General features: G+C 41.6%; 2 protein-coding genes across 2 annotated transcripts; both read right to left on the bottom strand.

Annotated features, from left to right (window-relative positions):
* Nucleotides 1-4,460: 4,460 nt before the first annotated feature.
* Nucleotides 4,461-10,672, bottom strand: cyp7a1 (cytochrome P450, family 7, subfamily A, polypeptide 1). Its single transcript, XM_083992101.1, has 8 exons — nt 10,345-10,672; nt 9,016-9,256; nt 8,717-8,926; nt 8,366-8,560; nt 8,013-8,212; nt 6,959-7,089; nt 6,589-6,767; nt 4,461-6,467 (listed from the first exon to the last, which is right to left on the bottom strand). Exons 1-8 carry the CDS (start codon nt 10,425-10,427, stop codon nt 6,165-6,167), a joined length of 1,542 nt encoding a protein of 513 aa, XP_083848227.1. The 5' UTR covers nt 10,428-10,672; the 3' UTR covers nt 4,461-6,164.
* Nucleotides 10,673-26,327: 15,655 nt separating this feature from the next.
* LOC311000500 (cadherin-12-like) lies at nt 26,328-63,958 on the bottom strand. The gene is made up of 13 exons (XM_083991230.1): nt 63,819-63,958; nt 56,968-57,551; nt 43,940-44,064; nt 42,729-42,898; nt 41,834-41,953; nt 41,198-41,365; nt 40,879-41,072; nt 38,075-38,328; nt 37,600-37,736; nt 35,724-35,845; nt 35,496-35,610; nt 30,946-31,197; nt 26,328-27,062 (listed from the first exon to the last, which is right to left on the bottom strand). Exons 2-13 carry the CDS (start codon nt 57,268-57,270, stop codon nt 26,449-26,451), a joined length of 2,574 nt encoding a protein of 857 aa, XP_083847356.1. The 5' UTR covers nt 57,271-57,551; nt 63,819-63,958; the 3' UTR covers nt 26,328-26,448.
* Between the last annotated feature and the right edge of the window lie 8,131 nt (nt 63,959-72,089).

Below are 72,089 nucleotides of genomic sequence, written 5' to 3'. Positions count from 1 at the left end.
CAAGAATATTTGTCTTTTTTCTTGTCAAAATGTCTCATTTCTAGTCAAAACTAATCTCTTTCCACTTAAAATAAGACTCATCACCTAAAACTTAACTTGTTTTTAGATCATTTTCACTTGTTTCAAACAAACAACATAACAAAACTTGCTGCACTATCAGTTCTGATTTTTCTGCTTATTTCAAGTGAAAATATGCTTTAAAGAAGTAAACAAGCTACTTTTTATGTGATTTGTTTTGACTAGAAATGACATTTTGACTAGAAATAAGACAAATATTCTTGGTAAGATATTTGAGTTTTTGCAAAAACTGATGACAGGTTGGATTGGTCTACTCTGTACACACAAGTGCTGTGTAAAGACACAAAGCAGGCTCTTCTTTTTGAGAACCCTCGGGTCCTTTGACATCTGTAATGTAATGCTGTGCATGTTCTGTCAGTCCATCATTGCAGGTGTTACATTCTTTGCCATTGTCTGCTGGGGTAACAGCATCAGGGTCAGGGACAGGAACAGACTTTTACAGTCTGGAACAGACTAAACAAGCGTCGTCATAATATTATGTTGCAATAGACTACTATTAAATTAGGCAATGCCAAGTTGAATTCAAGCATGTTACACCTGCGTTGAACATTTATGCTTTAGGTTATCTCATGTATACTCTTCTATAATCATGTAACTATTTTATAATCATGTAAAAAGCTATATTATTCCTCTTGATCATGTTAACTTATTTACATTGTATATGCATTTCTAAAATCTTGTTTATATATTCAGGATAAATTATTTTATGTAATTTTTTGTATAAACACTGTATTGTTGGAATAACTGTTTGATTTAATGTGGACCCCAGGAAGAATAGTCTGCATCATAATGTAGACTAATGGGGATCCAAAGAATACAATAAACAATAAACAAGCTCATCAAGAAATGTAGCTGTGTGGTGGGAGGGGGGGTGGAGCTGGTGGAGGATGGGGTGTAAGCTGAAGGCCATCCTGGGTGACCCCCAACACCCTCTACATAAGACTCACAGGTCAGAGGAGCAGCCATCAAGATGCACAATGCCATTTGTTAGGCTATACACTTTTACTTCGTATTTATATCATTTTAGGTTATTTATTATTCTGTGTATTTGTGTTATCTTTTCTGTCATGTGCTCTTGTAAGCTGCTGGACGACTTGAATTTCCCTCAAGGGGGATGAATAAAGATTTATTCTATTCTATACTGTGCATGTGCAGTGTGAGTGTCATCACTCTAGCATGTTTCTGATCGGAGAAATAAGACTTGTTGCAACCGTCCCATTGCAGCTGTCCCCATTCTCCCCTATTGTTCAGAGTTGTAAAATCCAGGAAGTTAAGCGCCCTCCTATTGGCCTTGAGTTCCTGTGATTTGTGGGGAGAGCTGTGTCAAAAGTAACATTTTTCAAATAGACGTCATTTAAAAAGATAGTATCACAGAGAGAAACATTTTTTTGTTTGTAATCACTATATCACATGTGTTCTCTGTCAATACAATGTGTTATTTTGTAAAAATGTGAAATGACGTTGGTGTAATTTGACTTTGAAGAGAAGCTGCACTTTGTTACTTTCATCCCATAGACCCTTCTCATCTACCTTGTTTGTTAACAGTTTCAGCGTGTTCTTCCGCCTTCTTCAGAACTGTCACCGTAATGTCAGCTGATAAGGCACGTCACCGCCTGACATCACGGTGACAGTTCTGAAGAAGGGGGAAGAACACGCTGAAACTGTTAACAAACAAGGTATTTTTTTTAATCATGGTTTGAAAAACCAAAGGGGAGTTCTAGTTTTGTTTAGAGAACATCTAGATTTTTCTGTGCATAAAATAGAACGTGATATGTGATGGTCGAATAATTATTTTAGATGTTGAACTTGAAAATATACGCTTTTGTTTGGTTAATATTTATGCTCCAAATAATAATGATCCTATTTTTTTTGAGAATTTATATTCGATGATTCAGCATTGTGATATTCCTGTAATTCAGACAGGAGATCACAATACTGTTCTTCAACCATCCAAGGATAGAACTGGTGGAAAAGACGATCATCAAGGTCAAAAGCGATACGCTCTTACGTCCATGATGTCCGCAATGGACTTAGTTGATATTTGGAGAATAAAGAATCCGGATCTAATTAGATACACCTGGCGAAGAAATGCATTGGCAAGTAGAATAGATTTCTTTCTTATTTCTTTCGCCTTAATGGTAAAAGTTAGTCAAGTAATGATTGACGAAAGATTTCGGTCTGATCATTACCTTATTATATTAAAACTAGATTTTACAGACACCATGAGGGGAAGGGGGTATTGGAAGATGAATCAATCATTACTAGAAGATGAGACGTTTATTTGTAAATCCAAGCAATTTATTTTGGATTTTTTTTCCTTCAACGCTGGTTCTGCAAATCCACATATTGTATAGAGCAACGTGATCTGTGTTTTGTTCTGATAGGAGCTACCGTTTTGTCACAGTAAGCCTAAATGTGAGACCGGTGCAGAGGCAGAAAATGGCTCTTTTTCTCCACGTTTCTGTCTGTCTCAGCCTGCGGGGGCCCCTATCGCCGTGGTAACCTCTGTGATCCTCAGGCCAGAGCTCGTTAACTTCATAAACAATCCACCTGGCGCTCGTTTAAATGTTTATAAACACAGACACAGCTAAACCAGACTGACACAGGATGCAGCTCATAGTCACACACACACACACACACACACACACACACACACACACACACACACACACACACACACACACACACACACACACACACACACACACACACACACACACACACACACACACACGCACACACACACACACACACACAGTTAACCTAATGTGATTACAGCTCCTCCATATCAGTGCTTATAGAAAGATGATCATGTGTCTGATCAGCTCTGTCTTGACCTTAAGATCGTTGGTTTGATTCCCATGTTGACAGAGATGGCAAAACCAGCAGTAGCCCTGTGGGCCTTTCAAAATTTCCCCAGAGGAAATGTTCTAGTTTTTTCTTATTGTTTGTTTGGTTTTGGTTGATTGAACAATTCTGTTAACTCAATATGCCAATCGGGAGGAGGGTGGGGGGAAGGGGGTTAATGGGGTGAAAACGAAGACAACAAAGGCAGTAAGGCGGCTGTCTGCAAAAAGAACAATAAATAATTGATCATAAAAAAAAAAAGAAAATGAAAAAGGATTTCTGTTCATCCATTTTAATTTCAAGACCAACACTCCTGTAGGTGCACAGACATGTGCAAGTGGATCTGCTACTTCAGCAACCTAGACCCTGGATGGGAAAATGACAACCAAATTGTTCTGAAACTAGCCAAAACACTTGCATAACACTACACGTGATGGAGCACTGAGACAGGTGTACAAATGTATTGATTTATTATCTGTTTGTTCAGCATCTACATGATAAATTGTATTCAAACACATACTCTTGGGATGAACTTTGTTGAGAAAAAAAACCTTCAGACTGTGAGGAAATAAAATATACCACCTCTGCATCATTACAGCAATTCTCTAACCACAAGTTCATTAGAATCATTCAGGGTATGTCTAAAAATGTTTTTCATGTAAAATAGGTCATTTTAATTGTTGAAATGACCTGTTTTACATGAAAAACATTTTTGGAGGTGATTATGTCTCCGGCTTAACCTTGCATTTTGAGGTCTTTGCCAAGCTATTTAATCATGTGTGCAATTGCCATATAATTAACAGTATTAATAAGGCATTAGTTAATTACAATCAATGAATTACTCCCTTATAAATGTTGGAGTGCAGTTTGAAAAGAGAAAATTCCTGTTGTGCAGCACTTAAAAAAGTCCTTCACCTGCAAAAAAGTTCAGCCAACTTTATGTCATAAGCATTGTTTGATTCTTTCATTTTTTGATGCACCTGAACTACAAACTGCTATTGTTATGTAGCAGGTCTTGCGATCACGACACTGAGAGGGTAGAGGTCGTTATAAAGGTCAGTATTGGCCAACAATCTGACAAGTATTCATTGACACCAGTGTCTGAAACTTAGAAAGCCAGAGGGAGCAAAATCCAAGGTTGATCTGTATCTCCTATTGCAGGGTGGAGGTGAAGGCAGAAAATGATACTGATAACTGAATTGCTATATCTTCATTGAAGAAAAAATTGGTCATACTCAATATGCCAATCGGGAGTAGGGTGGGGGGAAGGGGGTTAATGGGGTGAAAACGAAGACATCAAAGGCAGTAATTCATTATGCTACCCCACCGATTGTTTTTCTTTTCATGTCTTGTCAGTTTCATTTTAATTTCAAAATTTGCTTCCATACATCTTAAGACCAACACTCCTGTAGGTGCACAGACATGTGCAAGTGGATCTGCTATTTCAGCAACCTGGACCCTGGATGGGAAAATGACAAATTGTTCTGAAACTAGCCAAAACACTTGCATAACACTACACGTGATGGAGCACTGAGACAGGTGTACAAATGTATTGATTTATTATCTGTTTGTTCAGCATCTACATGATACACACACATACTCTTGGGATGAACTTTGTTGAGAAAAAAAACTTCAGACAGTGAGGAAATAAAATAAACCACCTCTGCATCATTACAGCAATTCTCTAACCACAAGTTCATTAGAATCATTCAGGGTATGTCTACATGGACATAACAAAGGCATAATGTTTTTCATGTAAAATAGGTCATTTTAATTGTTGAAATGACCTGTTTTACATGAAAAACATTTTTTGAGGTGATTATGTCTCCGGCTTAACCTTGCATTTTGAGGTCTGTGCCAAGCTATTTAGTGCAATTGCCATATAATTAACAGTATTAATAAGGCATTAGTTAATTACAATCAATGAATTACTCCCTTATAAATGTTGGAGTGCAGTTTGAAGAGAGAATTCCTGTTGCGCAGCACTTAAAAAAAACCTTCACCTGCAAAAAAGTTCAGCCAACTTTATGTCATAAATATCAGCCTGAGTTACAAATGAGCACCTGAACTACAAACTGATATTGTTAAGTACAGTAGCAGGTCTTGCGATCACGACACTGAGAGGGTAGAGGTCGTTATAAAGGTCAGTATTGGCCAACAATCTGACAAGTATTCATTGACACCAGTGTCTGAAACTTAGAAAGCCAGAGGGAGCAAAGTCCAAGGTTGATCTGTATCTCCTATTGCAGGGTGGAGGTGAAGGCAGAAAATGATACTGATAACTGAATTGCACTGCATTGATTCATTGAAGAAATAAATGGTCATGCTTGCCTCAGCAATTGCACTTCGTAAATTAAATGTCCTGACGTCAAAGTACCAAATAAATGAGAAAAAGATCTCTGGCCAACAAATTGAATCAAAGGCAACTAGACTTGTATTTGACTAGGAAGACATTTCGCCTCTTGCTTCATCAGTTCACAACACATCAGCCTGACTAGTCTGACCGTCGATCGTCAGACTAGTGAGGTTGCCTTCGACTCAGTTTGTTGCCCAGAGATAACAATGACCTGGATGAATGAGAATATCCATAGACAAATGAGAACAGAACACATGATCCATGTGATTTTCATGCCATGTGATAAACACACAGAAAATGAGCACATTTCAACACAGCACAACACAGTCTTTAATAGTCAATGCTAACATTTAACATACATTAAAATTGTAGTATTTACAAAAGAGTGCAAATGTAAACTTACATTATAGTTCTCAAGGGAGCATACCGGGGTCTTTGCATAGCCGATTTAGTGCAAGCCACTTATCTCATCATTCATTACTAATGACTTAGAGTCTAGACCATTTCATTTTTAGTCTGACCAATCTCTCAGGCTTTCGCCTGGTGCTATTAATTTCCTTTTTGGTATAAAAATCATCTTTCAAATGCTTGAAACATCGATTACAGGTTGTAATCCAGGCCGCAGCTACCACCTTGAAGTATAAAAACACATTCATGGTATACATTTACATGACTCTAGGTCTGTCTTTCCACAGGAACTGAAGATGCTACCTCACATATTTCAACAGACACAGTGTTTAGCACTTCAGCACAAAATTAAAGCAACAAAAATGTATAATTCAGTCTATTTACACATGCAGCAACGCATCTTCATTTACATGTTAAATATATATATATACTATGTGCAATATACATAAGTCAGTCCATCTTACAAAGACAGAGACTAGTAGTCTGATTTCAGCTTGTACCTGAAGTCCACATCATAGGTAGGTTGGAGGATTCCAAGTCCAGCACGCGACTGGTCAAGAGGTGGGACTTTGATTGCAGGGTCCAGTAGTTCCATATCAAAGTAGGCCAGAACCAGACAGAGGAACTGCTTGATCTCATACACAGCGAAAAATCTGCCAGGACATTTGGTGACCCCAGAGCCAAAGGGCATGTAGAAATAACGTAGCCGTTGCCCACTGCGGTAAAAGGCAGTTTTCTCCTGACCCGTTTCATCCAAGAAACGGTCAAACTTGTACTCCTGCAGGACAAAGAGAAGACACAGAAAAAAGAAGGTGAGTTTTAAGAAGAGCGTCATAAACTTGCAGAGCTCCTAAAGATAGTTTATCATCTATTCAGTAGGCATTAAAAAGGAGTCTTACACAGGGATCCTCATAGATTTCTGGATCATAGTGCAGCATGGGCGGATAGAGTGCAATGACATCATCTTTCCTAATGTGGTAAGCTTCTTGATTGTCAAGGTGAAGCAGGTAGTCTTCCTTGGCAACACGCACATTCATTGAAGCACTGGAAAGACGCATGGCTTCTTTTATGATGCTGTCTATAAACAGAAAAACACAAATGAAATTAATTTCTCTATTTAAAAGGAACATATATGTTTATCCCCTGCTTAATCTCAGATTGGACAAAAACTCACAGAACACAGTGGTTGAATTCAGTCTCAGCAGGCCAAAATTTGAATGCAAGTGCGGTTGTTGTTAAAAAAATTCTATTTTAGTGCGGAAATCTTACCCAAAACAGGCATGTTGTCCAGCTGGTCCCTGGTAAGTTTCAGTGTGGGGTCGCTGAGGTCAACTGTCTGACCGGAACTTTTAAAAACTTTCTGCACTTCCTCACGAGCTGCTTTCATTGCATCAGGACTCCTGAGTACAGAAACCAGAACCCGTAAGTCACTATTAGGTATTAACAATTTTTCACAAATAATGAATTACTTTTCATGTCAACCTATGCAGTAACAGATATTGTCATTTCATTGCTGTCACACCATGGATGCTATCACATCTGTGCAAAGAACTTCTTATGTTTTAGTCCAGTATAGCTTCATTGAGACTTTGAGACATTGAGAGTGTAGATTAAAGAGCAAAACAATAGTGAACAATATGTGACAGTTCTACTACAAAATTTGTAAAAAGGCTTGAATCCTTTATAAAGCCACTATACATCAGATACAATGGCAATTGTTTCCCTTTTTGATGCATGTGATATGGCTTCCATTTCACAGGAAAAGAAAATACTCAGAGCTTCAGAACTGTTTTTTTTTATTTTTTATATGGGTGCCACAAATGGCAACATTCAACTATTATTTTGAGTCTTTGTTGTCTTCAGCATTTGGCTGTATTTGTCCAATAAAATGTATTTTCCTTAGCTCTTGGTTCAAGTGTCAGTGAGGACTATAACTTAAGTGCCATTAACTGCAGCATTGACTAATTCAGTACAGCAGCAGCTCCTAATAAGTTTACATGTCAATGCCCAAACTATATCTTCTGTTTGATACCTGGTGTGTTATGCATGACCAATAGATCCAAAAACACAGTGTCGTTAAACTGGTTTACTGAGACCAATCAGTTAGATATAAGATATACATGTCTATAGCATATAGACATGTTTAGGGGGGATTTTTTATTTGACTAATTTAAAGACAGTAATAAGCCAAAGAATTGTATTTGTAATCTTGGTCTAAGATGTGGAAATTCCAGTCTACACTGAAATCCGCCATTGTGGCTGTTTTTTTGTTGCATTCAAAGACAGAACCAAAGGTACTGAATAAGAGAGCCTATCAACATACCTTATCATATAAAATAAACTCCAGAAGGTAGCAGGCAGGGTGTTTGCTTGTGAAGCCCAAAGCAGGGCTACGTGAGTTCTTGCCTTGCTCACGTCATTGAAGGTAGATAAAGAATCATTCAGGATCATCCTCATAGAGATCAGATCAGACACATTCTTCCTCTTGGACAAGTTTTCAGCATGCATGGTCTTTGCTAGGTTCTAGGGAATAAATACAGAAATAAGTTATACAAGTTTTCCTTTGAGCAAAAAAAGGTAAGGAAGACTACCAGCATGTATTGTGACAGTTTATGTTTTTTGTTAGTTTATGTTGTGTAATTTCTCCCTTAATAGTAGTAGGAAAAGTCCACTAACCTCTCTGGCACTGTATGCACTCTTGAAGACATGTATGGGCAGACCAGCCACTAATGCAGGGAAGATTTTGTCAAACTCTTTGAAGTTCTCCAAAGCGTTGAGGACCAAAGCTTTCTGGGCTGCCTGCCGAGCCTGACACTTATCTTCACCAAACTCCTTTCCAAAAAGTGTCAGGTAGCCAGATTCAAACATGACCTGAATAACAGTAGGACAAATTAAGAGTTAAGATTTAGTTACAGTTGTCATACAAAATGTAAAAGTTATTTTGTCCAGACTGTCCACTATTAGGGCCTATCATCCAGTGTTTTTAATCAATCTTGTATATTGTCTGCCTTAAGTCCAGTTACTAACCTTGTAGCAGAAAGCAAAGATGCCATCCACTTCCCAGTGGTCTTGGCTGGGGCTGAGTGTGTCTGACCTCAGCATGACATCCTGCAGGTGCACCATCATGGTCTCTATCAGGGAGGGTAGAGCCTCACCCTGCAGAGTCTTCAGAAAGGTTTGGTGGAGATTCTCTGTGGTGTGGCCATGGCGAGGATCGAAGCTGTCATGGCCAAATGCCTGGTGAAGACAGGAGGAACCATGTTAGGACTATGTAATAAGAGTAATATCGCAACAGAACACAACATGATAAAATCCCCTAAATCTACCTTGACAGATGTAGCAAAATGGAACTTCCTCCAATCCAGATGCCTTCCTTGTCTGATGACTGAATGGTAGGAGAAGGGGTCACACAGGAAGTGAATGTACTGGCCAGCGATTTTGCAGGTGAAAATATCGCCGTACTTCTTCTGGCGGCTGCGGAGGAACTGAAGAGGGTTTGCCCCAAATTGCAGAGCACAGCCCAGGTAAGGGATGAAGCCATTTTCAACTGCAGGCTCTCCAGGTTGCCTGTGGGCACGGAGAAGAAAACAAACTGTCACCGATGGAAAGTCAAAGTGTCTGCTATCATTTCTGTCTGAATAGAGAAGATTATAAGGATTGTAATAAGGATACGTGGTAAGTACAGGGATTATTATTAAATTCCTTTCTCAGTAAGTACTTTGCTCTTTTGTCTGCCGATGAACAAACCATTATATAAACATAATGCACAAAATTTTTTTTTGCTGCCAAAGCAGAGAGGACAGAAAAAAAAATCACATCCCATGAGATCAGAAAACAATTACTGTCACAGTGTCTTCTCATGCTATTCAAAGCTGCAGTGATCAAGTGAGAAAGCACTGGCAGTTCCTGGAATCAATAATCTCTGTTCAATAAGAATGTTTTTTCAGGTTCCTCTGGCCAAACATTTCAAATTTGTTCTAAGTCTGGTGATCAAAATCTGTAGAATGTTCTATGCATTTTGTATTATACATAAATAAAGACATTATTCAGCTTCTTTGGATGCATGCCATGTTTTTATCAAAACTCTACTTTTGACTCTTGAAGGCATAATTCCAAAACAGGTTCCACTGCCAGATGTATGCTTTTTCCTACTGCCGAAGGCTGATGATACCTTTAATCATTAAACTCATTCAGACCAGTTTTACTGAAATTGAACCGCTCACTCCCGCCAACCACAATATTTCCAAAACATTAAAAAGTAGTTTCCAAGTCCACTAAAATAATAACTGTACTGAAAAGATTTATTGAAAAAAATAGTCTGACAACATAATATTATTAGAGAGGGAAATACCAAAGCAGCTACATCTTCACTCTGAACACACATGACCAATGACTGCACAACATAGTCTTTGTAAAGAACAGCTAAGCATTGTTGCATTGGTGACTATGTTTGTGAATCAGCAGCATGCCAAACACACTCCATCATCTCTACAAAAGCCTTTGTGTATAGTTAGCACTCACAACATGGCTGTTCACAATAAAATGATTGCATAAGTGATCACATGAATCATACACATCATTGTTGTGCACGTTTACTCAGATAACAAAACGTGTGGAAGGTTCAGCAGAACACAGCAACTTCAACAGTCTCTCACCTGTGTCGTATCCCAACAGCGAGCCACAGAAGGCAGCAGAATCCAACCACTACGGCCCAGATCAGAGCAATGCTTATTATCATGTTGATGACGATGATCCAATAGCCTCAGTAAGAACTGCTATTGTTCATAAAGATTACACTCACAAGTGCAATGAACTAAATGTTGGTTGCTCGATTGAAGTCAACGGTCTTAGCGAGGGCAATGCGTATTAAAGTTCCTGGAGTTTTCCAGTCCAGAGACAATGAATGCAAAGTGACAGGTCCTGTCACAGCAGGTTCGGTAAGAAACCTGTGTATATGTGTCACTGAGCAGTGTTGGTTCAACCCACTGTGATGACATGCAGCATGTGGGAGGTTTTTATACCTGCTTTGTGCTCAGGGATGGGCCTGAGGACATCATTTTTTTCATTGTGTTGTGCAACAGAATGACCATTAGTACCCTCCCTGCAATGAGATACTTAGATATGACCCAGCGCATTCTTCTGAGCAAAGGAAATGACTCTTTTCTGAAATTGGAAACAGATCAGATGATTTTTTTTTTTAAGAATTCTGATTTGTTTCCAATTTCAGAAAAGAGTAATTTGCTTTGCTCAAAAGAACGCGCAGGGTCATATCTAAGAAGCTAAAAGAAAACTCCTGTGTAACAGATAGCTTATCTTAAATTCCAGATTTCACATTAAGATAACATAAAATCTAAATCTTTCAGCCTTTTATCTCTGGAACCTGACCGTGTGTACATGAGTGAGCGTATGTGTGTGTGTGTGTGTGTGATTGAAATGGCCTTGACTGGAGTCCATGGACAGTTCCACCTGAAGGGCACCCAAGTTAGTAAACAGACTCAAGGTCTTTGTGGAGCGTGTACTGTCTGAGTTTGCATGTCAGGAATGATCATCACTGTTGTGCGGTATATGGCAGGTATGACCTGTTGAGGCTTGCCATTGTGCAGGTTGTGATAAAATCTAGTTCATCAAGAAAGACAACACTAAAGATGACATGAAAGTTGTGTAGTTAGACTTATTGGATAGACAATGAATCATTTATCCACCCAAAAAGAGCAACACCTCTCTTAACACAAGACTTTGGGATATAAAATACACTGTATGATCACAGTGATGACATCGTTTGCAGAAGTCTAATCTGGTCGAGTTGTTTTTAAAAACGCCCAGAAAAAGCTCTCACGTGACATATCATTCAATTCCACATGCAAATTTGTTCCTGGTAAGAAGCCAGAGAGAGACTTGTCACGGAGTGATCGCTGTATGACAGCCAAAAAGCGGTGATGTACATGCTACTCAAAAGGAGTCGTGCATCATAGTGACTGCCAGACTATGTGCTCAGGCGGTCTGCAGGCACCATGTGGCTCTGAGCAGCTCCTTCAGCAGTAGACCCCACTCCTACACCCACGGCGTCAACATCCTCCAGTCTTTAACAGCAGCCTATCATAATACAGCTCTGTCACTGTCACTTTTAAATGATTATACAACAGCACAATATATTATTCTAACCAGGTGCAGTATTCTATTTCTATTTCCATTTCTATTTTGTACAAGTACAAGTAGTGAGGTTAGGATGACGAGGAAGAGGAAGAGGAAGAGGGTGTGACAAACTAAAAGGTGTCATCTAAGAGCTTCATCAACGGAAGTTTTCCTCACAAGAATGAGGTGGATGGGGTCAGCTGTGTAGGATTGGAACATGTCAGTGTAAAAAAAACTGCTCTGTCCTGTTTCCACAAGGGGGCATTATTAGTAAGACTGAATAATAGCATATAGATGCTTTCAGGGCCAGACTCATATTACACACAGAGGGTTTGAAACATTTTGAACAATGTGTGATTTTGAATTTTTTATGGTGAAATAACAAAAAGGCAGCACTGCCCCGGCCCCGGCATGTCACTTCTCAGCTATAACATTAAAAAAGGTAACCCTGTTTATTAGGGCCCGAGCGGCGACTGCAAGTCGCCCAGCGACAGCCCTATTGTTATTGCTCTGTTTATTATTATTCTTTCTTTCTTTCATTATTATATTCTCCCTAAAATCGCATTTTTGGAGGCTTCAACATGCCCCAAAACGCGTCAAATTTGGCATGCACATCAGGACTGGCGAAAAAATTTGATATTTTAAAGTCGTTGGGAATGGGTGTGGCCAAATGGCTAAATAGCGCCCCCTAGAAAATTTCAGCCCCGCCTTTGTGTTTCACCTAGACGCATGAAATTTGATGGGTTTACAGAACATTGCAAGACGCACAAAAAATCCTCTTAACGACATGGTGAAATCACAACAGGAAGTCGGCCATTTTGATTTGAACTTTTGACCTTTTTGAACGAACTCCTCCTAGAGATTTCACCCGATTGACTTCAAACTGGCTACAGACCATCTAGATGCAACTCTGATCAAAAGTTATTAAAATAATGTTTGTAGGTCAAAGGGCGTGGCTTCTAGGGCCTTGCGAATTTTGGCGACTTTTCATTTGCTCGCCATTTGACCTTCGAACAGCTCTCACGCCCACATACTTTATCTGATCAGCTTCAAACTTGCTGGACATGATGACGGCTCCGCCCTGAACATCCCGATATATTAATTTCCTACGTCACTCATAGCGCCCCCCGGTGGTAACAGGAAGTGGCCAGGTTTTACCTTAACGTGTACTGATGGCACATAGTTGACCCCATCAACTTCATTCCACTTCTAAAACATGCAGACTAAGTTGGTGAAGCTACATCATGAACGCTGTGAAGCTATGAGTAATGGCGCACCGACTATCGTCCCTCGCCATGAAATTACGTTTGCCCTTTTTATGGCTTTAATGAACTCGTATCATCATGAAAATTGATACACAGGTCCAGGGTGGAGACCTCTTCCATCTGATAGGGGTGTCGCTCATGTCGCCCCCTTGTGGAAACAGGAAGTGCCATTTTTTGCATTAACATTGTCCGATTTCCTCGAAACTTCACGTGTGATGAGGGACTGACCCTGAACACACCTGCATGCATCCCATTACTGCCCCCTGGTGGATGAACCATTAACTGCTCATAACTCCCTCATGCTTTGTCCGATTCACTCCAAACTTCACATGAGTGATGAGGGGCCGCCCCTGAACGCACCCACCCACAACTGCTTAGCGCCACCTGGTGGATGAACGAAACATTGCATTTTTTTTTCTTTCTCCCTTTCAACTTCATGCCACAGCCCCAACATGCCCCAGGCCCCGCGGTCGCATGGGTGAGCGAGGGCCCGTCATCGCCGCTTGCGGCTTTAATTATTTTTGTTGTTGTAACAGATTAGTATAAGTCTACGCCCCTTTTCATTCAGAATCACTGATATTTGATTTGAAAATTAATTTCAATTATTATTATTTCAATTTTCTTTGAATTACTTACTATAGCGTAATGGCAGAATCCCAAAAAATAAAAATAAAATAGAAAATACACAGCTCAGTCCATTAGCCAGCAGTAAGCGCCTGTTTTAATGTTATGGCTGATTATTGGATATACAGTAAACCAATATTTACAAAAACTCTGAAATTAATATTCTAATCTGAGTATGTGTGAACACAGCATTCTTAAGGTTTGAGCCATAGAATATCTTATACTTTTGTATTCTAATATTGATGTTAGTCAACTAGGCTGTGAATCAACCAATTAACCATGTTTACTGAATTGTGTGTTCAAACAAAAATCTCTTCTGAAGTTATCTGGTTATTATTATTATTATTATTATTATTATTATTATTATTATTATTATTATTATTAGGGTTCGGGCAGCTAAGCTGCCGGGACACTATTGTATTCCTAGGAATTCTTCTTCTTCTTCTTCTTCTTCTTCTTCTTCTTCTTCTTCTTCTTCTTCTTCTTCTTCTTCTTCTTCTTCTTCCAAGGAAGTCATACTTCCCATGGGCGAAAACTCACCAAACTCTACAGAAACGTCCGAGCCCATGCCAGATTTACTCAACTCCAAGGATATGTGCTCCCCCTCCTAGGGCGTTTCAATTTAAAAACTTTAAAAATTCCTACCAAACCAACGGTACATGCTACAGTTTTGAACCTTCACCACAACGTAGCCCCAATACTGCTGAAACTTTTGTCCACTTAAACTCATTACAAATTATGAAGTCCATCACTCTGTTTTTTTCAATAACTGTAAAACTTTTAAAATGTATCTCCTCCCACAATTTTTGCTCAATTGTCACCAAACTTGCTACAGAGCATCTTCAGACCGTCCTCCACAAAACTTGTTTCTCGGATTTTTGATTAAGCAAAAATTGAGCCTACAGTGCATGAAAGCGTTTGACTGTAAACACTACTGTAAACATATACAATCAAATTCTTGATAAATACATTTTCAATCTTCCTGAATTTTGGAGTCATGGTTGATGAAGTTTGGCAAATATCAGAATTTTATCTCAAAAACTGAACTTTTGAGAACATTTTGAATTCTGCTCTCATGGGAACAACTGCAGTCAATGTGAGAGTGGTATTTTTAAACATCATATTTCTCTTATGAAGCAAAACACTTAGAGTTAAAAACAATTCACCAACATTTCTATGCTGTCAAAATGCAATTTATGTATTATCAGATTTTTGTTTAGATATTAGAATTTGTGACATTTTGACCATTTTCGAAACCTGCCTTGACAACAGCTGCCCGGGCATTGACTCCCTGAGTCGATAAATGAAGCTACACAGCAGGTCTCACTACCAGCCAATTAGCTCAGCGAGGTAAAAGCTGGTTCTTGGTGTCAGAGGTTGTGAGTTTGAGACCCAGCAAGGGTGATGATGATGATGACAGATCAAAATGTCAGATGTCCTCAACATGAAACACAAGACAATTGTCCCGATGGAGGTGTCACAGCAAGCCTCTAAAAAAAATCCAAATAGCTTGGGCTGGACCATGTGTGAAGGCTCCTAACATCTTAGAGTCATAGTAGATGATGTTTGACAAATACATATCAGAACCTTACCTCAAAATCTGATTATTTTTTTTTACAGGGGTTTCAAATCTGCCTGTGCGACAGTGAATGGCTTACTCAATTTGTGAAGTATAGTAGTAATAGTAGTAATTTTAAGTATATTTTGGGGCATTTTTGCCTTCATTTGATAGCATAGAGAGAAAGGAAATGGGGAGGCAGAGAGAGGGGGGATGACATGCAATAAAGGGGATGCGGGATCGAACCGGGGCAGAATGCAGCGAGGACTGTAGCCTCTGCATATGGAGTGCCTACTCAACCCACTGCCCACTTAGCGCCCCAGTGTTTGGATTATTAGTATGTGAGTTCATGTCATACAGTTTAATGAAAAGTCACACAAGTTGCATAATAATAATAGTTGTGTGTGTGTGTGTGTGTGTTTGGTATTACCTGACTATCAACTGATACTGTAGGCAATGTTATAAATGCTGATAGAGTGATATGCATTATCCTAGACAAACGCAGCCCCACTGACTGGGTCAAGGTCAAGGTTTAGGATGACGAGGAGCTGTTAGTTTAGTAGTAGTGTTAGTTGTCAGTTTCTTATCTGTCAGTAGTCTGACCTTCGCTCTTTTGTCAGAGAACAGCTTTGATATGGACCTTGTAAATGGCTTTGTGTGCATAATTTAGGATTCAGCCATCAGCTTTTACTTACCTGTTTAAAAGATGCATCCAGCTTAGTTTCTTCACACCAAAAGCATGCTGGTGAAAAACAACCCTCCTGTTGTGCTTTTGTCTCTCGCAAAGTTGGATTGGATCAGTCTGATCCAGATACCAACTTTTCAGGATTACAAAATCCAGATAATGAGTGTTTTAACCTGGACTGTGTATCACACTGAAGGCTGATAGGTCTGTAACAGGCAAAATAGCTGCATGGGGTCACTCTGGTGTATTTAGTTGTTGTTTTCTGTGCTGGATGTCTGGATTACATCGCAGAATCCCTTTTTATTTTGAACAACCCGTTTTCAAGATTTGATCCAATCCAATCCTTTTACTGTGTGTTTTTACCAGCCCCATGTTTCAACCTGTTTGCCTCTCATTTGAGGTGGAGGACAGTCCATGAATTTCATTTCCCATCCAACTCGGCAGCCACCACAGCTGAAAAGCCAGTGTCAACATGACTGGAACAAGTCTGTGGGGCTCAGTGTCAGTTTATATGCTTCATTGTGCTATGTCTATTTCCCATTTCTAGAACCAGGACTGGAACTTCATATTTGTTTTAAGCACATACAGAATGGACAGTTAGAGCATGCTTTAACTTAACATTTAAGTAGCTAAATAAGAAGGCTGGTTCTGTTGGGTGGATGTGTCTGAGAAGCCAAATGTTTATTGGTAATGAATTTTACCAGGCAATTTACTTGTATTATAGGTTATGAATTCAGAAGTTGACAGCAGGTCCTGTTGTGCTGAATAAAATCACAGGCATGGAAATGGTTTATCCAGTTTTGATGACTTCTGTGTTGGCAGAGACTCATGTACCTTCAACCTTGAATTAATTTAAACCACTAGAGAGCGAGAGACAGACAGGGGAAGACAGATTAAAAAAAAGGTCAAGAGAGCAAAGAGACTGGATGATAATCACTAGACTGCACAGAACAAACACTTCCCAATAATTGGCTGTTCAGTCTGAATGACCTTGAAACTCCTGATAAACTGTAGTAACTGCAGTAGTGCAGCAAAACCACTATGCTGTATTTTATTTAACACACACAACCCCTCGCTATGATTCAAAAAAAAAAAATCTGTTATAAGACAAATACTATTATTATCATACACAAGTGCTAAACCTCTTGCACAGACAACAACCACTGCAGTCACGTGATGTTCTGCTGGAAATTCTCAGAAATGGCAAACACAACTTCTAGAAAATTTGCCAAGGTTAACGGTGGATTTCTGCTCTTTCAGATGTTGTTTCATCACAGTGTAAAAGCAAACTGTGAGCAAACTGCCAGCCCCTTGATAATTGTGAATTGAAATTATTTTGTTTTTATTTATTTATTCATGGGCAATAGTGTATATGTGTGTGTTGTATATTATTATTATTAAATAATTGATCCATCTACATTGAATATAAGTGTACTTATAAATAGTATACTTTCTTCTGAAAACATAAAAAATGTAATGTTTTTTGGCTGTATTTCTATATTTGAATTTTGATGTATTTTAGTAATACTGACCAGGACTTATCCAAAAAACAACACTTTTCTTCTAAATAGTGTAACAAATGATGTAAAATATGTCAAGAAATATACATGTTGCATTGCAAAAGTGAATTATGTTTATTTCACATTTGAGTCCATAGATATACTGTATATACTGACTAGATACCGCCTTCTGCTTCTCAGCGTACGTCAATAGCGCCGCCATCTTGGTCTGGGGTTTCTGACCATATAGACATAATAGATGTCTGACAAGCAGTCAGACCTGGTCAGACCCTTGTAGAATTTTTTTTTGCGTATTTATGCATGTGGGTGTGTGTCGGAGTATGTAAGTGTAATACATTAAAAAAAAAATTAGGTAACGCTTCCTTTTACGGTACGGTAATTACCAGGTAAATACCAGGTAATAAGATGTATTTACTAGGTAATAACCAGGTAATTAAATGCAATTACATTGTAATTACCAAGTACTTACTAGGTAATTACAAGGTAATTACCCAGTATTTACAGATATTTTTCCTGACTACTACCAGGTATTTACCCAATAATTTCCTGGTAGATACACAGTAATTGTATATTGTAGATTTTAAACCCGGTAGTTAAAAAATATTTACCTGATATTTATCTGGTAAATACCAACAAGTTACCTGGTATTTACCCAATAATTACCAGGTAGATATCCTGATGTGTCTATACGTGACTTTGTTAGGGTGATAATAACTTAGATATTTACCTGGTAATTACCAGGTATTTACTCAAAATGATCGCTACCTTACCTGGTAACTACCACTTATTTACGTGGTAAATATCAACTAGTTACCTAGTATTTACTAGAAATATACGGAAAACTACCAGGTATTTATCCAGGAATTATATATTATGTATTACCAGTCAACCTGTGTAGTGACAGTGAGGGTATAACTTGCAACTATTTACCAAGTAATTACTTTCTAATTACCCAGTAGTTACAATTTACATTATCAGGTAAAACCTTGTGAATTACCCTGTAAGGAAGGTGGAACTGTACTGTAAAAGGAAGCGTGGTTTGTTTCAATGATATTACCATGTACTTTCCTGGTAACTGTAGATTATAATCCTGTGTAGTTTTGAACATGGTACCTGGCAAAACCTCCCATACCTCCCTGATAATTATCAGGTAAATATCAGGATGATATCGGAGTTTTACAGAGTAGTTACCATGTAAGAAAGGTGGAACTGTACTGTAAAAGGAAGCGTGGTTTGTTTCAATGATATTACCATGTACTTTCCTGGTAACTGTAGATTATAATCCTCTGCCCCCCATCAGGGTGTGTAATTTTGAACATGGTACCTGGTAAAAAACTCCCATATCTACCTGATAATTAACAGGTAAATATCAGAGTTTTACAGAGTAGTTACCATGTAAGAAAGGTGGAATTGTACTGTAAAAGGAAGCGTGGTTTGTTTCAATGATATTACCATGTACTTTCCTGGTAACTGTAGATTATAATCCTGTGTAGTTTTGAACATGGTACCTGGCAAAAACTCCCATACCTCCCTGATAATTATCAGATAAATATCAGAGTGATATCAGAGTTTTACAGAGTAGTTACCATGTAAGAAAGGTGGAACTGTACTGTAAAAGGAAGCGTGGTTTGTTTCAATGATATTACCATGTACTTTCCTTTACATAAAGATACAGTGCATTTTGTTACACTCTGTGACAAATACGCAAAAACATGTGAACTGTCAAAGAGACTAACTTTAATCCTCTTAATCTGCAAAACAGTGAACTTGAAGAGAGTAACTTCAATATTCTTAAAGGTATACGCAAACATTTTTTTGTGTGTCTTGTCTCACTCCCGAGTCCATGACAGGCAGATAGACACCATCCTTTCAACTGTGCATGCAGTAACAAGGGAGATACGGGCAGAGCTGGCGCACCGCTAATTAGCTTAGCTCAAACGCTGGAAGTATATAGGTAGTGTTAGCCTGCCTCCACCTAAAGTCACTAATTAGCTTAGCTCAAACACTGGAAGTGTATGGGTAGTGTTAGCCTGCCTCCACCTAAAGTCATCAGAGAAACTCTTCAGCAACTCTAAACGGAAACCGGCGGGCCGATCTTCGTCTCAGAGCTGACAAAACTCTCTGGTAAGGCATCTTGAGCGGTCAAATGCCGCTAACGGGACGAGATCGGTCAAAACGGAGGGTTCAAGCAGAGACGGTTATTTTGGTTCAAGCGAGCTACATCGAGGGTAGGTTAGCTTCCTATTTCAAAACAAAAGCACAAATTATATCGTCATGGTTTTCTGTATGTAAAGAGCAACCGGTGATTGGTTGGTCACACCGCAGCTTGAGTAGCGCCGAATTTGTCCTAACAAAATTGTAAACCACAGCTGGTATTTTGACAAATTAACGACACACTGCTGATCTAAACGGCTACTTTCTTGCCTAAAAATGTTTGAAATGTTGACAAAGTGATATATTTACAGAGTTTAGAGCTAAAATGAAATCAGCTTCTGACTGCTGATTTCGGCTCGGGTAGGAGGCAGGCTAACACTACTCATACACTTACAGCGTTTAAGCAAAGCTAATTACGGACGATAGGGGCTCTGCCTTGTTACTGCACGCAAAGTCAAAAGGATGGTGACCTATCTGCTGGTCATGGACTCGGGAGTGAGGCAAGACACGGGAAAAAAATGCTGGCCTATCCCTTTAAGTGCTAAACATACAATAACTTGCATATTAAAAAAGAAAATGAAAAGAAAAACACAAAGTGCAGAGCTTTTTGCCTTCTTCACATGTCCAGTCTACACATTTTGGCAAATTACATCAGTAAAAACTATAACCTATCCACACCCCACCCCACCCAACAGAGATGGGTGCTCCAAGGCTATCCCAGTGATGCTTCTCCCTAGCATGAGGACATACAGGTATTCTGTGCTACTGCTTGTGGTCGCCAGGTACTGCACCATGTTTGTTCCAGGCTGAAGAATAAAGAAAAAAAAAACAAGATTCAAAAATTAGTTTGTACAACAGGTTAGGTTCATCTCTACAGGTAATGCTGTATCAGACACTGTATCTGGAGTCTTAGCCCATAGCACATTTCTTTAGGCACATGTAACAGCCATCTCAGGTAGATATAAAATCTGTACACTGGGTACAGTAGCCCATACTGTATGTGCACAGCCAACAAACTATGCATCTCTGCATTTAACCCTTCAAATACCCATCCTGTTGATGCCCATGTGGTAGAAACAAATCATGAACTATATTTTTTTTTTTCTATAATGTTTTCGAAAATATCTATTTATTCCATTAATTTTTAATCAGGGCCCTATATGAATTCTGGGATAAGGGATTCCTTGATTTTTAGCCAGAAGTCGAAATTAAATATGCATTTTAGACAGGGCAACACACAAACTACTCACCATGCCTTGAGTGTCCATGAGAGGAGACCACAATGTCATTTGCCAGCAGTTCTCACCAGTTATACTGGGTTCTGTAGTGGGCAGAGAAAAGAAAGATCACAATAATCTCAAAATAGCAAACCCAAATACTCCAACCTAGCACCAACAAGCACTGCGAGCAAAACGTCTCTGCTGCTAGTCACTATGGTGACGTCCGTTACGAACCCCCCCCCCCCCCCCCCCCTCCCTCCCTCCACTTACGACAAAGCAAAACAGTTCGAGCGCACATACACACACACGGCTAACAGAAAACTACACTCACCCTACACTCATAGACTTTGATAGACAGCTATGTGCAGCAGAAGCAGAGTAGGAGGGCTACTAGCACCACCAGATGTCCTGGATGTTAGCCAGTGCTGGTAGCAAGTCTCTTCCTCTTAGCAGCAGCAGCATCGCAAAGGAAAGGTGAGCTAGCTCGATGCTAACTTCGACTAGCGCTAGCAGTTAGCATCCGCTGCTAACACCCACTTCCCAACGCACCACAACGGTCCTCCTGTCAATTAAAACACAAGACTGGAGGCTACCGTCATTTCCTTTCCTTCACGGCCCTGACAATTGATGCTGCTGCTGCTGTGCTGGAAACTATCTTATCAGGTGAAAGTAACTAGCTAGCTAGCAAGTTAGCAAGCAAGCAACACGGGGAAAAAATGCCTGGCCGCAGAGTGAGGTGAAGTTTTTAAAGTAACACTAATTGGCTACCACATTAAACTACCAAACCTGTAGGCTAATAATTATAAGTTTACTTACCAAACACTGTTTTCTGAAGCTGGAGAGTGATTAAGGTGTCGTCCAAATCTCAGCCCAATCTGTTGGGTCGAAATATTTAACCCAACCTTGGAGTTTTTACCAGGTACCATGTTCAAAACACCCTGATGGGTGGTAGAGGATTATAATCTACAGTTACCAGGAAAGTACATGGTAATATCATTGAAACAAACCACGCTTCCTTTTACAGTACAATTCCACCTTTCTTACATGGTAACTACTCTGTAAAACTCTGATATTTACCTGTTAATTATCAGGTAGATATGGGAGTTTTTTACCAGGTACCATGTTCAAAATTACACACCCTGATGGGGGGCAGAGGATTATAATCTACAGTTACCAGGAAAGTACATGGTAATATCATTGAAACAAACCACGCTTCCTTTTACAGTACAGTTCCACCTTTCTTACATGGTAACTACTCTGTAAAACTCCGATATCATCCTGATATTTACCTGATAATTATCAGGGAGGTATGGGAGGTTTTGCCAGGTACCATGTTCAAAACTACACAGGATTATAATCTACAGTTACCAGGAAAGTACATGGTAATATCATTGAAACAAACCACGCTTCCTTTTACAGTACAGTTCCACCTTCCTTACAGGGTAATTCACAAGGTTTTACCTGATAATGTAAATTGTAACTACTGGGTAATTAGAAAGTAATTACTTGGTAAATAGTTGCAAGTTATACCCTCACTGTCACTACACAGGTTGACTGGTAATACATAATATATAATTCCTGGATAAATACCTGGTAGTTTTCCGTATATTTCTAGTAAATACTAGGTAACTAGTTGATATTTACCAGGTAAATATCAGGTAACTACCACGTAAATAAGTGGTAGTTACCAGGTAAGGTAGCGATCATTTTGAGTAAATACCTGGTAATTACCAGGTAAATATCTAAGTTATTATCACCCTAACAAAGTCACGTATAGACACATCAGGATATCTACCTGGTAATTATTGGGTAAATACCAGGTAACTTGTTGGTATTTACCAGATAAATATCAGGTAAATATTTTTTAACTACCGGGTTTAAAATCTACAATATACAATTACTGTGTATCTACCAGGAAATTATTGGGTAAATACCTGGTAGTAGTCAGGAAAAATATCTGTAAATACTGGGTAATTACCTTGTAATTACCTAGTAAGTACTTGGTAATTACAATGTAATTGCATTTAATTACCTGGTTATTACCTAGTAAATACATCTTATTACCTGGTATTTACCTGGTAATTACCGTACCGTAAAAGGAAGCGTTACCAAAAATTATAAATTTTTTTTAAAAAAAAATGTTTTTGTTGTTGTATCATAAATATATGTCTGACATTTATAATAAACCAAACAGCTTGAAAATCGGTTGAATATTCAGCGAGTTATGGCGATTTTAATCGTTGATAGACCTCTGCCTCTGTTGACTAGTGCAGTAAGTAGACACGGCTTCCCCCTGACCAAGATGGCGGCCGCGTTGACGTATTCCACTCAATAGAGCTGCCTTGGAACGCGGCATCTAGTCAGTATATATATCTATGATTCTAGATTTACCTATAACACCAACTGACAATATGTTGCATCACATCATTGACCCATATATGTACATACTGTATAGTGCCTGGGGGATTTTCAAGACGACTGATTTAACACTGATGAGTATGCTGAAAGCAGTGACCAGCTACATTGTTAAGTGCACAGAGGACATCACTGAGGTTAAGACCTTCACTGCAAGATGAAACCAGAAGTCGTGGATGACGGCAGAGATACAGTACGTTCATTACTGAACAATGCCAACACGGTGGGGGACAAGGCTGCTCTCTGCTCAGCTAAGTCTGCACTCTCTGAGGACATCAGGGTTGCTCGATGCAACTATGCAGAATAAATCCAGGTAAACCTCTGTGTCACTAAAAATACCAGGCAAATGTGGCGGAGATCCGGGTGTTGACTTACAAGAGCAAGCCGGGGTTTGAGGACAGTGATGTTTCTCTTCCAGACAGCCACAACGTTTTTGGTTGTTTTTGCACACTTTGAAGCATTAAGCATGACATGAAGGGGGAGAGATGGACTCACTCCACCATCTGGCCTTCCAAATGGTCACTTTAGCTGCAATGAGAAGGACCCTTGCTAGGATCAATCTATGTAAAGCAGAACAACCAGACTGCTCAACAGCTTCCTGCCACAAGCTTCATCTTTATTTATGATGGAAGGATGTCTGTGTTTTACTTGGAGATCAGAGAATGCTCTTTAATTTTGTTTGTAACACAAAATGACAATAAAGTCTTGACTGAGTAATATAACAATTCACACTTGTGTGAGGTTATTGTTGTTTGAAACATGATTTGAACCATTCAACACCTCATCAGATAAGATGAGAGAAGGGTGTAACCCTGTCAACATGAGACTGTTGCTTAGCAATCAAATAACAAACATATCTAACGGCTATTACCAAAATAATTTACACTTAACGGTTGAGTAACTGCACTGCACAATAACAGCCCAACATATAACTCTTGCTGAATGATATATCTCACAATATAATGACTTGCTCATGCTATAACATCCCCAGCAATGCAATATAAGATACTTAATAGCATGTCATACACTGAAGACAACAGTACTTTCTCTGACTGGTGGAATTACAAAGGTCAACACGTCTAGCCTGTAACTCTTCCTTTGTGGTCTCCAGTCTTCTGAGTTGTCATAACTTGTAGGACGAGCTTCCCCAGTCCCCTGATTGACTCAGCCAAGAAAGAAAGAGAGAGAGAAAGAAAGAAAACAATATGTGGTGAAGGGATAGACAGAAATTTAACCGCAGACACAAATAAAAATAAAAGTACAAGAACCAAATCACTGTTAGTTTACCCTATTTCCTATCTTATTAATGCTCATTCTAATGTTCTTTTAAAAACAGGTAGCAAGCATGAGGTGCTTATATTTAATTGAATACTGCCCTCTACTGGTAAGATAGAAACATCTTGTCTTGTGAAAAGGGAATGTGTGTAGTATTATTACAGAAATATCCCTACACATATGCCTTGCTCTAAAATCTTACTACAAATACATTTTGTCTTCCATGGAGATATGGTGAATAATGACTGCAGTTCCAGTAGTGGAGAAAATCCTAATGATTCCTCCACATTGCATTAGTTCTTTACACATGTTGAACCTACTTATGAATGATATGCTGGAAACCGCTCAGTTTCTGGAGTTTAAGTGTATTGTTTGTCTTTACGTTGTTGTTTAATCTGGCGATTGAGACAATGTTACCGAACTGGGGTTAAACATGCTATACCCATCTGAGCTGAAGGAGCCATGACATGTTGTGGATGCAGAGCCGGGGCTAAGCCAAGCCGAACTGTGCTGTCAGACGTTTTCCCATGCTGTCATAAGCAGTCAGGTAGTGTCGGGTTCCTAAGACCTCAATGCTTACTACACATCCAGTAATTAAAAGACAGAATCTGTTCAATGCAGAAACAGCTGAGGTCCAAGCAGCATCCCAAACAAGGGATTTCAAAATCCGATAATTTTGATCCAGATAACATTTTTTTGGGCTGGGCCCAGAGCTCATCTTACCCCCACATATGCTGGACCGCATGGCCTGCCAGAGCTCCAGCGAGCTCTGAAGACGAGCTGGGCGGCGATGGCACCGTCGCTAGCATCAGCGGTAATGGCGACGTTACCGGTACTGACCACACCAACGGTCTTGTTTAAATTTTAAAGAAAGAAAGAAACGTGAGAAAAAGCTCCCGCCAGGTTCTGACGAAGGTCTCAGGACCGAAACGTTGCTCAATAAAACCTCTGCAAGTGATGACAGTGTGCGGGAGCTTTTTCTCACGTTACTCGACCACCAGGTCTTCTCCTACGCACCTGTCCGTCCGTGCCGGTGTGCACAAGTTTCAGCCTGCCAAAGAAAGAAAGAAAGAAAGAAAAAGCATTTGAATCCCCCGGGAAGGAAGCGGCAGAGGAAGTCCGCCCAGTCAGGAACCCCGCCGCACCAATGGGACCAGGTGGAGCTGCAGGTACTAGCCGCCACCCAGGGCCACACCCAGGTGCTGACTGCATTGTGCCAACTTTAATGTTTGGTGGAGGAGAAATAATGCTATGGGAAAGGGAAATCAACTTCAGCTTACAAAGACATTATTACAGACATTTATCTACTCCCAAATTGGCAGGAACAGTTTGGGGAGGACTGCGTCCCAGTGCAGTGGATGAGTCTGTTGTGAAAGAACTTGACTGGTTCAATACATCACAACCACATCCAACACCTTTGAGAGATTTGGGGTCAGGTCTCAGCCAACAATCTGATGTCTCTTAAAATGGGCAAAAATGAACACAGACACAACCTTGTAGAATCCTTCCATGAAGAGTGAAAGCTGTTATATTTGTGAAGGCAGGACCAACTCCATATCATTATGGAATGGGATATCATAAAAACTCCTGTAAGATGTACTGTGTAAGTGGTCCATTACCTCTCTCCATATACAAAAATAGCTGTTTAGAAATCTGATAAAACTTCAGGATCGAAATCAAAACTTTGGTTGAAGATATTTATTATTGGACAACATGAATTAATTAAAATACCTGTAAACATATATTATCTCAGGCACTTTGAAGAGCTATAAAATTACCTTTTCACACACCTTAGTACTACCTTACATACAGTTCTTTCTATATGGTCCTCACATCATTCTAGCAGTGCCTGGCACAGTAAAAAAAAAAAAAAACTGGCTGCCCAATGTCTCTCTCCTGTTCAACTTCCGCTCAGCTGTTCTTAGACAGAAAAGGTGGTCTGTCCAGGATACTAGCCAGTGTTTTGAACGGATACTCCCATTCCCCAAGGGAAGTCAAATCTCCTGAATTGTCAATTACCCATGGCTCCTCAATGGAGCTGAGCGAGCCAGTCACAGAACCATCCCCTTCATAGGCATAAGTTGCGAGAGAATCGTAGGGCGGCGCGGCGTAACCCTGATGGCTCTCCTCCAGTCGATGTTCAATGAACTCCCTGATCATTTCAGCATCACCCTCAGTCACTCTGCCACGGGAAGGGAGCTGTGCCTTGTTGTTCACAGCAACAATAACACTGCTGGCTGTTTCACGATGGATGTCAGGGGACCTGATATCCTCACAGCGACCAGTGAGATGACGTAGAACCCCGTCTCCATAGCCATTCTTCTCTTTCTTGGAGGTGATGCTGTGAGTGCTGGTGTGCCGCGAGTGTCTGTTACACAGAGTGCCCATGTCAAAGGCATGAGTGTCAGCTTCCCCGCCACCCTCATCATCATAGTGAATGACATTATCACGAATATCCTCCTTTGATGTCATCATAGTCTCTTTCATCTTTTGGTGCTTTTGGCTCATGTATAATCCTGACATAACTGCAAGACATAAGGAAAATTAAGTGGTGGGTTAGGTGAAGGACAATGAAGGACAATTATAAATCATATATTTAAGACAATGTAAATGGAATATATTTCTTTGCATTAAGTTCAGCCAGTGACCAAACAAAGAAAGTATGCTTACTAACTATTTATTGCTTAAAAAACTCCCCCAAATCCTGCTGGTCCATCATGTATTTTATTTCAGTAGAAACATAAAAAAGGGTAAGGAGAGGTTTACTCTACTCAACTGAACTGAACTTTTTTTTATTTTTTTTTTTAACATGTTGACTGATTTGGGTATTGACCCCTTGCAGCTACGTCACAATTAGAACGTGACGCGAGAGGCGACACCATGACGGACGGCAGAAAGTGCTCAGTGATAATGTACTGCTCCATGGACTGTATGGTGCCGTCCAACAATGTGGCTCGATCACTTCACACTACAACCTTACAGCATTATCACTTATTTTAAATAGAATATCTACTCATCCGTTACAATATTCTGTTTGTTTTTTTGTTATTCACCGTAGAATATCTCAGTTTTCTGTGCTTTTTCCACTGCTAAGGAGCTAACGTCAGTCAGTGCCACACTCCCCATACAGCAGCTGCTGCTGTCTTTGCTGCTGCTAACTACAGTTAACAGACCTGGAAAGTAAAACCTGGTCCGACCCGTGGGTGTTGAAGTCCTGACCCGACGTCTGTCTAATTAGTGATCATTCTCTGATTAAAGCCGGCTGAAAAATAAAAGAAAACGGGAAGCCGTCTTCGTTGTAATCGCCGCGATCCGCCGGTGTTATGCCGAGAAGTGCAAGCAGGCACTTCTCGGCATAACACCGGCGGCAACTACGTTGTGACGGTGCTATGTTTACTACGAGCGTTAGCTGTTGTTAGCCACAGCATGTAGCTCAGCTAGTTAGCTTCAACTGTGTTTACATCAGTGTTAATTTTGTCAGCTATTTTTCAATTTAGTTTTAGTCTTAGTCTTGTGTCAAATGCCCTTATAAGTTTTAGTCATATTTAGTCAGCTTGTATTCTTTTTTGTTTAGTCACATTTAGTCGACGGAAAGTCTTGGCATTTTAGTCTAGTTTTAGTCAAAGAAAATCCAAAGTATTTTAGTCTAGTTAGTCAATAGTATTTTTTTAGTCTTTGAAAGCAGATTGACAGTAATGTTAATCACAACTAATCTAACCAATATTGACAGGCAGCTGTCAGATGAGCCAACTTTCCAGCTTGTGTGTGCGTTTATGCTATTTGTCAGTATCTAAACAGAGATGCACACACACACACACACACACACACACACACACACACACACACACACACACACACACACACACACACACACACACACACACACACACACACACACACACACAGCGCAGAAGCGACCGACCAGCGCGGAGACGCGTCTACGCCAGGGACACACCGGCCGCAGAAGCGCCGCGAGTAGCCGCGAGTAGCCGCGGAGCCCTTTGATGTTAACGATTGTGTCGTTCACACCGGAGCCGTATCGCTCTGGTTCACAGCAGCAGCGCCGCGGCCGCGAGCCGCCAGCGATGCTGTCAAGCTTGGCAGGAAGTCGCACAAAGAAACAACGAGAGAATCCGGTTAATTTTCAAAATAAAACACGGCGATTGACAAATGTAATGATGTGAACGGGAGGGCTCCGGCTCGCACATGATCTCCGTTGCTCGGAGCTTTGCAGCGATTCCGCTGCCGGTTTACAGCGCCCGCACCCCCCTGCAATGGCCATGTGCCCCCCGCCCCCCATAACCAGTTTGTAGCCTACTCGCCGCACATAGCACATGTGTGTGTGTGTGTTCCTCACTCAGGCACACACACACACACACACACACACACACCCCTGGCAGCAGCGCAGGAGGATAAAAACATGACATGCATGCATCCAGTGAAGGCACTTTTTGGATTGTAGCTAATTTAAAAGTCTGTGACGAAAAAAGAAAGAGACATTTTATTAAGTTTTTATTTGATTAAGTAGATTTCGTCTCGTCTTTTTTCGTCAACAAAAAATGCGTGTAAATTTGGTCACAGTCAGTGTTTAAGGGCATTGATTTCGTCTCGTCTTCGTCTCGTTTTCGTCATGAAAAAAACCATCGTTGACGAATATTTTTCGTCTCGTCTCGTCTGACGAAATTAACACTGGTTTACATCGACTATACACTGTAGATAAACTAACTTATAATGGCATCGATAACGTGTCTGTATATCTTCGCACTGGTCCTGTTGCTCATGTAACCCCGCCGCCAGTGGCCAGCCCTGGTTCTTAGCTCTAGACCAGCAAGGAGTTGGTGCTTGGGAACAGTTTTAAGAACCAATATCCGGTTTTTAAGCGGTGGAAAAGCAAAGAACCGGTGCTAGTCAGGCTCTGGCTCCGAACCAGCACTCGAACCAGCTCAGTGGAAAAGGAGGGGAAACCCTACAACCACGGTATGTCATAAAACTATAACGCGCCCATTCAATTACATTGACGTTCACTGTTCTTTTGCCGTCCATCATGGCGTCCGCAGCTACCGCGAGTGGAACGTGACGTCACGTGCAAGGGGTCAATATGAAGAGACATAAATTATATTTTGATATTCTGCAGCATTGGTCTTGTGTAGTGTTTGGTGAGTATATTGTATATTTGCACTTTCTCTGTGTACTTCACTTACATTGCTCTAATCACTGACAAGTAGAATTGCTAAAGGTGTTTTAGGTTAAATACAGCAGTGTGTAACTCATTCAAATAGAATGGAGTCATATGAAACATGTGTGCTTTGATATGGTACAAAAATATGATTTTAAGTAGTGTATAGTTTTGACCATGGACTCTCTTTTTTGACATGAATGTACACACACATCCCCCTCACATAAGTGAACATACAGTGAATGGACACTGAGTTTGTGGACTCTGCAAGTACCTGGATGTTCATCTTAACAATAACTCAGACTATGCAAACAAAACTAGCGCACTGGACAAAGCAGGCTGTAGGCTATCTGCTATGGAGACTCAGGACTTGTTGAGTGCAAGGAGCATAGACCCGTGGTGTGTGAGGGAGAGACACAGGTCTAACAATCAGTATAATAACTTCACTAATAAATCATTTTTCAATTTTTTTAATGAATTTGATTATGATTCAATGAATAATTAATTAATAATGAAATGTTAAATTATTTAAAGGGATATTTCAACATTTAGCAAATTCGCCTATTGTCATAATCCCTAGAGTTTTAGGAGTAGGTTCATTAACTTTAATTGTCGGTGCAAGCTGTTTTTAGATCAGCAGGGCAGAGACGTGACCTCTGCATGGTGCGCAGTATTTCCCGGCTTTCCCTCATCAAACTCATCAAATACACAATCCGACAACTCCAAAACGCTCTGGTGGGATTATGTTTTGCTCAGTTGGTAGAGCACCCGCCCCATGTGTTGAGGCTATTGTCCTCACTGCAGGAGGCCCGGTTCGAATCTGCGTTCAGTACCTGCATGTCATGCCCCCCCCCCCCCCCCCCCGCCTCCCATTTCCTGTCTCTCTCAACTGTCCTATCAAATAAAGGCATGAAAAAGCCAAAAAAATATACTTAAAAAAAAAAAGACTATAGGGATTATGACAATAGGTGAATTTTCCAAAATGTTTAAATATCCCTTTAATTAATTAATTAATAAGGCCTCATATTACACAGCATTAGGTTCTACATGCATGGCAGACATCAATCACAAACACAGATTTGCCACAGGAAACAGACCTCTCTCAGTAGGAGATGTAGTAGAGTATGAGTATGAGATTTTTCAAATATATATCAAAGCTGGTTTTAGTACCACAAGCAGTGTTTTGGGATTTGTATAAACCAAATCGTTGAAGTTATGTAGTAGGAACATACCTGTCAGCAGAACTATGCACAGCAATATAGCCATCAAAGCTCCAGTGCTGAGGCCCACAGGCAGGAAGATGGCCTCTGCTGAGCAGGTCAGCAGTGGACCTCCCACCGCACATGAACACACTCGGATGGTGAGGGTGGCTGTGCTGCTCTGTGCAGGATAACCACTGTCTTCAACCACGATGGGAACAAAAAAGATATCTTGCAGCTGCCGCTGAAAACCTGACCGCCGAGTCACAACGCCAGCAGTGTTGTCTGAAAATCAAAAGGGAGGCATGACACCACTGTTACACTGTTGCTCTGGTTGCCTTGTAACTTGCACAAATTACTAACTAAACCAGTTGTGACTTAGTCATGTGACACACTTATGGTTACATTCAGAGCCTGTGTAATGATGATGATTCATACTGGAACAAAAAAAGGATGAACAATATAGGACATATAGCTATTTGTTTGTGTGAGGATACACAGTAAGAGAAAATTCTAAATAGCAATAATTGGCTGTGCCTTTGAAATCACAAAAGACTGGAATAATTTGTGTGAATACACAAAGTTGTGACATAACTACACATTTGTGGCTGCGAAGCCTCACAACAGGACATCAGGGAGGAAGGAGGCATTGGAAGGAGATGCCAGCCCGCTCTTATCGCTGCCATTATGGGTGTGTGACATAAGGTATGTGCTAGGGCTGGGCGATATAAAAAATATATCGATATATTTTTTAATGGGATATGGAATTTGACCATATCGCATATATCGATATAGTTCAAATTTGCGCTGTGATCCTTGCTCCATTCAGGCTGCTGATCTGGAGCTCTCTGCACTGCTCGCCGCGCTCCGCGCCGCCGCCCCTCCTCTTCCTATTTTATTCATGCTTATCAGACCGCTGCTTCACCAGCTGACCGAGAGGAACGCACCGAGTCCACGTCGACCTCGTTGCCGTTAACGAGCCGAGCCGCGGCTCTAGAGGCTCAGCCAGCTGCTGTAGCACGGCTGTTAGCTGTTAGCCGTTAGCTATTATTAGCCGTTAGCTATTATTAGCCGTTAGCTATTATTAGCCGTTAGCACGCCGTCCCCTGCAGCAGCGTCAGAGCTCCAGACCTCTGTGAGCCGCGGTGCTTTCACCAGATTCAGCTCGTAAAAAGGTTCGCGTTTACACCATGGATCTATGATAATATCCATGGTTTTCACACGTTTGTTTTCACTCTGGTCCAAACCGTGGATCCGTGAGTGTCACGTGACGTTTCCATGACGACTGACCGGAAAAAGACGTGGGGCACGTCACGTGACTCCAGATGTAAAAAATAAAATAAAATAAAATCTCTGAGAAATAACGCTACACTTTAACAGATACACAAGGCAGTTGTTGTTTTTTAGTTTGTAGTGCAGACAATTGATATTATTTATTTAAATAGTTTTTTTTTATGATTGGTTGAACAACATTTCAAGAGTGCCTTTACGACGGAGGTACGTTTTATCAGTCTGTTTTCTGGGAATAATTGACATAAGGAGAAACCAGAAACAAGCCGTTTTTTCGTTTTTTCGTTTTGGAAAAAAAAACGGAAATCAAAATTTCAGTTCGTTTTCTCGTTTTTGGTTCCTATTTAACAAAACGACTTTACCACTCAATATTTTGTTTCCGTGGGTGGGCGGGTCCTAGTGTGCTTCCTTGCCCTGTGCCCTTCAAAATAAAAGTTCCTCAATTTAATAATGTCGACAAAAATATTACTGTAGGCTACAGACACTAGCAGACATGGCCCCATCACCCACAGTCAAGACTGACACGGCTTCAAATAACAATAATAGTAGGCTATTCATAATGAAAATGAGAACTTATGAAGTTATGATGACTTCAGTGTAGATGTTTAGCCACAAGGTGGCGCAGTTATTACACGAAGAGTAGATCTGAGGGCTTTACTACGACGGAGGCTCACAACATATCGTGTGTATTATTGAAAGCGAGGGGTGTGCCTATAGGCTATAGGCTAGTGAGTAGAGTGTCTACTCTGTACAGTGACAAAGACTGTAGGCTACAGTAACTTCGTTCAATATACAGTAGATACTACAAGTGGCCATTTCACTCGCGGGGAGCGAGATTCACGCAACGCGTGAAATGTGAGGGACAAAGTGATCATACGCAAGAGCATTAAGACTGATAGCTCCCCTGGTAGAACAGCTCCTTTATTAAGCTGAGTCATCCACTAGTGTGGGTTCGAGTCTCAGTTTAGGTTGTACCATTAATTAATGTGTTTTCATTATGATTCATTATGATCACATATGGCTTAAGTTTGAGCAAATAAATGAGCAAATGAGCATTAATTCCCGCCGGGCCGAGGCACCAACTTCCCTGCTTGTGTACATGTTTATAGGGATGTGAACGTGTACTTAAATATGTACACGTGTATACTGTGCATTTTCCTGGCCAGCACAGGTACCAGGAGACCAAGACCCCCTGTCATGTCGGTCCTCCACCCTTCCTGATCCGCCGCAAGTTGCAAGAGCCCCGCGGAGCCCAGTCTCTCCCTCCTCTCCCACACTTCAGCACCTGTCCTGGGCTGTCACTCTGCAGGGACGGCGCATGTCATAAGACGTTGCAGACAAATACGTAGGCTACACAAGCAGGGAAGTTGGTGCCTCGGCCCGGCGGAGATTTAATGCTCATTTGCTCATTTATTTGCTCAAACTTAAGCCATATGTGATCATAATGAAAACACATTAATTAATGGTACAACCTAAACTGAGACTCGAACTCACACTAGTGGATGACTCAGCTTAATGAAGGAGCTGTTCTACCAGGGGAGCTATCAGTCTTAATGCTCTTGCGTATGATCACTTTGTCCCTCACATTTCACGCGTTGCGTGAATCTCGCTCCCCGCGAGTGAAATGGCCACTTTGAAGTAGTATCTACTGTATATTGAACGAAGTTACTGTAGCCTACAGTCTTTGTCACTGTACAGAGTAGACACTCTACTCACTAGCCTATAGCCTATAGGCACACCCCTCGCTTTCAATAATACACACGATATGTTGTGAGCCTCCGTCGTAGTAAAGCCCTCAGATCTACTCTTCGTGTAATAACTGCGCCACCTTGTGGCTAAACATCTACACTGAAGTCATCATAACTTCATAAGTTCTCATTTTCATTATGAATAGCCTACTATTATTGTTATTTGAAGCCGTGTCAGTCTTGACTGTGGGTGATGGGGCCATGTCTGCTAGTGTCTGTAGCCTACAGTAATATTTTTGTCGACATTATTAAATTGAGGAACTTTTATTTTGAAGGGCACAGGGCAAGGAAGCACACTAGGACCCGCCCACCCACGGAAACAAAATATTGAGTGGTAAAGTCGTTTTGTTAAATAAGAACCAAAAACGAGAAAACAAACTGAAATTTTGATTTCCGTTTTTTTTTCCAAAACGAAAAAACGAAAAAACGGCTTGTATCTGGTTTCTCCTTATGTCAATTATTCGCAGAAAACAGACTGATAAAAAGTACCTTGGTCCTTTACTGAAATGTCTTATAATAATACGATAATGACAATATTTTCAAATTTCCAGCCAACTTTTAACATTGATCTTAGAAGAGGCCTTATGGAATCACGCCTTCTAAAATCCATTACTCCATTACTTTGATTTCAAAAAAGGTACTCTTGTCAGGCAGTATGTATGTTTACATTTTGTTATTTGAGCAGCTGAACATTTATTCATGAACCAGATGAAGAAACCTGTTTATTATTTATTCATTTGATTTTGCAACTGTTCAGTGAAATAGCCGGTTTCAATAAAACTACCTGTGACTTGTCATATTTGGCTTTAACTTTGACTGAACATTTGCTCTCACTTTGTGGAAAAATATTGGGATATATATCGTATATCGATATTCAGACTAAATATATCGGGATATGACTTTTGGTCCATATCGCCCAGCCCTATGTGCTATATAAGACTGTGCACCCAACAGGTTGCACAGATGAACTGAAATACCTTTTTCAGTAAAATAGGTAATGCAATGATGGGTAATTTATGAATGTTTATATTTACAGTATATAAATATAAAGAAATACTTTTTGATTCCTAAAATGTAACTATGGTTGTGCACAGGTCAAATACTATTTACACTGTCATTGAGCTGTGTTTTTCAGTTTATGTTTTGTTCAGTTTTTAATTTCAGAAATGCTACTAATTTTGTCAATTATCAACCTTATACATTACTTTTATGGTTGCTTTCGCTAATATTTAAAAAGATTTTTTTTGTTGAATTACATGTCACATTTCAGTTTAATTATTGTCATTTTGAAATACAGTGGGAAAGTAGAACTCGGAAATAACTGTGAAATTGATTAAACAGATTTTTTGGAATAATATTTTTTTCAGTTGACAGAGAAGAAGTCATAGATATTGCTCCCCAATGATCCTCAATCAGCAAACCAATCTTTAATTGATATTTGCTAATATGAAATAAAATGCAAATCATGCATACATTATTAACACAATAAAATAGTCAAAATTACAGTTAAATTGTAAAAATCTTCTTTCCACTCCATTAACTTACTTCCAAAATCTCGAACTGTGAAGTTCCTGTTGCGGAGCTCTCTGGGTGTCTTGAAGAAAAACCTCTGGCCAACAGGAGGAAGGTCCTTGTCAACAGCACTCACTATCTGGATCACCTGATCGTGGAGCCAAAGAGACAATAGTAAATCAGGGACCCCTTAATATCAGGAACAGACATGAAACAAGTTCAATATATCCAAATCCAATCAATAGTTAAACCTTAGATTACCTGTCCAATTCCAGAGTTTTCACAGACAAAGGTATCTGAGGGAACAGCCAGCTCAGGAGGGAACTCATTCACATCCAGGATGTTGACTGTCACTGACACTCTGGTGGACAGCAGAGGGTTGTCTGTAAGGGTCAACATGAAGTAATAGGTTATATACATGGACACAGCCTGATATCTATGGAGGCCTTTAAATGCCTATGTACTGTATAAAACGGAAAGGTGAAATCTGGTTGGTTGCTAACTGTGATATACTGTAATGAGCGTATACCACAGCTACTATTCTAAATCCTTATCACAGCATAGGTTATCACTCCGCGTCAGGCACATATGACTGGTATGAATGGAAGTTTGTTGTCTTGTATCCATGCCAATGTATTGTTGCAGCAAAAGACAGTCGGTGTTTTCACGACGTTAGACTAAATTAGTTGAATTCACATGTTTAAGGTTAACTTTCAGCTCCCGGGAGGGTTAACAATGGTAGAGTGGATTGAACAGTGACTTTCACCTGAAAATAAAAAGCAGAGGAAAAGACGGTGGGACTATTTTTTTCACAGTGGGGCTATTTTATTAGATAATATGTATTTCTGGTTGAATAAAAACTAGGCTACATGAAATTGATTGTATATTCCTCTTTCATATTGCCATATTGGCAGTGTTGTTTTTCGCAGGCATTTTAGATTTAGTCTTAGTCTTTTTGACGAAAATACTTATTAGTTTTAGTCAATTTTAGTCATTTCTATATGTGATAGTTTTAGTCGACAAAAACTCAAAAAGGTTTTCGTCTAGTTTTAGTCAGTTTCAGTAAAAAAACAAAAAAAGTCTTTCAACAAATTAATTCAATAAAGGAATGGTTTTACACATAATGTTTCCACCCAATGGCAAATACTTTATGGTCTAAGGATTATGCATTAGCCTACACACAGATAAAGTGGTAACAGTAGTGCATTCAGTTTTTTTTCTGATGGAGTGACGGCAGGTGTGTTGAGCAGAATGTGCGCTGCATGCCAGGTGGTGGGCGTGACCACACAAGGATGCAGCAGTGTTGCAGACACTTGTTGATTTTAATGGACAGATTACATGCACAATAAGCAGAAATGTCTGCACCGCGGTCACCGGAGCAGCTGATCACTACCTGCACTCTGCCGCTCTAATCACAAGCACCCGGCGCACCGCGGCTTGTCTCAGCAGCGTTGTTCTGTTTTTGACGGAGCCGTTGCTAAATCGTGTGAAGCTTAGAGTAATGACAATCCACAATATGAAATTTAGAGGCAATTGCAGCTCTACCACTAACATTTACGTCCGTTCTTGTCTCGTCAACGAAAACTCACACACGTCTCGTCATGTTTTCGTCATCAGAGAGCCATGTTTATCTCGTCACCGTCTCGTTATCGTCATGAAAAAACGAAACGAAAATATTTCGTCATCGTCATCGTTAACGAAAACAACACTGCATATTGGTAACCGTTTCATACCATTATACCACGGCAAAGGGGCGTTCTTCGTCCCTCCCCTTCGTGTCAGGCCTCTTGTGCGTTATTATTAGGGCCACGGGCAATTGCCACGAGCACCGGCCCCTACTGTATGAAATAGCTGCAGGGGCTTTCCCCCCGAGGCACTATTGTTATACTGTGGGTTTTTTTCTTCTTCTTCTTCATCTTCATCTTCCGTATCAAATTTTGGTTCGCTACTTGTCCTACAGCTTTGAGAGGACCCAGGCGAATTATAAATCTGTCTTGATCGGGATCGGTGTGCTTCAATTCAGCTGTTGGATGTTATGTGGTGGTTCTGTGAATGTAGCACTGTGTATAAAGCATTTTGAGCTAGTTGACCTTGTATATGGTTATGGGATGGTCTTTACTGGTTGTGAAATACTTACTGACTTTGGTTGCCACTGCAGTGACATTGTGCTGAACAGCTGTCTCTCTGTCCATGTAATCATTTGTGGAAATGGTTCCCTCAATAGTGTCAATATCAAAACAGCTGTCAGACTGTGTATGCCATTCCAGTGAATACCTGCAGAGACAAGACCAGTCCAAATGAGAGGGTAAAAGTTCAAGTGGTGAGCTGAGTGGCCAGTCATCAAAGGATGCGGAGAAAAGCGTTAACATTAATGGGTTACAATGTTTAAAAAGTGCAAAATTCTAGTTTTCGGCAGCTTGTGAAGCTGTTTATGTTTTTTAGCAATTTCACCCTTTAGTGATCGATAACCAGTTACTTAGGGACACATAACTGACAGTGTGTCCTAGCATGTCCCAGGACAAAACAATTGACATCTCTTGTTTACCTGAACCATGTCTATGCACGATATCCTGTGCAATTCCAAATACAAGCTTATGAAAAAAATGAGTTACCTGACAGCACTACTGCTAGCATCCAGGTCATGAGCTGTCACTGAGCCAATGATGGTTCCTGGGGGAGTGTCCTCATACACATCCACGGAATAGGAGGTCTTGGTGAAGACAGGAGGCTCCTCTATGTCGAGAACATTCACTTTTACCGTTGCTGAGTCCTGGAAGGGCCCCATGTGGAGAAAACGGGGGTCCAGCTGAGTGTTGGACGCCTGCACCTTGAAAGTGTATGACTTCTTGGTTTCATAGTCAAGAGTCTGCAGAAACACAAGAATGAAGCTATGGATAGTGGACTTTTAATAACCATGTAATACTGCATAGTATACTAGTAAAAAAAGTAATCACAATTCCAGGACATGAGCTTCAACTGGTAGCTCTGAGTTGTTACTCAAGGAGCTTGTTCAGGACAGGAGCTTCTTTACATTACTTGGAGTCAATTGCTCTGAAGTTGCCTTTTCATATGCAATGTCAACTGTGTCCACAAGGGGGAGCCAGAGCAACGCAATACACAGACATCTGTCTCTATCAGGCGAAAGATTGTCATGAATGAAATGATTAGTCAAGAACAATGTTTTGTTCACTAGGTGGCGCTGTGAGTAGATGTCAGACGTGTGAAGGAAGTATTTGAGTTTCATCAAATGTGAAATTTGGGAGGGATGACATTTCCTCCTTAATTTGACTGCAGAAAACATACATGTAACGGGATGCCACTCTCAAAGATAGTGGATGACAATCAATCATGAACACAATGACAGAAGGCAGATATGCAGCAGAAAACTGTCAAAATGCTCCAGATCACTCCAGATGTGTGAGGTGAGTTATTTCAGAGATTTAAGAGAATGCCACATGTACTTGGTCTGATACAGTATAAAGGGGAACAGAGACTTCTGACTTTCGCAGATATTATAGTGGTCATTTGTACCTCATACAACCCCACTTCAAAAAAGCTGAACTATCAAAGGTTAAATAACAGTTTGAACTTTGAATTTTTTGACAGCCTAAACATGCTTGTAAACTAAGAAACTTTGCACAAACATCAGGTCTGATGGAAACTTTGGGGTATTTTACACACGGTCGAGGCAAAATTCAACTTCAATAGTGCCCCTGGACCATTCTAAGATCCCTCCATAAGGGGCTTGTAGTAGGTGTATGAGAATCGGTAGATGCACAGAAAAGCTCTGGCAGCCATATGTGCCCTTTTGGTGTCGCTTTTGTGATATTGGGACCTCATACCTCAATTAACTCCTCCTAAAGTTTTAATCTGTTGACTTCATAAACATGACTGCTAAAAATGGCGTGGCAAATGGCCTTATAGCACCAAAACCCATCCATGTTGGAGTAAAGGGACAGAGTTATCACATTAATTTTATGATCCAGAGTGGGCTCAAATTCAGTTTTCTTTTCTGTACACCTTTAATTTAAGGAATATAATTTACAAGAAAGTCCCAGAGCCATTAAGTTAACATTTTGCTTTTATTGTATTACAAGTTAAAGCAGAAGTAAGTGATATATTTGTGTTAATATAAGTCTTAAATAGTTATATCTTCCGACAGCAATCACTTACATAGAGTGTTTGGACTGAAACACGGGTCTCTCAGTCCCTCTGCTCTGAGCCGAAGAGAAAACATTTATCGTATCCTACAGTTATTATCCAATGAGGAGAGAGAACGGCATGCAGGGCTGTGTGTGCAGCCAAGGAACGCCGTGAATGTGGCGACGTAGGGACGAGGACTGTTATGGTGCGTTCAAGGAAACTCGTATTTTTCCGACCGTGAAGTGGTACCAGTTCGATCTGGTACGAGTTCACCGATCGGAAGTTACGAGTGGCCGTTATAGTGACTTTCACCGGTAAAACAGGTCGGAAAAACACGAGTGGGTTGCCTGAAACGCTACAAAGTCGTAAGTTGTGACTTGAAGCTGTAATTTACGATTTCAAAAGCCTGCCTGGAACGCAGCATTAGCGAAAACGACCGGACCACTTACTTCTGCTTTAATGTTTATTTTATAAGTTGTATGTTGGTGAATACTTTTATTTTGGTGAATTTCGTGATTTCGGTATCCGCTACAGACAGGATGCAGACTAATTGGGAGGTAACTGACACCAGGCTCTTCGCTTGTCTGAAGAGCCTGGTGATGCGAGGCTAGTCTATATATCTTGTCCATGCAGGGTTGCAGGGGGGTTCAAGCACAGAGGCTGAGGGCGGGGTATACCCTGGGCAGATAGCCACTCTATCATAGGGCCAACACAGGTACTAACTGAGACGAACCACATACGCACACGTATGGGCAATTAAGAGTCGCCAATTAACCTACTGCACATGTATTTCGACTGCAGGCCTGTTAAAGTTAGAGCCACAAATTAATGACCAGTCACAATGCTGCAAGAAAAACTCATTTTTACATTAAGGAATTCAGGATGTTTTGTGAGGTTTTGTGATGAATAACCCCAAAATGTAATGGCTCTGACACTGGCTTTCGCTGGTGCAGAGGTGTAACAATGGGTTAGAACAAGAAGAAAGTGATGTTATGTTGCAGGCAAGGTGTTGCACACCTCTACCCCTCACCAAGGTGACAACAATCTTATTGCCTTGTTGCCTCCACAGCTCTATGAAAACACACTTTTACCACCAGTACCCACAGTCGTCACCTTATAAACCAGGCCTGACACCTGATATGATTAATATAAGAGTATGATATTCCAATCTATTGAAGGCTGTGATTTAAAATAGTATGAGCATGACAGGCTTTCACTTATTATAGCTTACCGCCCCTGTATTGGGTGTGTGCTGCGGACAATGAGTGTGTACCTTTTTCAAGACAATGACTCCCTCTTGACTTCGGCCATTAGAGATGGAGATGAGGTCAAACATGTTTCCCTCATTGCCTGGAACAATGACATAATCCACCTCAGCATTGCTGCCAGCATCCATATCATGGGCCTGAATATGGCCTACTGTGGAGCCTACTGATGCAGATTCTGGTACGTGCAGATGGAAAATACCTGAGAGAATGTCAGAAGCAACATACAATTTAGAAATCAATCATGCAGACTGATTTTATTCATTCATCTCAACAGACAAACCAATCATAGACCTATATAAAACACCACTGTTCAGACGTTCTTACTCTTAGCAAAGTGGGGTGGGTTGTCGTTCACGTCACTGAGGGTAATATTGATGGTGGTGGTGGAGGCAAGCCCTCCAAGCTGACCTCCCATGTCCTTAGCCTGGAGAAGAACCTGGTACTCCTCTTTCACCTCTCGATCCATGTTGGCCAGAGCTGTCCTGATAACTCCTGCAGGAGGATGGTGTTAAAATGATAAAGTCAGCTGTCCAGCTGTTCTGTTCTCCGTGTGTTCAATCCTTAGCTTTCTACTCTGTAGGGATGACATATTTATATATGTCTGTATATTTTAAGGTTCAGTTGCTTGCACAGGTCCCAACTACAATTTTTTGGTCAAAGTGTGTAAATTTGACACTCCCTGTTCAGAGTAATGACTTCTCAGTTCAAATGTGTGTTAAAAGACAGAAAAGATTTGTGTCACTCACAATTTATTAAGCATTCAGTTGCAGCACTGAGGAGACACCCACTCTCAGAACTACTTGCTCTGTCATAATAACTTATAGAATTTTATGCTTTCAAGGAAAGTGAAGACAACTGACAGGTGTGTGCAAGTCACCTGTTTTAGAATTGTATGAGTATTGGAATTATGGATGTGGTAAAGGATACGTTTTAACATATCACATGTTGCTATCCTCTTACCTGTCTTTGGGTCCACAGAGAAGTAGGGCTGTCCATGAATGATGCTGTAGACGACGTGTGCACTGTTGCCATATGTGGGGTCATCTGCATCTATGGCAGTCACCTGTGTCACATAGGTCCCTGCGCGCGCACGCACACACACACACACACACACACACACACACACACACACACACACACACACACACACACACACACACACACACACACACACACACACACACACACACACACACACACACCATCTGTTAGGAATATGTTTGAATTCATACCAGAACAATAAAGCAAAAATACAGATGCCTTTTTTGTTTCCATACCAAAACCAATTGATTGGCTCAAATTAAGTGGTTAATGCTAGTGATTGTTAGCATTACAATATATCATTGTCACACATTTCCCAAACAGCCAATGCATTTTTTCATTTTGGTTGCCGGTGGACAAGGTGGGAGGTGGGACAACAGATGGGTGGGTGTTTCTCCCAGCTGCAAACACCAGAGAATTAACCATCAGTAATTGGTTTCACAGGTTATTCCATACCTAACAATATGTTAAGGAACATTCTCCTGGCAAGTGTGAACGGCCAGAGTAAAGAATAAACTTTAGTGTAATTGCAGAAGAAGTACAATGACATTTACTGTACTGCCATGCCTGAATGTACATAAAAAAGAAAATAGCTTTATTATTTTCTACCCTTAATATGCAGAATTTCCATGTGCCATAGGGCTCTCTGTCCTGCCCAAACACCCAAGCTTGGTACTTGATATTTTTAACAGTCTTTTGAGAAATTGAAGTGAGTCATGTAATATGAATTCTATGTAGAATGGTATAATGAAGATGACTTTGTTCAAGCTCAGCTTGAGTTCTGTTCTCCTGTCTCCTCAACCTCTGATCTTACCTGATGGGGACATCTCAGGGACACTGCCACTGTACGGCCCATCTGGGAATCGTGGCTCATTGTCATTTATGTCCTGCACCTTGATGATGAACTCAGACTCTGGCTCCAAAGGTAGGCCTGTGTGGATGTCAATAGCTTGGGCCTTCAGTGTGTAGTCTGACTTTTCCTCTCTGAAAAATTCAAATCAAATTTGGTTAAATTTACACATACACGTGAAATGCATTTAACAACAAGAACAACATATTCAATTAAAAACCAAAGATATGTTTTAGAGAAATCAGTGAAAATAGCCTAAATGCCCCAGATAAACACAAAAAGTTGTCAAAACTAAAATAAGTCCACCTCAAAATTCCACCACAAGTTTTCCTTTTGTCTTTTCTTAAATTCTAAATAAATTATAAAATTATTAGGACTGCAAAATGTTGGTAATGAAAAGTGCTATTTCTGTTTTTACACATTTATTTATATTTCTGCATTTATCTTTTTGTTTCCACAATTCTGCTTGACCGTGGTCAACCCCTGGCAGACCATCTGCTATAATGAAACGCTAATGGCCTGTGGAACATGGGCATCATATAATCAGATTCAGGTTTATTTGCCAGGTATGTGAACACAAACGAGGAATTTGACATGTAATTTGTCTTTGTCTACTTACAACTAAAAAGATATGCAGAACAAGGATAACAAAACCTGAGTAATAATACAACTACTACACAATACATATATAGTTAAATAAAGTTGGTGGATTAAAAGTGGTTAATGGGTATAGAGTACTCATGCAAATAAACAGTGAGGTAGTGCAATAAACATATCTGTTTATATACTTGGGATTACAATATGTAGGCTACAGCATTTGGGGATGGACATACTGTATGCTGCTGAGAGGCACAGCCTCCTCCTCCAGCAGCATACTATTACCCACTTTTTGATCTTGGTGCTGACACAACTAATAATTAATTGTTGGGACAAGCAATAATGAAACTTTCTTTAAGTCCAAGTGATGAAAGTTTACCATGAACTAAACAGCTGGCTAAGACAAACCAGCCCCTATTCCAGTTCTGAATCTATTCTTTTCTTTAAAGAACCATGTATGAGCTACATAAGAAAAGATATAGGTATTAACATCCTAAAAATACTCACCCCTTGAGATGGTGAATTATTACACTGCACCTGACAGTATTATGCTATTATTATTACTGATAAGCACTGACCTGTCAAGCCGCACTAATGCATGTATATCTCCAGTAATTTGATCTATGGTGAAGACAGACCCAGCTCCCTCTCCAGACAGAGTGTACTTCACCGCATTGTCTCCATGGTCCATGTCTGAGTGGAGCTGCAGTAGGAAGAAAACATACACATGGCTCCCACTGTAGCAGCAGCAATCAGTCACAGTAAAATATCCTTCATTCCCCAGCTCCTTGAATGTCATTTACACAGTTGGGGAAGCTACTTACTTTTTTTTATTTTATCTAACTGACATCGTTCATATGATTCAAAATAATCACAAATTATATTACAAAAACACAACATGCCAGTTTATTGTAGTAAGTGTATATGTTCTGGATGATCAACTCTGGTTTTATGGTACGGTAATTGTTTAAGCAGGTCCATCTAGCCAGGCTACAAGCAGCAGCTCATTCAGGAACTGGACCCCAGCAGCCAGTGAGTCTCTTAACTGTTTTCAATGTGCTTCTGGAGTCACAAGAAAATTATATACCCCACTTTCCAACCAACAAATCGTGCATCATCAGTAACATCAAGACCCGTAGAAGGTCATTGGATTCCTTTTGACCCCCACGATCCACACAGTCCTGCCTCCCCCTGTGATAACGCTGTGGCACTGCTACTAGCACCAATAGAAGATTAATCAGGAGTCCTTGGGCACCAATCGCCTCTGGCTTATTCAGTCTCACTGCCTCTTCAACCCTTGGACAAGTTCTCCTCACTGCATGCATGTACAGTAACTGTGCCAACCAAGGATGACAGAGCTTTAAAGAGTAAGTGCACCAGCTTCATTTGTGCAGCCCAAATATAATATTTTTACTTTGGCAATTTAAGGCCTCCATCTGATTAAGACTAGACTATAATATCAATTCATAGTTGATAATATTATGTATGGATGCGGGAGATGTGAGGTGTTTAATACTTTCATTTGAATACTGCCATTTGAATCCAGTCTGTAAAGGATTGAACTGTGCTATTTTGTCCCTTGCCTCTGATTTATTAACCTATAGACCCTTTCAGAGAGTATAAACAAAGACAGGTGTGGCTCATTAGAAAACGCTCTGGTACACTAAATTGAATGGAGCCTTAATTAGTGTCCTTGGTAACACCTGTATTTGTTTATACTCTCTGAAACGGTCTATACCTCGAATAGTGCCCAACTGCCCATACTAGGAAATGGGCACCTTTAATGTAGTATTGCTTTTATGTTTAATAGATATTGTAAAGGGTTAGGTGAAGTCAGAAACAACACACATTCTCCCCCTATCTGGCCAATGCCAGCATAGGATGTAGCGGGAGAGCCAGGCAGGGCGCGGGCCGACGCAAGTCAGTCCCCATGCCAGCGGGCCACAAAATACCTTATGTGATACACCTTGAAAATCTACTTTCATATTCAAAAAAAAAGTGTAACATTACTTTATTAAGGTCAGTAATAGCCAGCCAGCTGTTGAATAATATTTTCGTATTTTATTGTGTATTAAAATGTCTTGTACGAGTAAAAAGGAAAGGCGGAACTAAAGTGCAGCCACCGTTGCACCGCGGTGTCTAGAGGTGCGGGACCCCTCCCTCTTCCCTCAGACAGAAATCTGGGAAAGAAATGGTGGTTCGCTCCTTCATCTACTCACCTACGTAATTCTGTTTTTGCAGGTTGGTACACGGTAAAAGTTGCACAAGCAGATTACCCCTTGGGTGCACGGTGGTGTATTATACGTAAAAGAAGTCCGTTGATGAGTTTTGATGTGTGTATCCGTGGTAACAAGCCGCGTTGGTGATCGCGAAAATACGAGTGTTGTAAACAATGGCGCTAGCGGCCATTTAGCATGTTAGCACAGTGATTGTGTATGTGAGATTCTGTGTGCTGGTGCTGCCGCTCCCTGATACCTTTTATTTCGGCTCCTGGGGCATCCTGACATGTTAGTAAAATATATTTACGGTTAAATGAAAGCAAATGTACGGTTTTGAAGTTATTATCGTGTCCGGTCTGTGTTTAATGGGACCATAGGTTGAATGATTTTCCCTGTGTATGTGTGTTGTTTCATGTTTTGACTGTAAAGTCACTTGAATATTAATTTAAAAGCCTAAGAAGGTTTAAGGTTTACATGATTACATTAATATGAGGATGCATTTATTGAGTTAAAAACAAATATACGCTCATATAGATTAAGACATGATTTACATTTCTGATACAATTGCACTTATAAGGAAGTGATTTATTTTTGTAAAGACAGATTATTTTTGTGAATGCGTGTGAATGAGATGTTTGTGGAAATGTAAAGGGAAGAGACAACATAATTAATGTGTTTAAAACTGAAACATAACTAATTACTCAGGGGAAAGTTTGTTGTTTTATATTGTGCTTTGTGTAATAAATCAGACAGAAATCTGGGAAAGAAATGGTGGTTCGCTCCTTCATCTACTCACCTACGTAATTCTGTTTTTGCAGGATCCAGGTCCAGAGGGAAGGGCAGTGAACCCCAGTCAAATTCTTTTGTTACCTCGGTTACATTATCTTTTTGAAACCCGTAACAAACTGTGGGGGCTCGTCCGGGATCTCTCCTCATCACAACCATCGGAGGAGCAGGTCCAGAGATACTAGAACCAAGACGACAAGACGCTGCTGCCGGCCAGGAGTCAACCCGTGGGTGTCCAAGGAGGGAGACCAAGGAGACAAGGGATCCTCACCTCGCTTAGGAGCCGCACTGCTGATCCTGAGGCCAACGCACGCTAGTCACCGGTGAGCCACGTCTGACCCTGAGACCAGCGCACGCTACTTACCAGAGGGCTGCGACGCTGATCCTGTGGTCATCACACCAGCGCATGTTACTTACCAGAGGGCTACGACGCTGATCCTGTGGTCATCGCACACCAGAGCCAGGGGATCTCACCTGTGATCGGGAGGTCAACACGCACACACGCACACACCCTTTACCAAGTCACCACCCTACTGATTTACTGAACTAATAAACTTAAAGGTGACATCAGGACCACACACCATGTCAACGGTTCGCAAAGAATTAGTATGGAACATCAAAAAAAAACTATTCAGACTCTCAAGCAACGAAATCTATCAGGTTGCAAAAGACATTGCAACCGATAGTGAACACGAAAAAGAGCTGAGTCCAGAGAATGAAGAAGGCTGCATGGAGTACATCGTCTCCTACATGCACTCTGACACCCTACTAGGACTCGAGGATGAAGGTTTGAGTCAGTTGTTGGTTTTAAATGATCTGATATGTAAAGTGATGAATGTTGATGTTTCTATTAACTTTCCAGTTGGTGCATTGAGTGATGGTGACACACAGGTTACACCTAGCCACAGTCCATCCACTACGATCCCAAACTCTGCATCACAACCTCATTCTCACACTAACAGCACAGTCATGCAACCACAACCTCATCCTCACACTCATACAACAATACAGTCAGTAGAAGAACTGAGACAAGTGTATGCAGAGCTGGGTGAGAAACTGCGACGATGTGAACCTACAGCGACCCCACCAACCACAACTTACCCCCTCCAAGGTGAGTCAGAGTCACACCGTATGCCACAGATGATCTCAGAGAGACCAGTAGTGTTGAAGGACCTCTCCTACCTGCAGCGCAGAGACTTCAAAGTACATGGTGGTCAGGTTGGAGATCAGAGCTCTGACTTAAATTACAACAACATCAGTAAACAAATCGACGAGGGAATGAAAGAGGGCTTTGCAGAGGCAGAGGTGGTCAGAGGGGTGTTGAGGATCATCAAACCAGGGGCCTTTAAGGATATGCTGGTAAATAAAGACTCAATTACAGTATCTGAACTTAAAGGTTTCCTCAGGTCCCACCTCGGTGAGAAAGCAACGACTGAGATGTTCCAGGAATTAATGTGCGCCAGACAGTCAGACCAAGAATCACCTCAGCAGTTTCTGTACCGCATGATTGGGCTCAAGCAAAAACTCCTTTTTCAGTCCCGACAGACTAGTACAGACATTTCTTATGATCCTAAGACCATCCAAGAAGTCTTCCTCCACACTGTCTATCAGGGATTGGGAACAAAACATGCTGACCTCCGGCAGAGACTGAGACCTTTAGTTTCAAACAGCCTAGTCACAGATGAGGAAATACTCAGCCAGGTCATGAAAATAATAAGCGATGAGAATGAGCATCAGCGCAGACTTGGCCAATCCTCCAGACAAAAGACAACACAAGCGCACAGTGCTAAGGTTGAGACAGGAGACTGTAACAAAAATGACAAGTCATGGGATAAAGCAACAGACAATAAAAATATCCAGACAATACAGCAGCTCAGTGCTCAGGTGGAAACCCTAACACACATGGTGGCTTCTTTGATGGATCATTGTACAACAAATGCTCAAGTGTCTTATCCTCTGTCCAGGCCAGCTCACATCCAGTCACACCCTCCTTCTCAGCCACCCCCCAGCAGACCTGCCCAACAACAGCTGAGACAACCTGCAGCCCAGGTGAGAGGGAGAACAGCTCGTTGTCCAAAATGTATTGAGCAAAACCTACAGGAGTGTAACCACTGCTTCGTGTGTGGAGAAGCAGGACACAGAGCAGTGGGATGTTTGAACCGCGTCAAGGTGCAGGGAAACGGACCTCGGTCTCTGTGGAGGGACACTCAGAGACCAGTGAACAGCTTCAGTCCCAAACAGTAAGCCCCTCCCCCAATCAAACAACGAGACACCTCAAGCAAAACAAACAACAAAAACCACACACACTTACCTGCCAGAGTAACCTCACCTACAAAGCGCCCCTAGTTGGAAAGAAAAGTCTGCTGAAATGTTTGATTGGCGGTTACCCAGCAACAGTCCTGTTTGATTCAGGTTCACAAGTGAGCATAATCGACCAACACTGGACTGATACTCACATCCCTAATTACACAGTGAGACCTCTCTCTGAGCTCTTAGAGGAAGAACTGGGCGTCTATGCAGTCACTGGCCACGTCGTCCCGTACAGTGGATGGGTTGAGCTCACTGTCAATCTTGCAGGGAATGATGACCCTAATCTCACCATACAGGCCCCATTCCTAGTCAGCCAGCTGCCACTGCCCCAGCCACTCGTAGGAGCCAATGTACTGGAGGAGATCATCAGGAGGAAGGAGTCTTCTGGTGATGCAGTTGCAACAGTTATCAGCCTTCTCCGCAGTGCATTTGGAATAGAGGAAGAACAGGTGGAGGCCATAGTGAACTTCATCCAGGTGCCCCCTAGGACATACTGTGATCCAGTCACTATAAGAGTAGGCAAAGACCACGCCCTCATTCCTCCTGGTCGAACAGTTCATGTGTGGTGCAGGCTACCCCCAAACTTTGATGTATCTGACCCCCTTGTTTTATACGAACCAGCTGAGGAAAGTGCGGCCTTAGGACAGTTGAGTGTAGGAGGAGGCCTCTTGGAAGTCAATAACACCCGACGGCCTTATGTTAAGGTGCCCATCTCCAATCACTCAAAACATGAGGTAACCCTGCCAAAGAGAACCGCCCTGGGAACCATCCAACATGTCGTCAAGGTCCTCGAGACCGATGCACCAGAGTCACATCAGGCTAATTCTACATCAAGAAAGGTGACAACAGTTGAGGTTAATGGCATCACTTCTCCCAGCACTTCTCCACCTGAGTCCTGGCTTCCTCCTGTTGATGTCAGTCACCTGAGCCCTGAAGAGCAGCAGGCGGTGAAGGAAGTGCTCTACGAGGAATGTGGAGCATTCTCCCACAACGGTGACGACATAGGATGCATCCCCTCCCTACAGATGGAGATCAGGACTAAGGATGATATCCCAGTTCAGAGGGCCTACGCGTCCATCCCAAAACCACTCTACAGGGAAGTTAAGGAGTACATCCAGGAGCTGTTGGTTAAAGGTTGGATCGTGAAGTCCCAGTCACCGTATTCAGCTCCTGTCATCTGTGTGAGAAAGAAAGATGGATCCTTACGTCTGTGTGTTGACTACCGGCTCCTCAACAACAAAACTGTGCCGGACCGCCACCCTCTCCCTAGGATCCAGGATCTCACCGACTCCCTGGGAGGATATACCTGGTTTTCGATCCTCGATCAGGGAAAAGCTTACCACCAAGGCTTTATCGCCGAAGGATCAAGGCACCTGACTGCATTCATAACGCCATGGGGGCTCTACGAGTGGGTACGAATACCCTTTGGGTTGTCGAACGCGCCAGCTGCTTTTCAAAGGAGCATGGAAGGGATGCTCGATACGCTGAGAGATGAGTGCTGCATCCCCTACCTCGACGACGTGCTGTGCTTCTCCAGGTCCTTTGATGAGCATGTGCAGGTGCTACGCCGAGTCCTCCAAGCGTTGCAACGCCACGGGGTAAAGCTGAAGCCGGAGAAATGCGAGCTCTTCCGCAAAGAGGTTCGATATGTCGGCCGGTTGGTATCAGCAGAAGGGGTAAAAATGGATCCCAAAGATCTTGAAGCAGTGCGGGCGCTGAAACACAAGACACCACAGACAGTTGGGGACGTCAGGCAGTTGCTTGGGTTTCTGAGCTATTATAGAACATACGTGCAGGACTTCTCACGAATAGCCAAGCCCCTGTACGACCTGCTCCAGTCGAAGCCTGACGCCTCTCAGCCCAAGCCGCCACGGGGAAAAATGAAAGGCCACCAGCCGTCCTCCCGAGCCCCGGTAGAGTGGACTGTACAACACCAACAGATCCTTGAACAGCTTGTGGACCGGCTGACCAAGCCCCCAGTGCTGGCATATCCCGATTTCAACATCCCCTTCACACTCCACACAGATGCCTCTCAAAAAGGTCTCGGTGCAGTTCTTTATCAGAACCAGGATGGGAAGATGAGGGTGATTGGATACGGATCCCGCACACTAACACCAGCGGAACAGAATTATCACCTACACAGCGGAAAGCTGGAATTCCTCGCATTGAAGTGGGCGGTAGGTGATAAGTTCCGGGACTACCTCTTCTACGCGCCACACTTCACAGTCTTTACGGACAATAATCCCCTCACATATATCCTGAGTACTGCCAAGCTCAACGCTGTGGGTCACCGGTGGGTGGGGCAGCTGGCCGATTTCCACTTTGACATCAAGTATCGGCCAGGCAAAGCCAACATCGATGCCGACACCTTGTCGCGCTTGCCCCTGGACATTAACACCTTAATGGCTGAGTGTTCTGAGGAGTTGTCGGAGGAGGCAGTATGTGCTGTATGGGAAGGGAGCCGGAGAGCACAACAAGGGGATGTGGCCTGGGTGGCAGCCCTCAACTTAACATCCCAAAGCCAACCTCACGTCGAGCCTCTGCAGGAAATCAGTCATGATGAGCTGGTGAGAGAACAAAGGAAAGACCCTGCTATTGGGAAAGTTATGGAGCTAAAGGAAAATAACACACCACTAACAGAGGAAGATCGAGGGAGAGTTGACACACACACAAGGAGACTGTTAAGAGAGTGGAGCCGGTTACACATAGAGGATGACCTTCTCTTCAGGAAGAGTGCAGGTCGACAGCAGCTGGTCCTGCCCGCCGCCTACAAACAAACAGTACTCACCCAGCTACATAACAACATGAGTCACGTCGGTGTTGAGAAAGTTCTGAGCCTAGCGAGGGAGCGATTCTACTGGCCTTTCATGAAAAGTGAGATAGAAGAATACGTGACCAGAAAGTGCTCCTGCATTAAACAGAAGAAGCCAGCCACACATGAAAGAGCACCAATGGGAAGTATTACATCAAATTCGCCCCTCGAGCTGGTGTGCATCGATTTCCTTCACCTGGAGACCTGTAGAGGTGGGTACGAGTATATCCTGGTAGTGGTTGACCACTTCACCAGATTCGCGCAAGCCTACCCCACCAGGAACAAGGCTGGTAAGACGGCTGCTGATCGGCTTTTCAACGATTTCATCCCCAGATTTGGATACCCGGCCAAACTCCACCATGACCAGGGTCGAGAGTTTGAGAATGAACTCTTCAGAGCTCTCAGACAGTTAGCTGGTGTTGCCCACTCGAGAACCTCGCCCTACCACCCCCAGGGTAATCCTGCAGAAAGACTCAATCGCACCCTACTGCAGATGCTCCGGACTCTGGGAGAGAAAGAGAAGGAGAATTGGAAGGATCACCTGCCCCATGTCCTCCATGCATACAATTGTACGAAGCACGAGGGCACAGGTTTCTCCCCGTACTATTTGTTGTATGGCCGACATCCTCGCCTCCCCGTTGACATCCTCTTCGGCCTCACCACGGAGGAGAGAACTGAAACCAATGGAGCAAGAGGATATGCTGAGAAATGGGCTGGAAAAATGATCGAGGCATATCGAATAGCAAATGCAAACAGCCGACAGTCCAGCTCAAAAGGAAAGACACACTACGATAAAAAGAGCAGAGGTGTGGTTCTCCAGCCTGGGGACAGGGTTCTCGTACGCAATCTCAGTGAACGAGGGGGCCCTGGAAAGCTTAGATCGTACTGGGAGCATCTTATCTACATCGTGAGAGAACAGGTTGGAGATAACCCGGTCTACAAAGTGAGTCCAGAGGCAGGAGGCCGACCAGTTCGAACTCTGCACAGGAACCTCCTGTTACAAGTCAACGACTTACCTGTAGAGCCACTCCAGAGCCCGACCACCACCACCACAACTGGGTCACAAAAGAGAACTAAGAGAACCCCACACACCCCAAAACCCACACATGTGACACAGACCCCAGATATAAGTGACTCTGAGGAAGAGGAAGGCGTGCCTCGTTACTGGTTGCGAATACCTGTGGAGAAACCTAGAGCCGAGAGTCACTTACCTGATCCACATGTTGCTTCTAACCATCAAAACAGATCTGGACAGGATGAGACCTACCTGGCGGAAACAGCTCACGCAGAACCTGAACAGGAAACAGAAAGTGTCAGAGGTGAGGAGCAGGGGGCCTCCAGTGAGGATGAACGCGACATGGAGCCGCCTCCACCTACAACTGTTCAAGAGGAGCTGCACACAGTCCAGCAGGAGGACAATGTTCCCATGCCACAACCTGAACATCAGGTCCCTCTGAGACAGTCCACAAGAGAAAGACGGCCAGGCTATGTCTTCACTTACCCATCCTTGGGCCGACCAGCCTATCAGCCACGTCCCACTGTGAGTGCACTAGGGATCCAGCCAGTACAGTGCTCTCACCAGTGTCTCTGTCCCCCATACTTCCATCCCTTCCAACCCCCATCCATCGCCCCATACCCATACCTACCTGTCATGTACCCAGCCCACTGTGGATGAAAGGCCATGAAAGACATTCCATGCCCACCTGAAGAGACTTTGAACACTACACACACCATACATTTCATACTTACCTGAATCATACACTCCATACTTACCTGTTGGGGCACACATACATTGCATACTCACCTGATAAGGTCTGAAACACGCACACTATACACTTCACACTTTATGGGACTTAAAGGATACACTCACTGAGAGTTTGAATGTGTTTTGTTATGAAAAAAAAGAAAAGAAAATGGATATATATGTTCAGAGAACGATCGTTTAAAGTATTTTGTGTCAGGAGCCACTTTTATTTGTTGGGGAGTGTGTGATACACCTTGAAAATCTACTTTCATATTCAAAAAAAAAGTGTAACATTACTTTATTAAGGTCAGTAATAGCCAGCCAGCTGTTGAATAATATTTTCGTATTTTATTGTGTATTAAAATGTCTTGTACGAGTAAAAAGGAAAGGCGGAACTAAAGTGCAGCCACCGTTGCACCGCGGTGTCTAGAGGTGCGGGACCCCTCCCTCTTCCCTCAGACAGAAATCTGGGAAAGAAATGGTGGTTCGCTCCTTCATCTACTCACCTACGTAATTCTGTTTTTGCAGGTTGGTACACGGTAAAAGTTGCACAAGCAGATTACCCCTTGGGTGCACGGTGGTGTATTATACGTAAAAGAAGTCCGTTGATGAGTTTTGATGTGTGTATCCGTGGTAACAAGCCGCGTTGGTGATCGCGAAAATACGAGTGTTGTAAACAATGGCGCTAGCGGCCATTTAGCATGTTAGCACAGTGATTGTGTATGTGAGATTCTGTGTGCTGGTGCTGCCGCTCCCTGATACCTTTTATTTCGGCTCCTGGGGCATCCTGACATGTTAGTAAAATATATTTACGGTTAAATGAAAGCAAATGTACGGTTTTGAAGTTATTATCGTGTCCGGTCTGTGTTTAATGGGACCATAGGTTGAATGATTTTCCCTGTGTATGTGTGTTGTTTCATGTTTTGACTGTAAAGTCACTTGAATATTAATTTAAAAGCCTAAGAAGGTTTAAGGTTTACATGATTACATTAATATGAGGATGCATTTATTGAGTTAAAAACAAATATACGCTCATATAGATTAAGACATGATTTACATTTCTGATACAATTGCACTTATAAGGAAGTGATTTATTTTTGTAAAGACAGATTATTTTTGTGAATGCGTGTGAATGAGATGTTTGTGGAAATGTAAAGGGAAGAGACAACATAATTAATGTGTTTAAAACTGAAACATAACTAATTACTCAGGGGAAAGTTTGTTGTTTTATATTGTGCTTTGTGTAATAAATCAGACAGAAATCTGGGAAAGAAATGGTGGTTCGCTCCTTCATCTACTCACCTACGTAATTCTGTTTTTGCAGGATCCAGGTCCAGAGGGAAGGGCAGTGAACCCCAGTCAAATTCTTTTGTTACCTCGGTTACATTATCTTTTTGAAACCCGTAACACTTACATTGTGAGTCCCACAGAGTCTGATGGTGAGTGAACACTACTACTACTCAGTACTACATTCAGTAAAAGACATGTTTGCGAACGTGTCATTGTGTCGCTTGCGGACGTCTGTGTAGTACGTTTAGCAAACGTATGGTTTATCACTACATTCAGTGCCCTCAGCCCTAAGTGACAGTACGTTGTGTGGTACACACAGCAAGCGACACAACCACACTTTTGAAAAAAATGACACAAGACTACTTTGAGTAGTATGTTCAATGAACATGAGCATGTCCAATGAACATGAGCCCTCAGCCCCATATGTGCAGCCCGGCAGTGGGCTGAGCTCAACTGAACTGAGAAAAGAACAAATTCAGTTCAGGAAATGATTTTGTTCAGTTCATTCTTTCTTTTGAACGAAACGTCTCCAACAATACAAAACTACTGGTGATACTGGACTGGACAGCACAGATTTATTAAGTTATGTTTAATAATCATTATAAACAAGTGTTTGTCCACCATGTCACAGTTTACAAAATCAACATCTAGTCTGTCCTTACAAAATAAAGTTTATTAAGTGTCTATGTGGAGCAGACCTGCTGACAGATGTGCAGCTGACAGTTTCCTCATCGCTAAACCTGTTCCACCATCTGATCCTCCCTTGCTCACGCCCTGAAGATGGGATAAAGTCTCCTGGACATATACATGTCTATTCTTTAAGTTTTGCCAGTAGGCAAAGGTCTGGTATGTGTACGGTGTTTTTTTTCTCTTTTTCTCTCTCTCTCTTTTGCTCACTCGCTCGCTCCTGAATGCACATATAGAAATTAATGTTATATGAAAATAAGCAAACTAGTGAGAAAATCACAGATGCATGACACCCACTAAATGGAAACATTGGCCAGCTGGCCCCAGTGGTCTAACTATAACAGATTAGGCCTATATGGTATGGCGGTTCGAGGAATGTCTGACTTGTCTTGTTTTGCACCTGCACTTTTGATGTCCTTCCGCAACGAAGTTCCTAATGGAATAATTAAGTACTTTTGAATTGAACAGAATTGGAATTGACTGCATTCTCAACCTGAATTGAACGTGTAAAAGTGTAGATAGTCAGTACATTTACATGACACTTGAAAAAAAACTATTATTATTAAAACTATTATAATTATTGCCTTAATCCGACTATAACTGGACAACTGAAGTAAATGTAAACACGTTAGCCTGACTAATATCTGAGTTCTCCTGAGTTCTCAAGGCCTCATGGGGACTAGGAATTAGGTGGATAAGAGTTAATAATTTCTATTGTCGGATTGATGATGAAAAAAAAAATTAAATTAGGCTGTTCTCTGTTTTTGATATGTGAAGAGCTAATAATGTCAGTCATTGCTCATGACTTTTAAATGTCATTGAAGTCATAAAATATCACTAACATGTTATTATATCTTAGCAAGATACAATTCTTGCTTGAGTACCATATTAAATAGTGTCCTAATAAATGCAAGCTCATCTTTCTTAGATTATGATCTCAGTGTACCCTTCTGAAGGCTACTCCCAGCAGGATAACATGTTCTGTCACAAAGCTCAAATCATCTGAAGTGCATTTAATACTGTCCAACCCCTCATTGTTAAAGGCAAGGCAAGTTTATATATACTGTATATATATATAGATATATATATAAAATATATCCCAGACTACTTTTGCATCATCAGCCCGTGACCATACATTCGGACACTGCGAGCTTGGACCTCCCTGGACCAGAATATCAGTTTCCTCCTGGGAGAAGTTTGGCCGTCTCACTGCTGCCTCCTTCTTCCATGGTGAAATGAAACTTGCACTGCGCCTTGCCCGCGGTGCATTTAAAGGCGAGGAGAGGAGCTCATTTGATTGGTGAAGATTTGACTCAGCTATGTTAAACCCATTCCACGCCTTCTCTCCTCCCTCTTTGGCACTTGCGCCGGTGGGAGGGACAGAGGCGGGCTTGCGCCAGGCTGTGCTGTGCACGGAAATTTCAAAGTGCGCCTGGACACACCTTGTTGGTGTGGCACAGGGCAGGTGTGCTACACCTGCGCCTGGTCTATGAAATTAGAGCCCCAGTACTCTATTTTATGCTCCAGTCTGCGGCATGTCTGACCTGAACACAAGGAATCTAAAAAAGCTGGGGAAGTCTATCATTATGTTTTAATGACTTTTCAATTGGAGTCTAGCCACTGTATAGTATTATAGAAAATATTGTTCAAATGATACCAAAGTAAAGACAAAAGTCTCATCTGTCAGTGGAAAACCTAATATATAAGTGTGGAATATTAAAAATATAATAACATAATAATAAACAAATATGTATTTACCTTTCCAATATACTGTGGTTCAGATCCCATATACTCCTCCAAGACGAAGAATTGGTTCCACACCCATCCTCTTTTGACACGCTGCACTTTGGACATCCCATGTCTCCTTAGCTTTGTACTGCCTTTAAACAATGTCATTTCCTCAACAGAAACCCTCATACTCTTAGTTCCAGTTGCTCTCCTGGCTGACATCACTGTACCTTTAGTCCTTCCCCCCTGAGCCTGCACAGGCATTTGGGAGCTGTAGTCCAACAGGAAACAAGAGCCCACCAGAAACAGTGTAACATATTCCCTTGTAATCATCAGGCAAGACTGTTCTTAAAAACAAAAGGTGATGAAAAGTTCAGAGAGCTGGCTGCTTCCAGGGTGAAAATGAACACACATCCAGAGCTGGATTCTAATTCCAATATTCCAGTTAGATTCAAGATGATGACGGGAACCACTTTGATACAATGTTTGTAGGGGTTCCCTCAAAAGGCTTGTGTTCAGAGTCACGTTCTGGGTATGGCTGTGTGATATCTTCGTAAAACTTGAAACTCTTGTCTTCTCTTCAATACTTTCTCCTAAACCCCTGCTTTGGACACCTGGAAAAGAGAAGACAGATCACCATACTTGGGTCAACAGAAAGAACAGCCAGCAGTAATACATTAAATAGATAATAATAAAACAAGCAATAAATAAGAAAAAAATATGTATTTCCTATGAATATGAATATACTGTACACCCCCCTCAATACTGACACAGCAGGAAGCTGTTGCATGAAATCCTTATTGTAATTTATGCAAGACATCTGAGAGGTGATGTGAGGTGTTACAGTAACTGCCTGGGGCTGATTGCTGCCATTGCTGCAATCTTTGTCACCAACAGGCCAATGACCAATGACCCCAGATCAGATTAGTGGGCTCTAAATAGAAAAACTCTTAAGCATACAAGGTTGGCAGCACTGCTGGATTAGTCTGTCAGATGATGCACGTGCAGAAGGGGCTGTTTCACGGCACTTTTTGAGAGTGCCATTATTTATGATTTATTATTTGTGCATTGGAATAATGCTTCTTTTTTTTGTCAGATTTAGTTTATTTCTTAAATGTCTGTATTTCAAACTATACAAAATTTATTTTTGAATGAAAAGAGCTGCACGTGTATTTATGGCAGCAGTTCAATTCTTGTGAACTAGACTCAAAGATACACACACCAGACTGGATTGCTGTAAGAAGTTCTTTGCTGAATCTTAAGCTTAAGCAGGCCATAGGAAAGCAGTCCCAATGCAACAAATAGGAACAGATATATATGAGGCAACAAAGGAAAAGTGGAAGGTTAAACTGAGAATATACGTATATATCAAGTATAATATAATAATGCAAATGCTATTTGAGGAGATTGTGCTTGTATACTTATAGAATAGTAATAGAAATTAGACTCTGTATGTAACTCTTGTAGTATATTTTGACGTCGATGCTGATGAAAAGATGACCACTCTGACACGTCTTCTTTGTAGATGGTAAAAAATGGTTTATTACAAAAAAGATATAGTGTCAAAAAAGCCGAATCTTCGAGAAGTCTCTGGAGCCAAATATGAGACCTCTGGGTCTTGGCCAAAAGTCCAGACCTTATATACTCTAAAACTCCACCTCTCTAAACAGAAGGATGTAGGTGACCAGGATGGTCATAAACTAAGACAATACCTAACCTGTCCAAATTACCCTCTGGTATTTGACATCCTGACCAGTCAGTTAACCTTAGGCTAACTTAAACATGGGAAAAGCAAACCAAATACAGGTGTCCAGAAAAAGTGACCTAATGTAAATATATAGTCTTCAGTCTAAACAAAGCCTTGTTTCATACTATACCAGTCATTTACCTTCAGGCAAGCAAAGAACACACCTCGAGATGAAAGACAATTCTAAAGATAAAAGTAAAGAATTTGAAGTGGATTACAGTAGGTACTACTTCAAAGTGGCCATTTCACTCGCGGGGAGCGATTGCATTGCCGCTTCTCATAAAAACACAATTGATCCTCCACTAAAAAGCTGCGTGATTCACGCGAGAATAACGCGAGAATAACGCGTGAATAACGCGTGAACTTGGCCACAACGAAGTAGTACTGTATACTAAACACAAAAGTAACTCTCAGGTAAATTACTTACAAATTAGGAGGCAGAAAATACACTACACTCTCCATATTATTATTATTATTATTATTATTTTTTACATCTGTTTTACTCTAGTTTGAGATGTGCATTGCATTCTGAAAGTTAGAATCCAATACAACTTTACTTGTTAAACACTTTGAAACAACCACAGTGGACCAAAGTGCTGTACAGAAGAATAAATAGAAGACTAATAAAATATAATAGACATAACAGAAGGGTTGCATATTGTGGTCATTAAACTCAGACATTTGGATTTTGAGAAACCTTGTATCTGTGGAAAAAAATTAAGGATTGTGTTTTTATTTAAAAATAAGTTATGTTAAGGTCTCACCCCAGTAGCCTATCAACTGCTCCGGTTTTATTATCACACACTTCAATGATTTTTTCACATTTTACAATTTCTTTAAGGGTATAATATGTAGGAAGAATCACCCCCATCTAGTGTTGCGGTTGTATATCGGAACGTATTCTTGATGTTGCATTCACGTGAAATCAGGCAGAGAACATAAAATAATTTTGTATGCGGATGACGTATTCTTCAGGAACCATATCCCTCCCTGTTAGAATCCCTTTCTGTTATTCAGACTTTCTCATCACTCTCTAACTACTGACTCAACCTGTCCAAATCCACCCTTCTCCCTCTGCATGGATGAAGGGGATGTGGCAGCCCTCACCTCACAGTTTCAGCTATACCTACAGGAAATATCAAATATCTAGGTATCCACATATCCACCAAGCTGTCAGAGTTATTTAACCTTAACTACAGCCCACTACTCAAATCCATACAGAGTGACCTCCTCCGCTGGACAAATTTACCACTCTCACTCTATTTTCCTGGCGCAACACAGGGGGGCGCAGCGAGGCGAACCGTGGCGCAGCGGTATTTTCGTCCAGTGCAACAACGTGCGCAGCGGATTTGGTAAATTGGCAGACTGCTGTGCGCCGAGATGGGAGTGGTCACGCAGCAGGGGGAGGTGTCGACAGATTCACCTTGGCGCAGTGACAATTTGTTGCCAATAGACCGCGCCGAGAGTGCGCCGAAAGCTCGCCAGCTCCAACCTGGTCTACTCTCAGCGCAAGGCGAAGCGCAGCCAGTGCAGTGGTAATTTGACTGCCCAGCGCGCAGTGCGCACACGTCACCAAGACCTCAGTAAAGGCTCCACAGTTACACTGTCCCCCCACTCACCAATCTGGAACAACCCAGACCTCACAATAAACAGGAAACCACTGCACTTCACATTATGGAAAGAAAAGGGCATCACACACTTACACCATATCACCCAGGACACCAAAATAATAAACTTTCAACATCTAGTCCAGAAGTTCGGCATTGGGAACAATCAATACCTTCAATACCTCCAATTGAAATCCACTATCCTCTCAAAACTGACTAATACACCTAATGCCAAAACACAAGATACTGTTATAAAAGACTTCCTAAATATCCCCGGACCGCATAAATTACTCTCTAAAGAGAGAGGAACAGCAGAGCTCCTCTGACAGCGCAGTCAGCTGCGGGTGAGTGACAGGTGACTGTGTGTGAACTGGCTTTTTTTTTTTTTTTTTTTTTTAAATAGCGGCACCGTCCGTAGCCTACATGTGAGGTACAACGTCCGTTTGTTGTCAAACTTTCCTTCACGGGGACTAGCTGCTGCATAACTGGCACATATCAGGCTACTGTAGCCTAAATCCTCCTGTTTATTATTTTTTTTGCTGCGAAATATAAGACACGTATGGAAGTCTGGACGTGTCGACACGCCCCTATGAGTTGACGGAGCTAATTAAAAAAATAACAACCAGTTCTTCTCTCAGAAACATGCGGTTCCAGAAAGGTTTTGCTCCACATAAAGATGTGAGCTATACCATCTAGATCTAATGACCTATAATTAACAGCCTAAATCATGTTCCATGTTGTTCATCTGGGTTTTCTGAATTCAACAAAGCAGAAAAAAGAAAAGGCCACTGCAGTGGTGCAGAGCAGCCTTGATTCTTTCTTGACTCAGAATACAGTTTCCTTTAAAGGAAAGCTTTCATTGTGTGTTTTCTTCATATTGCATTGCAACATCCTGTTTAAAGTGATCATATAATAAACAACTAATCAATACTGTATGCTAATAGATAAAGGAGTGATAATAATACAGTAAATGCTTGAATCTCTTAGATATAGCTGTGCAGTATCCTTAGTAGACTGGATAGCAGCAGATGATAAAGGGTCATTACAACCAGAAGAGACCGGGAGACTTTTATTTTTTAGAGACTTGAGACTTGACTTGGACTCGTGACCAAAGACTTGAGACTTGATGAAGTCTCACCCCTCAAAGACTTGAGACTTGACTTGGACTTGTGACCAAAGACTTGAGACTTGACTTGGACTTGCAAAAAAAGACTTGTAAACATCTCTGTGTGCTAACACCTGGTCAGAGCTGGCGTGAGATTTTTGCATACCCTAGGCTCAGATTCAGATTGATAAATGCCGATCCTTGCGGTAGATTTGGCATACACCCTTATTTTTGGTGTACGCATGTTTGATAAATGAGGGCCGGTCATGGCTGAAGATTGGACTGCACATTGTGAGCATATAAATCATGAGCTTTAGCTATACATCACAGACAATGTAGGCTACTCACACAGTTTGAGTTGGTAATAAATAATAAGATTTCTAAAAACGTATATCCAGCTTATGGGATAAACATGAGCGTGTGCCCTAGATGTCAATATGAACATGTGAGGATGTTTGTCTCAAGATGTTCACCCTGTAATAGACTGGCACCTGTCCAGAGTGTCACAGCAGGAGACTAACACTTAAGTGTGTGTGAGTGCTTGATTACAACAGCTGATTAGAAGGTGTGTGTGTGTGTGTGTGTGTGTGTGTGTGTGTGTGTGTGTGTGTGTGTGTGTGTGTGTGTGTGTGTGTGTGTGTGTGTGTGTGTGTGTGTGTGTGTGTGTGTGTGTGTGTGTGTGTGTTTACACATCACAATTTACAATCATGGTTATGTGGTTTTAAACTTGAAAATATGGCAGACACATTCAATTTAACATTAACTTCACACCCCAAGCATTCTGGAAATCAAGTCAAATATCCCCCATGACAACTGCCTGAATAACATAATTTAAACAATTAAAATTTCAACTGCATCAACATAACATGCAACAGCATAGACTTTGTGATGGTAACTTTCAAAGATCATAATAATCTTAGAAGTGTTTGTGTGTCAGTATACCTTCCCCTGGACCAAACAAATGCTCATCTTTGAATGACAGTTTTAAGTTTTTATAGATTGAGTCAGACTGCAGTTCCTCTTAGCTGAACATAATCTTTGAGCAAATTATAGCCCAATGTTTTGTCTTTACTATTTTGATTGGGTCACAATCATATTTCTGTTTCTGTTTACTGAATGTGTTGCAAGGTGAGGTCGTGCTTACAGCTGTTTGCTCTGCTTCCAACTGGCCAAAAGAAACAGCCAAGTGCACAGGGGAAGACATTAAAGCAGAAGTAAGCGATCTGGTTGTTTTGGCTAATGCTGCGTTCCACGCAGGCTGTTGAAACCGTAAGTTATGGCTTCAAGTCACAACTTACGACTTTGTAGCGTTCAAGGCAACCCGCAACTCGCGTTTCTCCGACCTGTTGTCTGTGAAAGTCACTATAACGGCCACTCATAACTTCCGACCCGTGAACTCGTACCAGATCGAACTGGAACGACTTCACAGGTCGGAAAAACACGAGTTACGAGTTGCCCTGAACGCACCATAACTTCTTGTCAGCCGATGGAGTTAGCAGCCCCCGCCCTCGTCATGGATCTATTGGTCCTCGTCCCTACGTCACCACATTCACGCGCATTCCTTGGCTGCACACACAGCCCTTCATGCCGTTCTCTCTCCTCATTGGATACAAATTGTAGGATACAAGAAAAGTTTTCTCCTCGGCTCAGAGCAGAGCAGAGGGACTGACAGACCCGTGTTTCGGTCCAAACACTCTATGTAAGTGATTGCTGTCGGAAGATATAACTATTTAAGACTTATATTAACACAAAAATATCGCTTACTTCTGCTTTAAAATACATACATCAATGCACAAAAATACAAACTGCTGCCTGTTCCTCTTCCTCACAATAATACTAACTTTCTTGTTCAGGGTTTAAAGTGATTGTCTTCCTTGACCTTGGTAGGTTGATTTTGTCAATCACTACCGTACCATTCTTTTTTATTTTTATAACCCATAAAGACAGACTCCACTCCACTACATAACATCCAGTAATTCCTTTCCTCCATCGGGGGATGAATGTCCTCACAGAAAATGTGTTAGGGTTAGGGGTTACAAAATTTGTAATTTTTGAGAAGAAAATCACATTCCTTCACATTACTTCTTAACTTCTTGAAACTCAAGCTTTACACCATCAAACTAGAAACTGTTCAGAAGATATAAACCACAGGCAGGTGCTTCCATACAATGCAAAGGGACAACATCCTGATTGTCGTTCATCTTTTATAGCCATCAAAGTGTAAGAGACCCAAAAGCTCCCCAACCCTCTTGCAGCTTACTGTCCCACCTCACTCGTCAAATACTTAAGGAATAAGTTTGATACTTGGAAATAGTATCACACAGGAAATAAACATTATTTAGAGACAGACATCAGAGTCAGTAGTCTTTTGTACATTTTCTCATCAATAAGCAGTGGTAGCAGTGAAAAGCTGAGTAGTTACCTTACAAAAGAACCTGTGTCTCTCCGAGCCACTGCTGAGTAGATGAGGGTTCAAATATTTGACGTAACTCTCTCTGTGATGATTTCTCACTGTTGATTCACCCTGTGCAACAGAAAACACATTCCGTCTGTCCTTTTCCCTCCTTTCTCTTATCTTCTCTGTGTATCCTCTCAGCTCTATCTCTCTTTTCACTCCAAGTCCCTCCCTCTGTCCGCCTCTTTTTCTAATACATGACCCCACCCCCTCTCTTTCTCTCTCTCTCTCACCCAGTCGTCACCATTTCTGTCCCTGATAATCCACTCACCATGTGTCTCTCTCACAATCAAATTTGTTTACTGCAGAACTGTAAATGAGTACTGTGTTGCTGAAGGATGTTAAACAGTGACTCAGATACATAATATTTTTTAACACATTTGTAAAATACACATTCCACATTCATCCTTGAGGTGAAGAGGAACAGATGTTTAACATATACAGTTGTGACAGTAAATACTTTTTAGAGGAAACATTATGAGGGAATTGGGATTTTTTGTTAGTTTGTTGTTAGTTGTTTGTTGTTGTGTTTCGGACCAAACACTCTATGTAAGTGATTGCTGTCGGAAGATATAACTATTTAAGACTTATATTAACACAAACATTCTGCTTAGTTCTGCTTTAACTATGAATAATGCACCTTCACTGCCCCAAATCCAGTGGAGAGGCCACTCTGCCATTCTTACTTTCTTGCTGAATCTGTGTGTAAGGGCCAGGAGCACTATCACAGAGCAATAATTTACATCGATGAAAATAGTATCACCAATAATATCGTACCCTCTCAAACCATAAATGTGTTTGTGTAGGAAAAAGAGAGAAAGGAACAAAAAAAGATTGTTTGGAAGTACCCTAAAAACCCTAATCAACACATACATGTAAAAGAGAGTAAAAGTCACCCAAAGATTAGTATGACAAAAACGCAGACGTGCACACGATGAAACAGACTTCTGACCAGCATTCGAGGCCAAACACACAGCAGGACGGCACACTCACACACACACACACACACACACACACACACACACACACACACACACACACACACACACACACAACGGCTAAATTGTGGATTAGCATCCCCCTCCCTTCCCCCCATCTTAAAGCCTGGAAATCCTGACGCTGTAGGGGTCTCTGGAGCTGCAAAGACCCTCATCTGCCTCCCATCTTAACCAATTAGAGACTTAACATGGGACGAAACGCTACGTCAGTGCGCGGGTGTGTTCTCATGTCAGCCTGGCATGAACGTGTTGGTTTTTATGAAGTAAGTACTGGTACTGTACTCTCATCATCTCATCACATTCATCATCATTATGTGGAACTAAATGAAAGTAGGCTTATAAGAACAGTAATGAATAATTAGTTGTTGTTTTTTTCAACAGAAAATGATCTAATAATATTTTTTCTTAATAGTTAATAAAAATGAAACCATTTCAATTCTTGTAATTCTTGTAACAGCCTCCACCGATCCCAGCTGACACAGGGCGAGGTTACAGGCTGGACAGGTCACCATTGTTCATCACATGGTGACATAAAGTTACGGCAACTTTTACACTCTGGAGATTGGTTGGATGAGGTCAATGGAAATATTTTGTTTGCATACATTTTGTGATTAATAATAATAATAATAATACATTTTATTTGGAGGCGCCTTTCTAGACACTCAAGGTCACCTTACAAAGCATAGAAAAGAAAATAACAACAAGAACAAGTCAATACTAAATCACTAAAAAAAACTCTGCGATCTTCAAAAATGAAAGATGCAGGGGTGGGAGGGGGGCAAAGAGAGTTCAGAGGGAGTAGGCCTGTTTAAAAAGGTGGGTTTTCAGATGGGATTTGAATGTGGAGAATGAGTCAATGTTCCTGATGCTGGGGGGGAGGGAGTTCCAGAGACGGGGGGCAGAGCGGCTGAAGGCTCTGGCCCCCATGGTGGTGAGACGGGCAGGAGGCACAGTGAGGCTGATGGATGAGGCAGATCTGAGTGTCCGGGAAGGGGTGTTGATGTGGAGGAGGTCAGAGAGGTATGGGGGAGAGAGGTTGTGGATGGCCTTGTAGGTGTGGAGCAGAATTTTGAAGTTGATGCGGGATTTGACCGGAAGCCAGTGAAGCTGTTGCAGAACAGGTGTGATGTGATTGACGGATGGGATCCTGGTGATGATGCGGGCGGCAGAGTTCTGAACCAGTTGGAGTTTGTGGGTGAACTTGTGGGGGAGACCAAAGAGAAGGGAGTTACAATAGTCCAGGCGGGATGTGACCAGAGCGTGGACCAGGATGGCAGTGGAGTTGGGAGTGAGGGATGGGCGGAGACGGTTGATGTTGCGTAGATGGAAATAGGCTGACCGGGTAATGTTATTGATGTGGGTTTGGAATGAGAGAGTACTGTCAAGGACGACACCCAGACTCTTAACCTGGAGGGAGGGGCAAACAGAGGAGTTATCGATGGGGACAGTGAAACTTGGAGTGTTAGAGAGAGTGGATTTAGAGCCAATGAGGAGGACCTCGGTTTTATTACTGTTGAGTTTCAGGAAATTGGAAGAGAACCAGGTTTTGATTTCTTGTAAACAGTCACAGAGGGAGGAGGGCGGGAAGGTGGAGGTGGGTTTGGAAGCAAGGTAGAGCTGGGTGTCGTCCGCATAACAGTGGAAATGGATACTGAATTTACGGAAGATCTGACCAAGGGGGAGGAGATAGATGATGAAGAGGATGGGGCCAAGTACAGAGCCTTGGGGAACACCAGAGGAGACGGGTGATGGTTGGGATGTAAAGGTTTTCAACTGAATGAACTGTGTGCGGTCAGAGAGATACGATTTGAACCAGTCCAGGGGTGTGTCGGAGATGCCAATGGATGCTAATCTGTCAAGGAGGGTTGTGTGGGAGATGGTGTCGAAGGCCGCACTCAGATCGAGGAGGATGAGGATGGATAATAGTCCGGAGTCAGCTGCCATCAGGAGGTCATTTGTGATTTTGAGGAGGGCTGTTTCTGTGCTGTGACGTGGGCGAAATCCAGACTGGAACTGTTCGTAGAGGTTATTGTTATGGAGATGTGCGTGTACCTGTGAAGCCACTGCGATTATATGACATACAATCATTCACAATATTAGAATTGGCTAATAGATAGATAGATAGATAGATAGATAGATAGATAGATAGATAGATAGATAGATAGATAGATAGATAGATAGATAGATAGATAGATAGATAGATAGATGATGGTGCTGTCTATGAGGAAAGCAGTTTTGTTTGAAGGAAATTCATCATTTACAATGAATCGTTGTGTTGCCTATTTCGTTGAATGACAGTTATAAATGGTTGAAGTAATGAATGACAACAGGCATTCAACAGGAGCGGCTAATACAAAGTTTCCACTCCATTATTTCCAAACTCTCAGATCATAACAGAAAGACTTGTTTCTGCTTTGCAACTGTACAGAGTTTTAAGTCAAAATAGCGCACGGTATCAGCTCAGAATCTCTAATGACTGTAACTCAAGTCCAGTTCTGTTTGCATTTGTGACGGTTGAGGGTCCTGTCACTATGCCTCCAATTGATCATGCGCCCTGGCTTCTTGGCCAAGGGGATGTCCCTTTGGCCGAATGATTAGCGCACATGACTCTTACCCGGGAGTCTGGGGTTCGAAGCCCGCCCGGGCCCTCTTCACCTAGCCACACATTGACTCTGCATACAGCTTGTTTTCAGTGAACTAATCCTAAGATACAGTAAATCAGGAAAAACTCTGCTTCTCCAACCTGTGAAATTCTGTTCTCCACCTCACCTCAACATGTCTTGCCAATCCTGTAGCAGGAACATTCTAGACAGTGTACGCAAATCCAACACTTAGGTTGCAAAGGTCCTTACTTTTTAAAAATGATCTAAAGAAAAGGACTCTGTTTGAAAAACTGAAAAAGAAGGCCAAAAACAGTATTACATAGTATTTTACAAATAAGAGTTCAGATTTGTACAGAGTTGTGAAAATTTTCCAAAATGTCAATGGGGAGGTCAGAAGTCTGAGTTGAAGAGACTCTTCAGTGTTCAGTGTTTTCCCACTGCTGTCATTCTGTTCCATGGTTTGTGTTTATTCATAATTAAAGGTACATTGTGTAGGAATTACTCCCATCTAGCGTTGCGGTTGTATATCGCAAGCAACTCAAAATCAAATGTTTCATGCTGCATTCACGTGAAATTGGGCAGACGGCAGACGGAGGACAGCCGCTGTACATAACGGCATAAACAAGCCTCTATCATAGACCACTTGTTTACATAGAGGCTCTATGTAAACAAGTGGTCCGTCAGAACGAGGCAAACGTTTTGTCCCCTTTACTCTTTTCTGTGTATACTAATGAAATGACACTGGGCCTGCATAGCAGCAAGTATAGGCTATTTAAATATGCCAATGATATGGCTCTAGTGGGACTTTTCAACAAAAATGATGATGTTTCAGACTATTTTGCACAGGTCTCTAAGTTCCATCAGTGGTGTGTGTCCAGCTCATTGCTAATTAACATAGGCAAAACAAAGGAGCTGATTTTAAATTATGCAGACCCGCTCCCTCTGATACTATGTGTCCAGACTGTGGAAATTGTTAACTGTTTTAAGTACTTAGCAACACTCATAGATGACAAATTGAGATTTACTGATAATACTGACTTCATCCACAAAAAGGCTAGTCAGAGAATGTTTTTAATCAGGAAATTGAGGGGGTTCGGGGTCAGGGTGGACATTCTGGAAAGGGTGTATGTCAGCCTGGTAGAAAGCATTTTTATTTTTAATATCACCGTCTGGTACGGGCACTTGACCCAAGTAAACAAAAATAAACTTAATAGGATCATCAACACGGCTGGGAAGATAGTTGGCTGTCAACAAAGATCACTAGACAGCCTCTATAACACCGCTGTACAAAGGAAAGCCCTGTCAATAATTAGAGATGAGACTCACCCCCTACACTGTGAATTTGAACAACTTCCCTCAGGGCGGCGCTATAGAGTTCCTCTAGCAAAGAAAAAGATCTACAAGGGCTCCTTTATCCCCAATGCCATCCGCATAATAAACAAGACTCAGTAAAGGGGATTTTATTTTATTTTAATTTTTACTATCTGTATGTGATGTGACCGCTGTTGACTTTGTTTTGTCTCATGTACAGTAAGCCTTGCTGGCAAGCGTTTGTGTTCTGACTGTTTTGTCTATAAGTGAGACCAAAGATGAATTTCCTGCCTTGGCGGGACAACGTTTTTCTACTTCTAATTCTAAACAATATGTTGTCATGGCAACCACAGCCACCACCAAGCTTACCCGCTCCATGTATATATGAATGATATGAACAGCAAATTGAGAGCTTACCGGAACACTTCAGTTTGTTGATGGGGGTGATTACAAAAACATACTTTTGAACGAAATAATCGATTTTCGTGAATAGATAACAAGAAAAGTTACACAATGTCCCTTTAAGAACAGTACTTCCTCAAACTGTAATTAGGTCCACATTCAGTAGAAGAAAGCTGTGTACTAACAGTTGCCTGAGAATGACATACCGGTCATGAGTCAAGTACAAAGACAAGCCATCCATCATACATGTATGTATCAGAGTAGTAGAGTAGATTATAGTAACTTGGGTTCTCATAACTGACAGACGCTTTATACGTTCAGAGGAAAGGCATTAGTAAATCAAATACACTCTCTGCTCTCTCTACTCAGCACAAATGAATTTAAAGCAGCCCAGCACTTACAATTAAGCCTCTTGTTTTTGTGTGAGCATGAGTGTGTGTATGAGTGAGTAAGTGAGTGTGTGAGTGAGTGAGTGTGCGTGTGTGTGTTTGTGTGTGTGTGTGTGTGTGTGTGTGTGTGTGTGTGTGTGTGTAAGCACTATACTGTGATATGTTGAGCGCTTGACATGCAATCATATGCTGTAGTATATAAAGTAGTCACCAGTGCAATTATATACCCCCCCCCCCGTCTGTGTGTCTCTGTATCTGTGTGTGTGTGTGTGTGTGCGTGCATGTGTTTATTATTTCGTCAGCCCTTGCACAGATGGTATGGTATGCCCCTTTAGAGATGCACAACTTAATCCCTCAAACACATGGTGGTCTTAATCGGAGTAAGTGTGTCTGTGTGTCTGTGTGTTTGTTAAGATCAGGGAGGAGGGTGTGTAAATGACACAAGAAAATATAGTCTGTGTGTGTGTGGGGTGGGGGTGGGTTTAGTTTTCTGTGTGTGATCAGAGTGTTAACAAACAAACCAACCACAACACAAACCTATAGTACTCACTCACTTTAGTCTTTACAACGATATGATACAATATGATTTGATTCTTTTTTTTCTTTAAAGGAGAATTCCGGTCATTTTTGACCCCTAAATCGTTGTCCTGATGGTCACCCGGTGTTGGGGGGGAGCAAAAAATCCAACTAAAATTGATGCAGGCAAACCAGAGTTACACCATGGCTAGACGGTGCTAGGGATAGCGACAACGCTAACCTATGGGGGCAATTTTTTCAACCACAACATTCAAATAACAATCAAATATGGTACATGACTCGAATCCTTATGACACACCACTGAACTCATATAGTGTACAGTATAAACAGTATAAACTTTGTGTTTTTGCATGTAATCACTCAGCCGTTTATTTTTGTAAAGAAATCATCACAACAAGGAAAAAGGAGTTTGTTTCTGTGGTGGGGAGAGCAGGCGCTCTGCGATCGGATAGTAATGTCAACTGGATAGTCCTCATCCCTGCGGCGTATCACTGATTCGCTGTTTGAGTTTATAGCCCATTTAAAAACTGAAAACTGGTCTTTCTCATTGTTACAGCACCATATACCAAACAACCTGCATGCTTGTGCTTGAGAGTGCTTGCTGAGTTTTTCCTCCAATAATAAAAACATGTTGAACACACCCTGCTGGGGCTGTTCACTGGAGTCCCATTGAAGCACCCCTGCAGATACAATCTGTGCAACCCCCCACTGCCCCCAACAAGCAAATTGCTTGCAGGCAGATCATGAGTCACATGTTTTTTCTACCTTTACCTTTAGTCATTCTTGTATACTTTCTGGCAACAACATCACAGAATAGACATGATTGGGCTTGTTTCAGTCATCACACCTTACTGAAAAGCTTCAAGCTTCAATGTATTCGTGTCCAGTGTTCTGCTTGCTGATCTGTTGACTACAGCCCCACAGCTTCTGTAAAAATAAAACAACAGCGATAGTAGGCAATAGTAGGAGGTGAGATGTGCACAGGTACAAAGGTGAACATCCTCAACAACATTGCTGATGCCAACAAAAGTGCTAACCTAACCCTAACCTTCGAACAGAGAGAGAGAGGTTGACATCATTTGGGGTTAGTTGTGTCAATCCAACACTGGCATCGGTAACATGCTGCAGATGTTTTATCAGTCTGTGGTAGTAGTAAGTGTGTTGTTCTATGCTGCAGTCTACTAGGGAGGCAGTATCACATTTTATGAGCCAGCAACAGCAGGTCAGAGAACAATGTTGTTGTTGTTGTTTGCGACATGGAGCTGCTGTTTCAAGGATTTTATTTATTTATTTATTTTTTACCTCTGTCTTATAATGTTGAGGGAAAACCCTGAATGTTTTTGGACCTCATGTCCCCACGCTAGAGAACTTATTCTACCTTGCTTGCTGACCAAACGGCGCTGCTCTCCCTCTTGGTCATCACATACGAGTTGCCTCGTTCATCATTACACATTGTCAAAAGCCCTATTCGCACGGGATTAGTTTTACCTGGGGACCTCAGGTAATTTGTAATAATTGCGGAGGACGTCTGTGATCTTAATCCCGTGCGAATGCGCCATGTCAGTAATTTGTAAAGTAAAAATTCCCCCGCAAATTACCTACTATATTTCACCAAAGACCGACGTCCCGTGGTAAAACTAGTCCCGTGCGAATCTGCATCTCAGTAATTGAGGGGCATTTTTTGTTCTTCCCCGGTTGAAACCATACTGTACGGGTTGAAATATGGAGGCTGCGGTGGAAATTATGAGCGGCATTTTCAAAGGCGTTTTAGGTGCAAAGACGGGCTCGTATCGGTGCTGGAGACCCATTTGAATAAACAGCTCAGATCCATAAAAAGAGCGAAATTTAGGAGGATATTGAGATGCGGCTTTTTAATAGGCCATGACGGCCCGTTATTGCGACAACACTGTTGCGAAGTCACGTTGCTGCTTTGACATTTTATTTACATTTGCTTCGCACATGGATGTGACAGCAGCGGATGTTACGACGTGCACAGCT

This window comes from Trachurus trachurus, assembly GCF_905171665.1.
Source record: "Trachurus trachurus genome assembly, chromosome: 17".
Lineage (NCBI taxonomy): Eukaryota > Metazoa > Chordata > Actinopteri > Carangiformes > Carangidae > Trachurus > Trachurus trachurus.
The sequence above is the reverse complement of the archived record's forward strand: the minus strand, read 5'-3'. Positions and strand labels throughout refer to the sequence as shown.

Excerpts from the sequence above, each read along its gene's own strand:
- cyp7a1 (XM_083992101.1), bottom strand. The coding sequence starts at position 10,427 with ATGATAATAAGCATTGCTCTGATCTGGGCCGTAGTGGTTGGATTCTGC. Across the intron at positions 8,927-9,015 it reads ATTTTGCTACATCTGTCAAG|GCATTTGGCCATGACAGCTT; the intron begins GTAGATTTAGGG and ends TGTCTTCACCAG. Across the intron at positions 8,561-8,716 it reads TCTTTGCTTTCTGCTACAAG|GTCATGTTTGAATCTGGCTA; the intron begins GTTAGTAACTGG and ends ACTGTTATTCAG.
- LOC311000500 (XM_083991230.1), bottom strand. The coding sequence starts at position 57,270 with ATGATTACAAGGGAATATGTTACACTGTTTCTGGTGGGCTCTTGTTTC. Across the intron at positions 42,899-43,939 it reads GCATTAGTGCGGCTTGACAG|AGAGGAAAAGTCAGACTACA; the intron begins GTCAGTGCTTAT and ends TGAATTTTTCAG. Across the intron at positions 35,611-35,723 it reads AAAACTCTGGAATTGGACAG|GTGATCCAGATAGTGAGTGC; the intron begins GTAATCTAAGGT and ends CTCCACGATCAG.